General features: G+C 36.1%; 4 protein-coding genes across 5 annotated transcripts in view; 1 reads left to right on the plus strand and 3 right to left on the minus strand.

The window, feature by feature from the left end:
• LOC111397849 (auxin response factor 18-like) overlaps positions 1-406 on the minus strand; it is a 5,978-nt gene extending 5,572 nt beyond the window's left edge. The window contains exon 1 of the mRNA XM_023024819.1: positions 326-406. Coding sequence (XP_022880587.1) covers positions 326-406 — 81 coding nt within the window. The remainder of the gene's footprint in view (positions 1-325) is intronic.
• Positions 407-5,403: 4,997 nt separating this feature from the next.
• On the minus strand, positions 5,404-9,344 carry LOC111396874 (GATA transcription factor 8-like). Its single transcript, XM_023023465.1, has 4 exons — positions 8,930-9,344; positions 8,341-8,443; positions 7,794-8,063; positions 5,404-6,542 (listed from the first exon to the last, which is right to left on the minus strand). Exons 3-4 carry the CDS (start codon positions 8,025-8,027, stop codon positions 5,766-5,768), a joined length of 1,011 nt encoding a protein of 336 aa, XP_022879233.1. The 5' UTR covers positions 8,028-8,063; positions 8,341-8,443; positions 8,930-9,344; the 3' UTR covers positions 5,404-5,765.
• A 9,706-nt stretch (positions 9,345-19,050) lies between these two features.
• LOC111397850 lies at positions 19,051-20,772 on the plus strand. The gene is made up of 2 exons (XM_023024820.1): positions 19,051-20,001; positions 20,107-20,772. Exons 1-2 carry the CDS (start codon positions 19,051-19,053, stop codon positions 20,770-20,772), a joined length of 1,617 nt encoding a protein of 538 aa, XP_022880588.1.
• A 7,607-nt stretch (positions 20,773-28,379) lies between these two features.
• On the minus strand, positions 28,380-44,655 carry LOC111396875 (protein ENHANCED DISEASE RESISTANCE 2-like). Of its 2 annotated transcripts, none has more exons than XM_023023467.1 (20): positions 44,114-44,655; positions 42,979-43,050; positions 42,829-42,882; positions 42,617-42,732; positions 41,899-42,020; positions 41,761-41,807; positions 41,396-41,496; positions 33,151-33,246; positions 33,013-33,077; positions 32,859-32,930; positions 32,093-32,239; positions 31,717-32,000; positions 31,141-31,204; positions 30,862-31,037; positions 30,055-30,156; positions 29,924-29,974; positions 29,699-29,842; positions 29,513-29,608; positions 29,274-29,375; positions 28,380-28,699 (listed from the first exon to the last, which is right to left on the minus strand). In XM_023023467.1, the coding sequence occupies exons 1-20, from the start codon at positions 44,264-44,266 to the stop codon at positions 28,595-28,597; spliced, it is 2,169 nt and encodes a 722-aa protein (XP_022879235.1). In that variant the 5' UTR covers positions 44,267-44,655; the 3' UTR covers positions 28,380-28,594. The 2 variants fall into 2 exon arrangements, with proteins under 2 accessions (XP_022879235.1, XP_022879234.1); XM_023023466.1 differs by having other exon boundaries at positions 42,979-43,053; positions 44,114-44,654.
• Positions 44,656-53,726: the final 9,071 nt, after the last annotated feature.

Here is a 53,726-nt window from a genome sequence, read left to right on the forward strand (position 1 = left end):
CGAAATGAAACCAATCTATCCCAACCCTTTTTTAAGTAAAATCTATCCCGACCTTTCAACTATGTAATAAAACTAGTCCCTCCCATTTTTCCATTAAATCATGAATTTTGACGCACTCTTTAAATGAACACAAAAAGGAAAAAAGAAAAAAAAGAAAGAAAGAAAGCAATAAAAAAAAATACTAAAAAATCTCGAAGTGAGTCTCATAACTTTTTATAAAGTCGAAACAAATATTACCTAAAAATAAAATACATATTAACACCAAAAAAAAAAAAAAAAAGGAAAAAATTTCATCTTTCCCAATCAAGTTCACCCCTTCACACACCCCAATCCCACTCAATCTACCCTCAATTATGGTCAAACACCACCTACACAATACAATCATGGATGGTGGCAACACTGCCATATAATAATAATAATAATAATAATAATAATAATAATAATAATAATAATAATAATAATATTAATTATTATTATTATTATTATTATTATTATTATTATAATAAATTTTTAAAAAATTTAAAAATTAGAAAAAATTAAAAAAGCAAGAGTTGCAATTTGGTTCTTGCAAATGGATGTTGAGTAGGGATGGTAATTGAGCTGGTCGGCTCGGACTGCTCGTGGCTCGACTCAAGGCTCAGAGGCACCGAGCCTCATTTTTTAGAGTTGGCTCAAGTCGGGCCAACCCGTATCTTTAAAAAAAAAAAAAAAGAGGAAAAAGAGAGGAAAAATCTACTATCTATTGGTAGCAGATTTGTTGCCAACACCGGCAGCAAATCAGCTACTGGTTGGCAGCTAAAATAGCTATCAAACAGGCCATAAGAGGTATATATTAAAAAAAAATCTAGAAATCGAGCTCGGCCCGGCTCTTCTCGGTAAAGCCCGAGCAGAAAGCTCCGGTCGAGCCTTAATTTTCGGCTTGGACCAAAAAAAACCCACCTTAAAAAAGTTCAAGTCGAGCTCGAGCCAAAAATTTTAGCTCGTGAGCCAGCTCAATTCGGCTCAACTCGTTGACATCCCTAATGTTGAGGGGCTATTGAAGTGTCCATTATTGGTGGTGGTTCGACGGTCTAGGTTGTCAATTATTTATATCGAAGATTTTATTTAATTTCTAAATTAATTTCTCTAAAGATGGGGGGTGCTGTTGTAAGCGTGATTACATTTGTGGAAGTGGTGTTTCATTCTGGGTGTAGTTGGACGGGTGGGGGAACTTGGTTGGGAAAGTTAAATGTTCATTATTATTTATTGGTTTATTTAAAGAGGTGGGCAAATCTATCATTAATGGTCAAAAATGGATAGATTATGAGTTTTACTCAATAATTGAAATATTCGAGTTGTATTATATTAAAAAAAAGGTAGAGTAGATTTGTTACATTTCGCAAAAGTTGGAGACGAAAAGTGCAAATTTTTCATGAAACAATAGTTAGAATATATAGAAAAATTTGCACATAGATCCTCAATCTATACCCTTTGGATCCCCATTCAAATTTTCTTTAATTTCAGATAACCAAAATTTTTATTTTTGGTTTCGGATGAAATCTATAAAAATTAAATAATTCTATACCTTGCACACGACGACTTTAAGCATGGGTATTTTCATCAACTTCTTGTGATATTTTACCAAAAATTTTTATTTTTGTTCTATTTTTAATTGTTTCATAAGTAGTATAATGGATTGTCGAAAATACCCAAGCGTAAAGTGATGGTGTGAAAGGCGCGTGAGATTCCATCCAAAAGGACCTATGTTTACCAAAAATCAAAACTTTGCAATCTAAAGTCATAAATTTCAAATGGGGACCGAAGTGCTTTAAGAGGTATAGTTTGTGAAACCCGGGTGCAAATTTCTCAAATAAATATAGTTCCCCCAGTATGTTTAGTATGGGCCAGTGTGAGGGCAATGGTCTCCAAAATATGCCTAATTAGGTGAACTCAAATAGGCCGAGTTTAATTGATATCCAATCTCAATTTCAACACCATTTACTTTGTGTGAAATTAGGAGTCCCGTCGGAAATTGAAATATACACCCTGTTGGGATTTCCTTTTCTCTAACGTATGCGCTACCACCCTTCATAATAAAATCTAATGAGTTTTCCCCCCCAGGACACATCCCAACTGGCAAAAATGAGGGCGCTTCAAAACTAGCAGATCAAAGGTTGTGAGTTCGATTCCTGGAAGACAGATATTCTCCTGGAAGACAGGATTTATCCTGAAAGGCAGGAGTTCTACTGGAAGGCAAGGTGCAAAGATGAAAAACGATTTGCTTGGCACTTTGACAGACAGTTGGGGGGGCTCTTGAACAATGATCAGTTTGGGGCACAACCTACGGTTTAACCTGTTTGCAGCTTGAGGGGCCAAGGTGTAAACTCCAGGATTTAGTCACTGTAAGGTGGATACTTGAATATCAAAAATAAAATAAAATCTAATGAGCTTTACACTATAATATATTGAGTACATTGTTATTTTTAATAACTTTTATATCCGTTCCTCTTAGGGATGTCAAATGGACAGGCCGAGCGGCTCGGGCTATCTCGACTCGTTGAGCCCACGAGCGATTTATGGACCGTGTGCCCACAAAATATGCAAATTTACAAAAAATGTGTAAATTTACCCAAAATTTTTTTTTTAAAAATTACGAGCTCGTGGGGCAAGTTCAAGCTCGGCTCGTCTTTCACGAGCCACGAGCTCGACTCACCACGAGTCTGAGCCGAGCTGAGCTCGTGGGTTAAAGGGTCGAGTCGAGTCGAGCTGGTTCGACCCATTGTCATCCCTAATTCCTCTTTTTAAGCTCATAATAATTAAAAAAAAATAATGTTATATAGCACCATTGATACTATTTTAACAACAATTTAGGTGTTATCATGTGATATGTTTAATTAAATGTTGAAATATGTGACTCACTTAATTGTATCTCTCATTTAATGTCACATAGTGTTATCTAAGATGAATAAATCTGCAGCACTGTCAACTCAATTTATTTACGATTTTAATCCAAATCGAACATTATCTTTACTCATTATATGCTGAACAATTAACCTAGTAATAAGATGAACAAATTCTGCAGCAATTTTTACTCAACTTGTTGACACAGCTAATTCGTTATAGAATATTATTAGTATAATTATTCTCAAAGAGGGCCACGTAGGCCCTGTTTTCAGCCCTCTTTCCCAAGAATAACTCATATTATTATTGTGTCACTGAAAATAGGTACTGATGCTACCAAAAAATAGTACTTGAGAGATCTCGAACTTGAGGATCGAACTTCGAACTTTGATGAACACGAACGGTCTTCGAATACCTGCAACAAAGGCAACGAGGTGTGTGCTCGTCGCCCCTCCGATGCTTAAGTCAAATAGGGAATTTAGTGCGTGAGGCTGTAAACTAGAAATAATGAAAAACATAACTCAAAAATGAGCCCGGGTTATGTATTTATAGGTGCCGATGATAGAGTCCTAGGAGGACTTAGCCATGTGTGATCCTTATCCTTGTAGAATAAGGAGTTAGTGTTTCATTTCAAGCATTCAACCATTGTTTGAGTCGAAAAGTGAGTCTAGCTAGGTAAGAATTGTAGGTTGGGTAGAATTTGTGTTCCCCTAGGTCATCAAAAAGACCTGTCATGACGTCACAGAGGCCCGACCTAAGTACCCCGACCTCATATTGATGATTTTTAGGCAGGGCCAAGTTCTGGGTAGTGTGGTCGAGTCCGCGATCGGATATTTCTGGGGTGATCAATCTTCATTAAAGAATGTATCATTTGATTTTCATAATTTATCTTCATTAAAGAATGGATAATTTAATTATCATAATTTATTTCAACTTTTTCTCTACATCTTCTCGCTTATGCATGGGACCCATAATTAGTGCAATACACATCTTCATTGGAGATGCTCTTCTCTCAATTCTCATTTTTCCTTGTCACGTGCATAACAATTAATGTTGTTACGTTGAAGATGCTATTCTAGAGGAAAAAAGTCACACATGCAGGGGTGGACTTGACCCATTAAAGGTCCAGCGGGTGCAAAAAGATGCTATTCTAGAGGAAAGAAAGTCACACATGCAGGGGTGGACCTGACCCATTAAGGGTCCAGCGGGAGCAATTAATTTTTAACATTTACATAGTTCATAATTTTTAGTTCAACATTTAATTTTTACATAATTCTTTCTCGTCTCCACTTAATGATGTTCCCATATCCTCCCCTGCCCACATGTATGATATCGTAAACAAAGAAAAAGGACAGCAAAATTTCTCCTTACACAACATTTAAATAAAAAAAAAAATTAATTTAAAAAATGCATGAGTAGCCACTCAATTATTAATTAATAAGTACGTATTTATTACGGAATAAAAATTAATTTACGTAATAAAAATTAATTTATTGGTTAAATAATGAGTGCAGTGTGGCGAGTTTGAGAAGTGCAATAATAGAATATAATATGTGAGAACCATCAATGGATTGGACAAAATAAATACTATATATTATTATTTTATTTTTTATTTTTTGGGAGTGGGGGGCGGGGGGGGGGGGTTAATTTGAAGATGCTGGGCTAAATCTTTTTTAACTATGAGGATTACCTGAACTTTGTTATGATATTTTGACTATACAATTCTCATTTTCATTTCAATTCATGTTCTTGTGATTGTGTATTAAGAGATCATTACATTTGAATGTTTGATCACCATATGAAATAATATTTTTGATTTATTTTGCTTTAGAAAAGTCAAAAATAGGTTCAATGCGTGTTAATAAACAACATAAAGATGGTATAAAAACACTTCTATGCTTTATACAATCATTTCATGGTATTCTTGAATGTTAATGCATGTCTATATATTAGAATTCTTGCTAGGAATATTTTAAGGTCATATATGAGAATAAGTCTAGCTTTCCTCGGAGAGATTGTTAGATAAATTAGGATAATCGATTGTCACGAAGAAATTCATGACATGAATTGAAATTAATAACAGGGAGTTAAAATGAAGTCACTGAAGGAGTCGCATTTCTAGTGCTTTTTTCATCTTTGAATCAACTTGGATAATTTTAGCTTATTTTCGTAGATTAGTTAATTTAGCATAGATAATGAACAACTCAATATTGAAATTTGTGGGTTCAATGTAAGCTTAGTTTTAATTGAACTTATTCTGCATGCACATAAAATTTACACAAGTCATTATCGGGAGAGTTCTCATAATCATAGTAGCAACATATATAAGAGTCGAACTAGGAGAACGTTACATCCAGTCTTTTAAGGTGCGATTTTACCTCGTGCTGATGCCATAGATGCTATAAAAGCTTATACACAATAGACTCGTGTAATCACGACATATTTCTTACTCTTTCGAAAGATTTATCGCACATAAAATGATACAATCAGCGTTTTTAGAAACAAAAACGCAGAAGAAGCAGAGATAAAACCATAATTGAGATTCTTAACATTTCAGAATTCCTACAACTTAACTGTAAAAAGAATTCCCATGACATGTAAACAAAACAGACTAACAAAAAGATAATACTGATCATAAAACTACTAATACTAAAGACCTAAACAAGCCTAAAAGCTCGCCCTAGTCCTAAACTCCATTTATCGACTAGACTTGCCAAACTCTCTCATCTCATTCTTCTTCCCTACGAATTATAATATGGTCTATTGTGGCTCCTACTCCACATTACATCTCTGTACAATAAACCAAAGAACATAGGTATGAAACAACTGCAAGAAAATAATATGAGACTAAAACCAACAGTTTGCACAAGGACAGCTTCATTCCATCACTCGCATGACAGGGATGTGTTCGAAACAGATTCTGACTTGATGGTGGTCGGGGTAATTGCTGTGATTCCTGCTCCACCATTGGTTCTCATCTCGATAACTTTCTTGTGAGAATTTGAGTGCAATGACGGAACAAATGTAGGACTTGCAGCTGGACGGTATTCGGGGAAAAGGCGACCTGACTTGTAGCGAACGCCACAAGCATTGCACAGGGATTTTGGACCCATTGGGCCAGCCCTCCACTGTGGAGTCTTTGTAATCTGGCAATGCATGCATTTTCTAACTGCTTGTGCTGGAGGGTTCTCATTCATTTCCATAGGACCAACAGGCACAGCTGATTTGATTTTCCTCTTCTTCTTTTGTTCTGCTCCAACCTGTTTCATAATCTTTTCCATGGGCTGCGATTCCGCAAAATATTCAGATTCTGAGGAAATGACTGGAGTGACAAAGAGCTGTGGGGTCTCAAAGGAGGATGAAGGGGAAATGAGTTGAATTCCTGCTCGAGGATTGAAAGTTGCAGGGCGTGAACGTTTGGTCCGGGCACGATGCGGACCACGGCGCCTCATGTCGAGGGGCATAGTCTTCCCAACTGAGCAGGAACTGCTACTGCTACTGCTGCTGTTCTCTAGCACCAAAACCGGACTGGAGTTCAGGAATTGTTGGTGCAATGGCTCCTTGACAACACAAAGGTTCTCCTTTCCTAGAGTCAAGTCCGCACCAGAGAACGAATCCTCCACAAATGTAGAAAGCCATTCCAGCTGTACGATATCCTCATACTGCGAGAGAGAACAAGGCATGATTAAGAGAAATAAACAGATGAGCTTAAGATATAACATCGTATATTTACTTCAAAATCACATCTGGCACAACAGAATTGGTATATTCTATTCATTTAATCGAGAAAAATAGACATTGTTAATGGAAAGTATTAGCCAATTGAACACGTAATGATGAAATATCGTGTGCTAGTGTGCTCATTCACAACTGTGCACATGAAGTTTCGGTAACTTCCACATGAAAAGAGCTACAGGATTTTCATGTCACGGCATCTCACATTAAACTACCAATCCGTCACCAGTTCAGCGAGAGCCTAAAAGTGTTCAAAGATGGATTTCGTGAAGTTATAACCTCACCTAGCAGCTAAAAAGTAAGATTCACATGAATAAATGATTTATTCGGTATTCGTGCCTCGCCACCCTAACTCCATAGAAGAAAAGAAGTAACAGATAGTTACAGACAAAACTGAGCTAGCAGTTTGAAAATGTACATTGAGGAACAACCAAGCATGGAAAAATAGGATTTCTAGACTTAGTTAAACTTGGATTTAAAATATACATATAAATAATTCATAATAAAACAAATGTGTGGGTAGAATGGACAACACTTACCCTACTCATAAATATTTGAATTTTGGAACAAAATTGTATAATTCAAACGTCAAACCAACAACTGTTTACCACTTAATAATATCAAAATTAGCATCATGAAAAAGTTCATATAGAACCCAAAAAAGCTGGTTCTAAAATGGTTAATCGAAATATAGTAAATGCCAAGAATGTGACATCCAGCATCGCCAATGTGGCATAACTACACTACAATCTTATAAGCACTGCTATTCATGATAATACATAATAAAAATTAAAAGTGCTAAGCCATAATTTCAGTAGTACCATGACTGCCACCTCGATCCTCCCTCCCCTACTTTTTCATTTTTCATACCAAATTTCAGGTGGGGGGAAATAAGCAAGATGTTGTACCTAACAGCCGCTACCTTGCCAAGAGATTAAGACGGCTTGAAAAAAAAAATTTGAATTCAATAAAATCACGTAATCTAATAACTGGCCCCACAGTATGTGATTCGACAAATTTCACCGATTGCATAAACGAATAACTGGTCCCACAGCGCATGATTTCGACAAATTTCACCGATTGCATATAATGTCGCAAAGTTTTTGAAGAAGCCGTTGGCAAGAATTAACTTGTTTAGGGAAATTCATGACACTTATATACCAAATGCTGATTCTCACCGGAACACAAAGTTCAGCGGATAGATCAGTAATGGCGTTGCTTTGGCTATTGAAGAAAAGGGGGTCTGATTCCGGCAAGGGATCATTCCAAATGCGCGCAATATCCTTGCAATCGCCCGAGTCAATAAGGTTGCCATCACCATACTCATTATCTGGGGGGAACTCAATCAAGTCATCAATTTGATCAAAGAAGTTTCCACAGTCATTTTCATCCATGCAATTTGGACCTGTCATTTCTATACTTTTAAAACTCTTTCCCACGATCTTTCCCTGCAAAAAAAATAAAAAACAAAAAATTAGAAATTTGTATATGTGCACAAAACATACACATTCATACGTTAGAAATTTGGATTATTGTATATAGTAATTTAACATTTAAGGTAAGACACTGAGAATCTGAATAATCTTTTGTAAGTAGACGATCTTAAATAACAAAAGTGGGAATAAATTGAATGTGAACATTGGACTTGTAATAGAGTGCACCGACAAAATTCTATGGCAAAAACCATAAATTTTAAGTATTCAAATGCAGGAATCGAAAACAAACCTTGAAGTTTTGGGTTTGAAAAGGCAAAATCTGAATAACCCAAAATGCAGAGAGCTCGAGTCAACAAAATCGTCAGAACTCAGTTTTCTCTACGCTAATTTTCCTGCAATAGAAAGAGAGAAATGGTTATTAATTAGAGAATTACATTTCAAGAAAATGGCGTGTTGAAGAAATACAAGATAAGATTCCACATTTCAAGAATTGTAAAAGACAAAAAAGAAAATGGGAACAAAATATTTCAATTTGTTGCTCAACTTCTTGTTTTGGCTTAATTTGAAAACATAAACGACGGGTCATAAAGACTCAAACTTGCCCATTTTTTCTTGGAAAACCAAACTTGACAATATAGAAAAATTTACCAAATTCCTTAACAAGAACAATTATTTGCATATTTGAAGGTAAAACAAAGGAAATACTTAAAAGACTCAAACTTTATCAAATTTTCAACCTTTCTTCCCCCGGAAAACAGAGACAAGGAAAAACACATATTTTAAAACAAAATTTGCATGAAATATGTAAATTCCACTCATGAAAGTGAGAGAAAACGAGTTCATGTTAATAGAATGGGAGAAAAAAAGCAGAGCCAAACCTGTTCTTAAACCCCACAAAAGTAAAATCTTCTCACCGAAAAACTCCAATGTCAATCAGCGAAGGAATTGGGAATTATTTTTCTTGGGCACAAATTTAAAGGCAAACAAGAAGAGCCCAGTCTGAGAAAAAGCAATAAAGAAACAAAACAAAAAGGACAAAAAAAACCCAAACCCCTACTCTATTATTCCTCCATTATTAGTGCCAGTTCTACAGTGCGAAAGGAAGAAGGAGAAATGAAACCGAAAATGGGTTGTGAAGAAGAGAAAGTGAGAGAAGAAGAGGCTAAAAAGAAAGGAAATATGGTAGGTAAAATTCTTGATTCATTGCAAGCTGTCTTTTACTCTTCACTCGCTCTTCACTCGCTCTTCACTATCGTGATGTCTAAGTCTTCTCCAATAACCCGACCCCGCACCACCTCACACACGAGAACCTACGAAAGGCTCTCTCTTTCTCTCTCTCGTGTATTAAAATACTTTTAACTATGGAATTGGACTCGCAGTGTACATACAATTCTTATTTCCTGACTTATTGGGACACATTTCACGATTTAACTTCCTTACAAGGCTCTAGGGACGGGACGGTAAGGGCCTCAAGGTTAGAGTTCAACATTTTTCTTTCTTTTTTTTAAAAAACATTTTTAACTATATATTTTTTCATAAAATAATTTTCTATAGCAAAACTAACTCTCTATCCTCCTCCAGTATTTTTTCCTGCTTTTGAATAGTGATTTTTAGGTGAATATGTGGTTAAAATATAGAAAAAAAAATTTATATTTATGTAAAATTATTTTATGAAAAAACATATAGTTAAAAATGAGTTTTTTTTTTTTTTTTTAAAAGCTCAAACATAGGCTTAATACTTAGTATTTATTTTCGAACAATAATTAGTACATGTGCATGTTTATTACATTGTAATTATACTTTTTTCACAATCAATATTACCTAATACTAGTTAGTACTCGCATTTATAGCACTTAACTCGCATTTATAGCACTCAATGTTTAAATTTTAGCCGCTACATATTCAAGGTACAAATTTTAAAATGTTCATAGCTTGCTGATATGAATTGGCTAGTGAATAAACAGATTTCAACATGTGTGCTTACGTAGCTACAAACATGCACGTATTCGTGTATACAAGGATGAAATTGTGTTAACTTGTTGACCTATTTTGTAGAACTTAGATATAACCTTTCGTTGAAGTTATATGTAAAGTATAGATATTTCGCAACATTACCAAAAGAAATATATAATATAGCTCCCTTTACATATATCTATTTTGGCAACAAATATCATTTATATTTATGCCTTAAATTGATTGTGTGACAATGCTCAAATGTTTATAATGCATTAACACTCTAAGCATGTAAATATGGTATCTCCATTACATTGTATTGGCGCAACCATAGTAAATAGCAAAAAAACATACGTGCATACTTATATACATTTCGTTTGATTCTCATTTTTATAAGAATGAAAATAAAAAATATAGTCATTACAGGACCCGCACAAAAGAGAGGAAGTCAAATATGGTGGTTTGATGTAATGAATAACAATCATATTTTTTTATTTTTTTGGACAAAGAATGAGAAACAAATGGGGGCGATAATAACCATATTATCTTTGCATGATTTTATTGCTTGCTTTTTGTCGAAGTATATATTTTTGGTTGGGTGTAAGGTAGACAATTTTAAAAACATTTCTTTATTTATTAAGTATAGAGATCATCAAGATTTCGTAAATTATTGCTGAACATATCGAGTTCATAATTTCATATCAAATCAATATATTCATTCATACATACATAATATGTTAATTTATGGTTGGTTTTTATTTTAAAACAATACGTTTTTGTTTGATATTCAGTTGTTGCTGGTCTTTCAAAAATTTGTAGGACTAATAAATGCTACTTTACTAAATAAATTTCCAAAAAAGCCCCAACACCAAAAAGGAAATTTTTTTCACTACTTCCCTTACATATTAATTTCACTTGGTGATTATTTATTTAGCCACTATTCCACAACATATATGATTTCAAACTTTTATTTTTGAAAGGGATATATGATATGTATAATTAACTCTTCTTTCTCAAAAAAATAAAATTATATCGAATCTTAATGTTTTATTATTTAATTATCAGGTATGTCTAACTCGATCGAGTCTTAGTTATTTCACAAAGTCAAATCTTGACGGTTGATTCAGAGTTTAATTTTCTCATACTTTGTTAGTAATAAATTTCTTCCAAACAGACGTTAATAAAATTGAACTTTGCTATTTATATACTGATTTTTGACACTTTGGTTGACACTTGTATTGTTATCAAGTGTCAATTGGATGGAAAAATCATTTTAAATTTAAATTATTCAATAGGGTAATGACACATGACGAAGTGTAAACTAAAGTATATACCATAATGTAAATGTAGCAATGTTCAATAAATTTACATTTTTTTTTCCTACTATATTTACAACGGACCTTACAGCTAAAAAGGCGTTAATTAATTCATAAATTGAAACAAATTAACAGAAAAATAAAAGTGAGTTAACGGCTGCAATTATGTCTGCCATTTGGGCATCACAGAAATCATTATTATGCCCATTGAATGATTTCTTTACTTTCAGCCATTATAAAACTATCTTGAAGCTTTTTCTTACGCTATACTCTCCCTCTACTTTAACTTTGTGCCTCCTTGCAAGTTCAACAGGTTATATCATATAAATTGTAATATTTGATATGTAAGGTCGAACGACACTTGCCTTGTTTGATTCGGTTCAAAATCAGATTTTTAGAAGATTTGATAAAAATAAAATAAAATAAAACACGTGGTCTAAAAGTAAATAAAAATTGTGAATTTATAAAATAAATGGTTAAAAATGAATTTTAAAAATTTCGGACCAAACATGGTCTTAGTATTAACATTAAGGAGAGGAGTGAAAATGTGAATATTTTTGTTGTTCTATAAATTGAAAGTATTGTACATAATCTAAATTTTTTTTTTGACGGGTTGATATTACAATCTTATATTATAATATATTTGAGTTGAGCTATTATTTTTTCATGAAGTAATGCTTGAATGAATTTTCAATTTTATAAGGTTTCAATAATAATTGAGTTTTAGGCTCTTGATTATTTGTTTATTATCATTTTCATATCAACATTCTACAAATTTTACACAAGATGAACTAAACTAATCTCGAATATCTCGAACTAGTATTTAAAGCTCGCTAGATTACTAATGGATATATTCTACAAGCGTCCATTTCTTTATGTTCAGCAAAATTACACATTAAACTGTATTTTTCAAAATATATATTGATATCGTACTATAAGTTTTAGCTCCTTAGTTTTACAATCAAGACTTATGTTCGACTTTAGAAATCCTTTACACACCTCCATTGCCCTTTAGTCTTTGCCCGATAGTAATTGTCTACTAGGAATCGTCCGTTTTCCCATAATTATTGACGCAAGGTTAGAATAACAAATGAAAATTATCTTTGGATTATATTCAAACAATTTGGTAATTGAAAAATAAAAAAAAATAAAAAATAAAAAACAAAGAACAGCACATAAAGATAAAGAAACAATTCCAGTTGTAAGAATAATTGAATAACAACATTTTTCCCCGCAAAAAAGAAAAAGAAAAAAAAACTAAATTAGATTTTCTTTTCTTTTTAACTAACTTAAAGTATGCACTCTTCGAATCACTTCTAAAAGACTTCTCCCTTTTGAAAAGCTGATTTGGCTAAAACCTCATTTGCACCGTCAATTTTTAGACTTGCTTCTATATATATGTCTCTATGTTTGGTTCAGTTAGAAAAGTGTACTAAAACTCAAGCAAAAATCAATAATTAATTTTAATTATATATTTTATGAGATTAAGAGGTTGATTGGCTGTGATTTTCTAAAGCCAAGAAAGTGCTTTTTTGACATTTTTTTTCAAGGTGGATTCCACACAAGACACAACCAGTCTATTAAAGTGGTTGCCAACAGGAATAATTTTGCTGCCAACGGTAATAATTTGGCTGAAAATTTCTCCCAGACAAGCGCTAATAATTTTCCATCCATAGTTTATTAATTTTTATCAAATCTGTTAAAAATCCTATTTTTATCTTAACTACTTTTTCAAACAGGAGCATAACTTAAATATACAACTAAGTCAGGGTAAAATCACAAAACCTAACATTACATTATTTATCGGACCGAGCTCCATGTATAGGAGCTCGGTTCACAGGGGCTGTACAGGCTCCCTCGTTGTAGGGGGTCGGAACCCACAGCAATTAAAAAAAAATGGTGGGTCCTACCTCCCCCCCCCCTCCTGTCTCATCTAGTAAGGGCCTATGAACCAGGGCTATAACTCCATCTTTTTCCTTATTTATTATAATCTGGCAGCCTTTATAGATTAAAGGGTAAAATAAAATTATTACTCGAAATATTTATTGGACCGAGCTCCATGTATAGGAGCTCGGTTCACGGGCGTTGTACAGGCCCCCTCATTGTAGGGGATCGGGTCCCACAACAATTATAAAAAAAATGGTGGGTCCTACCCCTCCTCTCTCATCTGGCAAGGGCCTGTAAACCAGGCCCTGTAACTCCATCTTTTTCCTTTTTTATTATAATCTGGCAGCCTTTATAGATTAAAAGGTAAAATAAAATTATTACTCGAAAAATTTGATTGCTTTTAAAGCTCCGAACCTCTCTCATTAAGCTTCAATCTTATATTTTACAGAAAAATAAATCTTCTACTTACTTTTTCCATATCCACTAGTAAAAAAGATAGAGTTGGATTGACAGAGGTTCTTTTAACACATTTTCAATTATATATTTTTTCAATAAAATAAAATTTGCATGAGGATCAATAGGTTTTTTTTTTTTTTTTTTTTAAACTTTTGGATCACACATTCTTTAAAAATAAAAATTACTTTTACAAAATCTATTATAAAAAATGCTACATAAAACAGACTCTAAGATTCAAACAAGTAACTAGATAATAATATGAATTTGAAAATAAAGTTGATGAAAGTGTGTATGATTGAATATTTTGTCAACTATTCAATACTAAAGAGAAAATTATGTGGGCTTTCAATTCATTGATTGTGTTGTCACTTTTATTTTATCTGTCGGTTGATAACAAAATTAGAAATAGAAAGGTTGAAGAAAAACTCGTAGCCAAGGGCACATCGGAAACTAAATCAGGATTAGAATTTTCAAATGACAAAATTATAAATCATAATCATTTAGATAGAATATAATTTTTCATTCACGTATTTCGTAAGATTCATAATCATTATTGATTTTTTATCCACATATATACGTATCTCGATGCTTAAGTAATAATGTAAATTTTGCCAAATCAGTACTACTAACTACTAAGCCTATGTTTGGCTCACGCGTTATAAATTATTTATAAGTACCCAAATCACTTTTTATTCACGTATTTTAAATGATCCACAAATACTACTAACTCATGAACAACTCATTTTTATCTATTTATATTTTAAATCGTTTATTAACACTTCTCAAATAGTTTGTTTGAGAACAAATGTTTTAATCCGGACGAAACTCTGGATATTGTCTATTCTTTCTTTACTATGTCAGCTTGATAAAGTTTTCGTCAACTTGTATTAAATAATAATTTGTTGAACACCGATTATTTTTGCTTACGCAATAATTTTTTAAACAATTCACCTATCGCATTGTTTATTTATAAAAACAAAAAGTGAACGTCCAAAATAATGGCTAAATACATTAACACCACATTTTTTATTAACTAGATTAAATTTTAATTACATGAAAGCTTCATAACCTTTATATATATCACATTTATAACTCAAATATTTTTTCATCGCATCCTTATTCTCAAATTATCATAAACTGTTCATCAATTATAGTTTCTCTCCAAAATTTTCTTTAAAATAGAGTAAAAAAGACTCATTTGTCCATTTCTTAATTATTAAAAATAAATAGAAAATTAAAAATACAATTAAATAATCAACCCTTATTTTAAAGCACGATAAAAATAATTTTGGACGAAAACCATGATCGAGGACAACATTATCTGATCAATGAAATATTAATAATAAAAATGTGATGAAGAAAAAAATTAAGAATAACAGTATGATAATTAATAAAAGTTAACGATAATTAAAATGTGGTATATATTTATTAAAAATAAATAAAAAATTGTAGTCCAGTTGTGTTTTGACGAAACTACCCTTCTATTTTTAAGTGGAAAATGCGACGTGCTAGCACGCAATCACGTTATGTAGGGCCCAGATGCACGTTACGGCGTCGGTAAATTCTTGTCCGCATATCATGCCACGTTTTCAGAGTTAAGCCCCACACGGGTGCTGCCAGCTGGCTAACTCACCGTATATTTCCATGACGATCACGTGACACTGTCTTGGGATTTGGGCTTTATTTGACTGATTAATCATACAATCACACTAATAATTAATTCAACGAATTAGACAATTGCAAAACTATGACGCATATGCACCAGCATTACTTGAACATGATAACGAGTTGAGCTTGTAAGACATTCTTGAAATAAAAAGAGCATCATGGATTTTTCAGTCAAATATTGAACTATAAAATCTTGATTGCAATTTTGTTGCTAATTGTGATTTTCGAAAAATTGATCATGTCACTTTACATAAATTGATATCAGAGTTTGAAATCTCTTAACTAGTTATCTTATAGAATAGAGAATGATTCCACTAAAATATGATGGACAAATATACGATGAAAAATTTCGAACTAAGGCTCAATATGGATAGTATTAGATTGCTTCTTACAAATTGTAGATATTTGTATCTAGTGGCTCGGTTCGACCTATCTCCCACGAGCTCAGCTCAAGATATTATTTATTTATTTATTTTAATTTTGTAAAAAAATTTTGACTCTTTTATTTCCAAATTTTTATGGCTTGTGTGCTCGTGGGCATGATCACCCCTATTTGTATAACTCTACATACCATCTTCGGCTCGTGGGCATTGCCACCCCTATTTGTATCACTCTACATCCTATCTTCTATAAAAACTTTGCTTAAACTGAAATTTCCATAAAGCTTGATATTCCACTTTGAAAATAAAAATTTTTAGGAAACATTACCGACACTAAAAATAGTTTCTTATCATTTATCAAATTATAGTGATTTTAGGAGATCATTTTCGTGTGTGTGTAGTGGGTAACACTGATGTACTTTTCTACACTAAATGAATGGATAAAATTAAATTATAATTTCTACACAACGTTCTATAGTACCAGATAATTTGCACCAAAAATAAACATATAAAATGGGTCCTTCCTTTTGTAAAGTCAAAGACTCGAGAGGGACTATAGAACAACCGTACAGAGGATGTGTGGTCTATGACGGAATTTTGGGACAGAGCAAGCATTATGCAAGGCTGTCCAAAAATCCGACTTTTACCAAACACATACATAATAATTTATTGCTTCAAATGACAGAACAACTATCTGTCTTTGTTCCGAAGATTGGTATTAACGAATCAAACTATTGCACATGTCCATTTAAGGCAGCATGCTCCCGCCAAAAGTTAAATAGTTGGATTGCAATTAAATTGAGGAAAATTTGTAATAGAGGTCACAAACTTTAAATCATAGCAGGCGGATCTCGATCCTTCAAAATATGTATGATAGACAGTTTTGGTCCAAAAATCCGTTAGTCGGTCAAAAGTAAAGCGTTTGAACTTAATTTGAAAGATTTTGAAAAGAGCGAAATGGCCTTTTAACTTTAATTAATTTAAACAAGGGAAACTTGCATCGGAGATCCCAAAACTTTAAAGAATGTAGAGAGATCGCAACCTCTAATAATTATGCGTTGAAAGGACCTCTAATGTTTTTATCAAAATTCAGTCACTTGACAGAAAAATAAAAATAAATAAATAATAAATATTTGTCTTCCCCAATTCGCCTAACTCCCACCCCTAACGGATCTTTAAAGGTGGGGAGGCCTACGCCACTGTCATTGCCACTACCACTAATTTTGGTTTTGAAAATAATTTATCTATCTTTATTAATTTATTTTCAGTTTTTTAAAGGTTCTTGTTATGATGAGGAAATTGAGTTGATTTGAATGGAAAAATACGATCAACAGAGGTAAAGGAACCGAGGCGGCATATCGTGAGGCTCACCAACCAAGCATATGAGGTTTGTTCAATGACTAGGTTTGGCGTGGGTTAGGGTTTACGAGGTGAAGGTGGGTGGATTGGAGAAGATGAATTATTTTGGCCAATTTACGAATTTTTGGATAAAAATCGTTACATATCCTTTCGGTGCATATTATTTAAAGGTTTTGATCGTGCAACACAGATTTTTGAAAGGTTTGGAATCCTTATTTTAATTAATTAAATGTTAAATGACCATTATACATTTAAGATTGTGTATTGTATTTGTATTGAAAAGGGAGGAGAAAAAAATGTATAATGTATTATTAGCTCCCTTTTGGCCCCCATTCTCATTCTCATTCTTTTTCTCTATCTTATTTTCAACCACACAATCTCATATAAAATAATATTACACACAAATTAAAAACTTTTCATTCTTTTTTCAACCACACATTTTTCAGAAAAAACACTATTCCATCCATTAAAATTAGCTAAGAATGGGGCCAAATGGGGGGCTTAGTTTTCAATTTTTGAAAATGAGATATTCGACCTTGGTGATTAACTTGTTACTCAAGCAATAAGTGAGGATCAATAGTGCTGATATAGGTTGGTAGAGGAAGCCACCCTCGACGACAAGCAAGACGGATCACTGCACTTCGATGCAAGGCCACCGACCCTTAAGGGGTGCTTTACCACCATGCACGACCATCGACTCCCCAGGGGCGCTTTACCACTACCCCCAGGGGGAGCTCTACCACTACGCGAGGTCATCGACCCCTCAGGGACACTCTACCACTACCCTTAGAGGTCGCTCTACCTCTACGCGAAATCTTCAACTGGCATGGAATTGGCCATCCAAACACTTAGCCATAAAACCTCTAGTAGATTGACTAGGTTCCATGGCGGTTGATACGGGTAATCGGGTATAACCTCCAGGCGGGAAGTTAAAGACCCCCCCACTAAGAACGTGGGGGTAGTGAGAATGCCAACGTGGGACACGTGGCACCACAACCGCCCAACGGTTATCTAGCTCCCAATATCTATAAATACCCCCGGATGTGACACAGGTAAGGGGATCTCTCTCTCTCTTTTTAGTCATCTGAATTCCAATCGCATCTTTTCCAAGTCTTTGAACTAATTCTCACGCCGGAGGTAAAATGGGGGAGGAAGCCTCGCCTTCGTTTTTCAGGTCATACACACTTGACGGAGTAGTCGGAACGCCAAACGCCACCAGGCAGATAGAAGGGTATTGTTCCACAACCACTTCATTAGCGCCGTCTGTGGGAAATTCTTCCACTAAACACAAAGGTCATGTCGAGAAGACGAACAAGAAGTGACACATACCTATGAGCAGTAACGACGGAGGCAGAATTAGAATCGGTTGCTAGAGGCCCTGATCCGTCGTCGCCGCCGCAGTATGTGACGCAAAGCTAGTTCAGCGCTCTAGAGACCTAGTTAGCAGCCATGATGACCCTCTTGCAGAATCAAACGCAGAGAGCCGCCCTTCTACTATGTTTGGCAGAGGCCCCGCCTCCATCTCAGGAGGCGCACATAGAAACACCGCCTGCCATCCAACCGGTGACCGCAGGCTCGGGGCTCTAGGGATGACGGTCTTGCAGTCCGTCCCACCCCTGGCAGATCTGGAGCGAAGAATGGAGGAGATCATGACGAAGAAAATTGATGACACGATATCTAAAAGAAAAGACAAACGCAGGCAAATGATCCTAGAAAAGGACCCGTTCGCGCCCGAGATCATGGCGGTCCCTTTGCCTAAAGGCTTCAAGCAGCCTATGATAGAGGCTTACGACGGGGTCAAGAATCTGCTTGACCACCGACGGACCTTCGTTGATCTGATGAGACTCGATGCAGCACCCAATGTGGTAATGTACCGGTCTTTTTCCCCGACTCTACAAATTTTGAGTGGACTCAAGAGTGTGAGGAGTCTTTGGCGTCCTTGAAGAGGCCACTACAACAGCCTCCCATATTGACCAGCCCATGCCCTGGGACGTACTATGTCTCTACCTCGCAGTATCACCACGGCCAATCAGTGCAGTTCTCGTAAAGGAATTCCCAAAGGCACAGAAACCAGTCTACTATGTCAGTCAAGTCCTCAAAGGCCCTGAGATAAGGTACAGTTTGGCCGAACAACTGGTGCTCGCATTGATCATTGCAGTCAGAAAATTGAGGCCTTGCTTTCAGTCCCATACGGTTCAAGTGATGACCGACCAACCCATCAAACAGATCCTACATCGACTAGAGACATCCGAAAGATTGCTAAAATGGGTAATTGAAATGAGTGAATTTGACATTGAATTCAAGCCAAGGACTGCCATCAAAGCGCAGGCTCTGGCAGACTTTATTACTGAGCTCACCACCCCAGCAGAATCCCCGGAAGGGCAAAAGACAGATTGGAAGGTTTTTGTGGACGGTTCTTCAATTACGGAAAGATCGGGGGCAAGAATCATAATGATTGGACCAGACTCCGAGGAATTGGAATACTCACTGTGCTTCGAGTTCCTCGCCACTAATAACGATGCTGAGTATGAAGCAGTAATCACAGGCCTAGGTCTGGCAGCTAGGCTGGGGGTGTCTTCGATAGAGGTTTGCAATGACTTGCAGCTGATAGTTGGACAGGTGTCGAGGGAATATGAGGCTAAGGATGGAAAGATGACAGCCTACCTGATGAAAGTAAGGGATCTAGAAAAGGGGTTCGCAAGTTTCAGGATGACAAAGGTCCCACGAAAGGAAAATGAGCGGGCAGACGCACTAGCGAAACTCGCATCAGCAAACCCAAGAAATCTGTCGCGAACAGTGAATGTGCAAGTCTTGCAGCAACCCAGCATCCAACGCTGGGTCGAGGTGAAAAATATTGAGTACGGGGAAAGCTGGATGGATCCGTTAATCAAGTACCTCACAAAAAATAAAACACCGGAAGATCCCTTTGAAGTAAGAAGGTTGAGAGCTCGGGCAGCCTCATTCACCATCATTGATGGGCAACTTTACAAGCGGGGTTTCACCATGCCATATCTGAAGTGCATATAATCCTTGGAGGCTAAAAGGATGCTATTTGAAGTACATGCTGGGACTTGTGGTAATCACCAAGGGGCAACATCCCTTGCTTTCAAAATTCTACGGCAAGGCTACTATTGGCCAACCATGAAAAGAGATGCCAAAGAACTAGTAAGAAAGTGTGACACATGTCAACGACACGAAAATTTGATCCATGTCCCAGTCAAGCAGCAGGTAACCATATTTGGAGTATGCCCATTTTTTCAGTGGGGGATGGACATTTTAGGTCCTCTACCTTTAGCCAAGGGGCAAAGGAAGTTTTTGCTGGTCACCATCGACTACTTCACCAAGTGGGAAGAGGCAGAACCACTTGCAACCTTCACGACTGCAAACGTACATGGTTTTGTATGGAAAAATATAATATGTCGATTCGGGATACCCAGGGTAATGGTGACAGATAACGGCAGACAATTTGACAATCATAGCTTCAAGGCTTTTTGTGCAAATTATCACATCGACCATAGATTGACTTCGGTCGCTCACCCACAATCGAACGGGCAAGCTGAAGTAACCAATCGAGTCATTCTTTGGGATCTGAAGACCAGATTGGAAAGGAAAAGGCGCTTTGGGCAGGTGAGCTTTCCAATGTGCTGTGGGTGTACCACACAACTCCACGAAAGTCAATCGGGGAGACGCCATTCAGACTAACTTTTGGGACAGAAGCCGTAGTCCCATTTGAAATTTTAAGTGAGACAGGCAGGATGAAAGTCAGACAGCCCGATGACACCACGACCAGGGGAGAACTCGGCCTACTAGAAGAAGTAAGGGAGAAAGCGACAATAAAGATGATGGTCTATAAACGGAGAGCCGTCAAATACTTCAATCGGAAAGTGAAACCAAGAATCTTTCAACCAGGGGACCTCGTGTTAAGAGACGCGGCAACAGCAGGAGACCTCCTAGCAAAACTCGGACCAAACTGGGAAGGTCCATATGAAGTGATCCGCAGCCTAGGAAAGGGGCTTATAGCTTGAAAGACATGAAGGGACAACCACTGGGTAGACCGTGGAACACAGAGCATCTCAAAAAATACTACCAGTAAATTTTAGAATAGACACATGGACTATGTTTTTTGTAAATACAGTAGATAGATTGCCTTGTTAATTCTCTCTATGTAATGCCTCACGGAGGCACCCTTAGTTGCATTTGTTTATTCAATGAAAAATCTTGGTAGTAGCAAGTGATGAGGGCGCTAAGGAAGGGCCAGCCCAGCTGGGACGTCCCGGTGCGCCTACTGAACTCACGAATCCAAGTATTTTTATACCGATATGCAGTCTTAGACTTCCCCTCATCCCATGAAAACATATGGTCGACATAGCCTACGCGACTAGGCGAAGAGCCTTAACAAGCCAAAAATTGGCTAAGGCCCTTAACCACTGGACCTCTCTCTCCCGATGGTCGACATAGCCTATACGGCTAGGCGGAGAGCCTTAACAAGCCAAAAATTGGCTAAAACCCTTAACCACTAGACCCCTCTCTTGATGGTCGACATAGCCTACGCGGCTAGGCGGAGAGCCTTAACAAGCCAAAAATTGGCTAAGGCCCTTAATCACTAGACCCCTCTCTCGACGGTTGACATAGCCTATACGGCTAGGCACGGGGTAACACAAGGCTAAAATTAGCTAGGGCTATCGACCACTAAACTCTGACAGCCACTCCCCCGCACCATCAAACAGTGAAAAGAAAAAGAAGAAGGACGACATGAGAGACGATAAGTTGAAGGAACAATGCACTCAACACTAATAATAGCGAACGAAAAATGTGTTTACACATATGAGAAATTCTTCCCCACACCCAGGACAAGTAGGAAATAATGAGAATAAACAAAAATAAACACGAAAAAGGAAAAGCTAGCAAAGAAAACAACAACTAAGAAATGCTTCAGCTTGAAGGGGAGACATCCCCACTACCACCTCGTGATGAACATCCAAATGACCTGGATGACTATGCTCCACTCCCCTTCCCTTGTGCTGCGAAAGAAACCTATCTAGACCAGAGGGGTCTATAGAAGGATGCTCGGTCATAATCCACTCCTTGGAAAGTTTGATAGACGCTGTCATCACCTTCCCCCCATATGAATTCAAAGCCTTAGCATAATCAGACGACGTCTTATACTGCTCCACAGATACTCAGCTGAGGCCTTATACCTCTCAATCGCCTCATCTGGAGCGCGAGCCAAAATAGAATGCAAGTTGTCGTCTCCGTCTCCTGCTCGCAAGCTCGAGCATCCGATATCTCCAGAGATTTTATCAAGGAGGATATCTTTTTCTTGTAGTGATGAGCCTCCTTTTTCTTTTCTTCAGTAAGAGTCTTCAACTCCGAGACTAGGTAGCGATTCGATTCAGTGAGTCCGGTCTGGAGGGCTACCACCTAAGAAATGAGGGGGGTAGAATAAAAGTCAAGCGTTAAAACCAAGCTTAAAAGGAAAGACCCAACATAAAAGAAAATGTGAAATTGGAAACGTACCCTCCGGAGATAAACAGCCGCAGCCCTTTCAATGTCGTCTGCACTATGCCCTGCAATTGCTCTAGAACGAGCGAGCGTCACCAAAGACTTGAGCACCCCCATCTCATGATAGCCCCGGGTAGGAGGAAACCCGAAGTTGGGAAGTGAATCCTCGCGCTCACATCGTGCACGGCTGGAAGCGCCCGGCCTAGGAGCTGGAGCCACCTCACGAGGCTCGTCTGAAAGCTGGGAGGTCTCGTTGATCGCCCGAGACTTCCCCCCTTGGTCGGCCGCCCTCTTTCTCTTTGAATGGATAGGTGATGGATCCGCCTCATCCCCCTGCCCGTGGTCAGGCATGGAATCCATGATCCCTTCAAGATCAAGTTCTGCCCCAACACATGTAAGTTAGAATCCATTAAGATCGCAAGGTAGAAGAGCATGAGGATAAAAAACAAAAAAAGGGGAGGTGAACACAAAAGCTTACCATCAACGAGAGCAGGGCCCTCATCGCCTCCTGGTAGGGTCTTCAATACCTCATCAAGATCAAAGTCCATATCTGTATGCACACACCCAAACTCATCAGTCCTGAAAAACTAAAAGCAAAAAATAATAAGTGAACGTGTGTGCATGCAATAAAAAAAATCGACGGAAACAACCTACCAGTATGACGACTCATCCCCACTATCAACATGTTCTTCATGGTCAAGACTGATCCTAAGTCCGGTGCGAGAGGCGGTACACCAACCAACTCCTAGATTTGAGCATTTAGAAAGGGGGTAACTTGTACTTGGCTATTGAAGAGACGAATTTGGGGGCGTCGCCAATTGGTGTTAAAAGAGAACCGACCTGCTGAAGGCCGGACGAAGAAGAACCGGGACTTCCATCCGCTATTTGAATTTCTAAATTTAGGAAATTGCAAAGGAACCCCGGTGGTAAAATAGACGAATGCATTACACTGAACTAGCTCATGCATTTCGAAGACACATCTGAAAAAGGTCTATGGAAAGTGATATTTTCCTTTTTAGAGAAACATATAGGAAATATAACGCATTTATCCACGCGTTGGGATTAATTTGACTAGGAGTAAGGTGATACTCATTGAAAATCGACACAAAAAAGGGATGAATGGAGAATCGAAAACCCCCGTCCATAACATTCCTGTACACGGCTACCTCGTGGGGATCAGACCCGGAGAGTCTTTCTTTAGAACCGGGGGCTCTATAGACATAATCATCAACCCGGTCATACTTACCTAGACATTTTTCCAACTTAAGTGGTGAATTGTAGAGACTATAACTTTTTAGTATATCTAAGGGGACAACCTCACCAATCGGGTCTCGTCCAATTTCTAAATTTTGGTTTGGAAATTTGGTAGAATTAATGTACCTCTTTGGGGAATTTGGGACAAATGCCTGAGAATCGATTGAATGAGTTTCACTATCAATGTCATAAAGAGATCTACCGGACAAAGGGGATGAGTCACTAGCGAGTCGGGTCGAGGGGTCGGATGGGCCACGAAGTTCAGAAGAGGGCGGGCGATGGCTTGCCTGAAGGCTGGCCCTCGGTCAACCAGCCATAGGGCTGGTCGGACCTCCTCCGGTACCCTCCGACGAGGGTCCAGTCGAGTCACCACACCCCCATCACTATTCTCATTGGAATGAGAAGAAAGAATAGTCTTATACATGACAACAAAAAAAAGATGAAGAGAAATTCAAAGCAAGACTTGGGATTAAAAAGGAGAGAATTTTACCTTAGAAGGGAGAAAGCCTAGGATGTTGAGAGAAAATGAAAGTGATTCTTTGAAATAAAAATCACCCCCCTTTTATAGACACAAGAATTCAAACTTTTTGGGGAGGAAAATTCCCTCCAACATTAGGACCATTAATGGGGTGCCATGTGTACAGTAAAATTGCTAGTTGATTTTGATTGCATTTCTCAACTTGCTAATACGAACTACTCATTTATCAATTAAAAAAAAAAAGAAGAAATTTTTTCAAACCAACCCAGATAAAAAAAAAAACTGCTACCCCTTGCCGAAAACATCGACAAGGAATAGAGGGGGCTAATGATATAGGTTGGTAGAGGAAGCCACCATCGACGACAAGCAAGATAAATCACTGCACTTCGATGCAAGGCCACCGACCCCTTAAGGGGTGCTCTACCACTATTCCCAGGTGGTGCTCTACCACCATGCACAACCATCGACCCTCCAGGGGCATTCTTCCACTACCCCCAAGGGGAGCTCTATCACTACGCGAAGTCGTCGACCCCCCTCAAGGGCGCTCTACCACTACCTCCAGGGGGTGCTCTACCTCTACGCGAAATCTTCAACTGGCATGGAATTGTCCATCCAAACATTTAGCCATAAAACCTCTAGTGAATTGACTAGGTTCCATGGCGGTTGATACGGGTACAACCTCTAGACGAGAAGTTAAAGACTCCCAATTAAGAACGTGGGGGTAGTGAGAATGCCAACGTGGGACACGTGGCACCATAATCATCCAGCAGTTATCCAGCTCCCAATATCTATAAATATCCCCGGATGTGACACAGGTAAGGGGATCTCTCTCTCTCTCTCTCTTTAGTAAGTTGAATTCCAATCGCATCTTTTCCAAGTCTTTGAACTAATTCTCACGCTGGAGGTAAAACGGGGGAGGAAGCGCCACCTTCGTTTTTCAAGTCATACACATTTGACTGAGTAGTTGGAACGCCGAACGCCACCAGGCAGATAGAAGGGTATTGTTCCACAACCACTTCAAGTGAAATTGTTAGAGAAAAAAAATACCCGTGCCTTAAAGCAATTCCAACCAGTACAAAACTTTGTCCTGGTGTTTGAATAGGTGACATATTTCATTACTTATTTTTTGGAGCGAAGCTTAGATATAATTGCCCTTTTAAAGACAATTGTTCGTTGTGAAGATTGGTGCCTTGCTTCCAATGGTTGGTGTGTCAAGCACCAATCTAGACATCCATCACCTTGTACATTCTTTCATCATGTGGATAGGATAAAGCTATTAGGTTGAGGATGTACTTGCAATACCGAAGATGCCTCGGTATATTACCAAGGTTAACCCACAATTAAAGTTGGTTGTTTCTACTTTGACTTACCTCGATGATTGTCATTAAATAAATCTCCTCAAATCTTTTAACGAGTTTTTTTAGATAAAATAACGATTTGTCCTTTTTATTTTATAATGCAAAGTTCAATTGGATTGACTAACGAAAGAATGGATAGAAATCATCTATTTGGATGAATGCTGCTAATTTTCGGTAGACACAATTGTCCAAAAAAGGTTGGGGATGAATTTGTAAATAAAACGAAAGATTGTGAACTTTTGCTACTATTTACCTTTCGATAAAAGACAAGTCCCATCGTGAGTAGTGAGTTCGAGTTCGGAAGGCGTAAGTTGAACGGTCAAGATCACACCGATTTGCTAATTCCTTTTTCTCTGTACAACATGCACACAGGATCATGTACCTCCCACCTATCCGAACAAATTTGATAATTGTATACGGAGATTCTACCGATTGATTAAAGCATTTTACTCATAATTGAGAGCGAAATCTTGAGTTAATTTCAAAGATGAATTTTCTATGTTATTTTTCTCTATCTCATTACCCATTTAATAGTACTTATTTCTTCCCATTGATTTGAATGTCAAAAGTTTTGTTTACCTAGTATGGTTGAGAAATATAACAAGATGTATGAATATCTACTTTTTATTACGATTTTACAGTTCACAAAAATGATTCATAACCTATTCGAATTGAATAATGCCAAATAATATATTTAACTTTTAAAACATGTCATGAAACATAAGTTTTCTATTCTACATTGTTAAACGCGCATATAGAATAACACTTTCTGAAGAAATAAACATGATTTCTTATATAATTGTTAAAAATGAGTTGGTCGAGTCAATAGATTGGCAAGGAATTAATAAATTGAAAAAACTAAGAGTGTATTTGATTGACATGAAAAATATCAAATAGAAAAGAAAATATTTTTCGTCTTTCGTGGAAAATAAAAAACACATTTACCCAAGGAAAATGTTTTTCTTAAAAATAAGAAAAATTAGGCTTATTTTCAAAAGTTGGAAAATATTTTCCGTGAAAAAAAAGAGCAATCAAACACTCTAAATAGAAATTTGGGTAGAAAACTGATATTTTTCAGAAAAAAATAAATATAATCAAACACACCCTAAGTAAAAATAACTACTATTGATGCACTATTAGATAGGAGAATACGAAGAGAATGGGAAGGGACAACCCTACATAAGAAGCCCCACTCTTGAATGCAATAAATTCCCTATTTGGTTTTATTAACTTTGACATTTTTTTTAATTTTTAATTTTTAATTTTTAATTTTTAATTTTTAATTTTTAATTTTTAAGTAGATCAAACAAGAGCTAAAATCATCCTAAATTAGTTTGAGGGACCATCCTTATTTATAACCTTATTACAGGTGACATAAAATTACAAATTAAGCAAACAAGAAGACTAAAATAATAAAACAATTTAATAAATTAAGAATCTATAATTCAATTTAATAACTATAAATGCTAGACCATCATTTATTTTTTTTATGAACTTGTCACAAGTGACTTATAATTATAAATTAATTAAATAACGAAAATGACATAAGACTTCAAGAAATTAGAAGACTACACCCTTCTGTCAAGACTGGAGTTACCGACTCCGCCAGTTGGAACCGGTAATAAATCTTGCGTGTCGGTGCCGACACTAATACCCGCCGACAATGGCACCGGCTGTATCAGGCAACAACCCTGACACATTTACATCTTAACCGGCAAGAGATGGTCACCGGTTCATGGGTCCCCGCACGATCCCCTTGGGCTGCGTCGGTGGCCGCAAAATTTGACTGCATAATCCACACAGTTGTACTGTGTATTTCTGTGTAAATTGTTCGAAAAAATTAGTACAAAATACTTCTATGGATCTTAAAATCTTTAAGATATCGTCTCTCCTAAAATTAATTCAATATTTTATATGTAATTATTTTCAATCTTACGACTTGTTGTCCCGTAACATGTGAGTTGGATCGCAAAATATGGTGAATTGAATTTTGTGATTATGCTACGTGGTTTAGATAATTTAATACTCTAATTTATTTCTTATTATATAATTAAGGTGACGGGGACGTGAAAAATAATATATACAAGTCAATTTGAGATCACTACTAGGTATTAGTTGAAAACCATTCTTCTCTGCGATTTTATTTTTATTTTTTTTAACATCAATTCAATTCTTTATTTTCCACTAGTTTGAAATTAATTAATATTTGCATTAGTTTGAGTTGTGACTAACATGTAATGTGACAACCACAAAGCATGTTTTGGTTCTACGTAAATACACACTGTTTTGATGAATAATAAAATAGAAATTGAAGAGACTCTTATGCAAGTAGGTTGTTGGATTTACTTCAGTCCAAAGCCCATTTGCAAATAGACCCCAAGCCCATTCTCAAGTTGCATGTAATAGTTGGACAATGAAAAGGCAAGTTCAGCTAGTCGATGTTAGGGACTACTTGGGACTTAACTATTTTTTATTCTTATTACAAAATAAATAAATGAATGAATCGAAATCCACATAGATCGTCATGTCACGAGTAGCCTTGCAAGATTACCACAAACACACGTAGATTTTGTTCGGTCAAGATGCCATCTACGTGCAAGTAATTGTACTTATGATGAGCTTTGCCAAACGTGTGCGAAGGACAATATGTGACAAATGGCTACCATGCTGGTGAATGTTACTAACAAATGACGTCAAACGTGTGAAATCAACATTTGCAGTCCAACCGAAATGGCGATCATCTTTTTATGCTTATTTTCCATCATTCTACAATTAACTCTTAAGGAATAGGATATACATGTTATGATCAATAGAATAAGCAGTAATTACAAGCATCACTTGTGAGAATAAACTCCTACATGAACCAATTTGAGATTACTTCTCATTCCATCTTTCTCTTCATATGTATACTAGACTGCACTTTACAATTTGTCTAACTAATTCCAATGGAATCAGCAGAAACTGCCTTTGAGGCATCTAGATGATTAAGCCGACACGTTCCGAGCAGAAATTCCGGCAGTTCTTCCTCTATGTTACCCTGCAAATTCAGCCCAAATCTCAAACCGAAAAAAGCAGAAATATGGTTCGTAGGTATCTATGAATTCTTCGACTCAAAAGTCATGCACTTCCATTCGTTAAATTCGTGGTTTTTAGGAAGTTTAATCGGCCAACTAAGCCTTTCGATAAATTTGGGATCAGTTAAAGAATCATTTTCGAACCATTTAATCTTTTAAGTTCATTATTAGATCTAGTAAAAGATCTAAAGCAACTTAAAACATGATTGGCAAGTACCTATGAATTCTTTGACTCCAATGTCATACACTTTCATTCGCTATTTCCCTTATTTTTAGGGAGTATAAACTACAAACAAAAGCCTTGTTCTCAATAAAAATTAAGGTGCAAACCCTTTTCTGCCACTCCCTTTGATTCATTGCTGGATCTACTAAAAGATCCAAAGCAACTGCCTAAATGAAAGGTGTACAACGGTTAAATAATTAGCAGAAACAATTTGAATTAGATGGAGATTGATGTAAACTGGTCTGCTCCATACTCCAATTATGGACACTGAGAATCCTTTGAGAAATTATCACCTCAGGATGATGATGTTTTACCTGTATTAGAAATGCCATTTCTATGACAAGATTGGTAAGGTATCCAAGAACCAGGCTAACTACGCCTCTCGCTACTGTGGATGATCCAACGTCAATATCAAGCTGAAAATCCAAATGCAGTGTAAAGGGTAAGACGTGAAGAATTTTACTCTAGTAACTAGAATTTCTCTGCGTTTTCACTTTTTCAGTGAGAGCATGTGAAGTAAAAACTCGAAAACCACATAATCTTTGAGTTTTACCTCCAAGTAGTTGTTTCCTCGAAAATAATGGACTTCGAGTGCTTGACCTACCAAACCAGCTTTCTTTCCGACGCTCTGCTTTACTATCCAAGATCCCTATGAACATCAGCGACTTAAATTGTTTAAAGTTTGAAGAGATTAATATGGAAAAAGGGGTAAATCTTTAAATTCCGTATGCCCAACTACCTTTGAAATGTATGGAATAAGCTTAAACCTTGAGTTCCTAAAAGCATCGTCTCCATTGACAAAGCGTTCTAACAAAGGCGTTTCTTCCAAGGGAGTTGTTAGCATGTAATATAGGGCAAGATTATGTGGAGTTGTTCCTGGAACCTGATTCAGTAGCCAAACATCAATCACACACTAAATTCTAAATGAACTGGAGATGGAACTTAATAAAAGATTTAGAGTTACCTGAATGTTAATGACAAAAAAGAACTCCGGTCCTCCTTGAGCTGCATATTTCTGTGTGTGTTTGCAGATATACTGTTTTTAACTAATTCAATTCACAATCATAAAAAAAATTTAGAAATGATATAGCAAACCTGAACGATGCCTCCAGGGCGACTTGCAAGATCATCTTCACGCCTGTCAGATCTTATCCAATCTGCAGCAACCATTTGCATCAAAGTACCTTTTGCTTTGATCTGATTAAACAAAACAATTTTCCAGAATTAGAAATTGAAATAACGATTTCATTGTAAAATGAGCAGATTATACAAAATAAATTGCACGTATAATTCTCAGAAGAGAATGAAACACATTGGTAGCAGTTCATTCCTTTTTATCATTGGTTTATTCATGGAAACACATTCCTTTTTATCTGTAAATGTAATAGATAATAACAGAAAATCCCTTCCGAAATCAAAAAGCGGTGAACTCCTCTTTTCTAACGGTCTCTCCCTCGATAAATCCTGCAGTTTGGAGGTTGCAGCCTCAAGAAATTTATTTTTGTGGAGTCATCCATTTTGATCTTTCTTTTCTTACTCAAAAGTATATCCCAGTAAGTCATGCACATTGAAGAAATCAAACTAAGCCTGCTTTTTATAAAAATCTGGGGTTGGCTACATAAATTTTGCTTTTACTGCTCTATTCGGATCATTTCGAAATGTTCTGGAAGATTCAAAGCAACTAGATGCTCAACAACCACAATTGACCACGTTTGTTTAAGTTTACCCCTGCTCTTTTAACCTGTTTACTGAGATCTCATCATTCAAATGAATGAGAGCTTCTTTCATAAAAGTGACTTGATGTCATTAGAAATGACAAATATTCATAATAATTTATTTTTCAGCTGACATTTTTTAAGTGAGCACTTTTTACCAAGTAAAAGAAAGAAATCAAACTGCAACCTTTTGACGATCTTCTAAATAATTATCACCACGGATTAAAAATGAGGATGGATCAGCAGCTGCCCAGCTACAAGGGATATTCAAACTTGGATCTTTTGGAAGTGTGGCTCCATAACTGCATGATGTGCTGTCTTCCGAAGATATATCTTGCAAGTCTGAGTAACCCTTTTTTTGGACTGCAAAAATTACAAAAAATTCGAGTCATTCCCAATTTAAATTTGTTTGAAGTATACCTTCGCATCTATTGATCATAGTTGCAATCATCCTAACGTGGCCAACCTGCAAGATGATGTAATTTTTTCATGAAATTGGCAGCGGATGGCAATTTAGGCTGGTACTTATCCTGCATATCTCAGGGTGAAAGCTTAGTGTCAGAAGCAGTGAAGTTCATTCATGTACCGCAGAATGCCAGTTGAGATGAGATGCAGCATCGGAGCATCAAAAGTAGTAGATTGCTTTGATTTCCAACATTTAAATGAGTGACCGTAGGTAAAATTTGCTAAATAATAACATAATATAACGGACATCAGATTAAACATAAAAGTGATTATGTGATGAGTATCCTTGCTTTCAGTGGATCATTATCAAACTCAAAAACCAATCCAGCAATTACATCATGTTAATAAAGCTCTAAGCATCCTAATTACTTACCAATCAGTTTCGTTTCTCCACATTTCATATATATATTTTAATCACAACATTCAGAATAGAAACCCACAGTGTGGTCATCATTAAATTTATCAAGAAAGTGAATTTCTGAAAAAGAAAAACTTAAGAATAAGATGGGACATGCTTCAATGCAAGAAATAGTACGAAAAATACGATTTAAAGTAAAAATATGACAACAGAAAATACCATATAACATAATTCTGGACTCATGATCAAAGGCCACTCATTCTGGGATCGTTCATCATCGGATGGTTCAGGAACATCGAAAAATTCATCAACTGCATCATTCAGTCCCATAAGATTTGAAGGCCGTGGCTCATCTTCTGTTACACTCTCCATCCCCATCAAGTCAATTTCAGTTTTGATATCCTCCTTTTCACAATGAGGCACCCCGATTTCTCTTGTTATCTCTCCCGATAAAAATTCATGGCAATTATTTTCGCTATTTGCTCCGAAAAACTCTCTTAATGCTGCAATATGCAAAAAGGATTCCATCCATTTTAGTGAGATTTGGTTCGAAAAGCCTGGAAAGCTTTAATTGAAAAGTAACGAGTATTTTTACCTCCAACTCTCTCAAGAAAATTGATAGTTATAGTTCTTGCAGATGCTTTCATTAGGTAGGATTTCCAGATTCTCCAATCAACAGCCAGCATGTGTTTTACAACACACTCTTTACCTTGTTTCACAGGACTTATCACAAATCCACCACCTGTTTAATTAAAGATGTAAAGAAAAATATATTTCACAACAAAAAAACATATTTCCCAGGTATTTCAACCCTTCATGGCATTAAATGAGTGAACTTCAATAGAGGAATAAATTGATTTAAAATTATGAGATTTTGCTATCTTTTCTTTGTCCCTTGAAGAAGATATTAAACATAGAGAAGTTTGAGTTTTCCATATAAATTAATGCGACCCTTTGATCAAAAGTCGAGGATACAAATCCTAGTTGTACCCCAAAAATTGGTTATGCTGACAATCATTAGCAGACACATTGATATGGTTTTCTTGATACATTTGAGTAACCAAATGTTTCACAATAAGTAAACTGGTTTGGTTGTCATAACCTTGAGTTTGTCGAGCAAGTGCATACCGATAGAGCAAAATTGTGGTTAAATATTTTTTTCAATATGCATGATATCTCCTATATTTCACAGTAATACAAAAAATAGGAACATTTGTTCTTCTATTTCTCACTAGCAGAAGAAAAATGAAATGCAGCATATAGGTCAAAATAATAGAAAACTAAACAAAAGAGCTTAAGCCTGCTGACATTAATGATAGAAAATAAGGCATTAAAATTTTCCAAATCTAAGCATACATTACTTTTAACGTAACCACGAACATATCCATGTTGAGGAGGACACTTTTTGTGGAACACGGAATGATAGAGGATTACTGCAGCAAAACGTTGCATGAGAAAATTTGATTATTTGGTAACAATTACACATTCATTTCAAAATTCTCAGTTAAAAAGCACCATATGTTCCATCATCTTCTCTTCTCCAATAACGTCGAAGCAGCAAGTCTCTTCTTTTCATTGCCCTGAAAAACAGAAAGGTGTTCAATAATAGCATGATTATAAAATGGGTTCAAGTAGAAATTGTGAGCCTCTTACCATGGTAGCCAATGGTTGTATAATTGGATGTGAATTATATCCGTGTGGCCATCAAGGTGCTCGACCACACAGCCTCTATAGAAACAAAAATCCCATCTGCATAAGAACACTTGAATGGTTAACCTCCAAAAGAATAAGAAATGATTGATTTCGGGAAAACTCAGTGCATTTATCCTAATGCACCAATTTCCAGTATTCAAAAGGTTGGAAATCCGTGATGGCATGTTTGATAAGGAGGATTCGATAGTAAAAGACAATATTAGGGAAGAAAAATAAGCCAAAATCTCGTTTGTTATTTTGTCCAATCCTACCAAATGGACTAAGTTTATTGCTGGATCATTATAGCACGACAAATATCGATTGCCTTCACTTCAAATAATCGCCTGAGAGGATTAATGATGAGGACATCTACTTTGAACTATTTAGTTTAGTATTTTATTGGGCTTGTATTATGTTTTTGTATTGACCTAGGCCCTTTTTATTTTGCTTTGGGCTTGCATAGTGTTTTGGGCTGGTCCAAGCCTAGTCTCTTTGTTTTGTATATTATATATATGTATGCAGCCTTTGCATGGGAAAGGGACGGATTGATGGAAATGAAATGAAAATTGGAGTGTTGCAGGCATTCTCCCCTTTTCCACCGCCCCTCCTCCTCCTCTCTTCTTCTCCTATTTCTTTCTCTTTCTTTTATTTGGTTTCTACTCCCCTCTCTTTTCCTTCCATGTGACTGCTTCTATGTCTATGTTATGCTACATCAACTTGGTATCAGAGTCCAACCTGGAGTCGATCATTTTTCTGCATCCCATAACCTGCATATCCTAGCACCACCATCTTCAAACTTCATCCCTTGCTACAAAACCTAGTAACCATACACGCATATAAACACAGCCCCCTGCAACTTCCAGCATCTTCATCCATTACATACATATACACCAAAGCAACTCCAAACCCGCTGTTACAAAAACTAGTCACCAACTCTGCCTCCTTCGTCAGTAGCCCATTGCATCATCGAGCTGCCCACGAACTTCACCAGCCCAACATCAACTAACACCCCTACTCGAACTCATACAAGTTACCCAACAAACCATAAACCAACCCATCTGAAAGTACAGCAACTAGAAATTGAACCAATTTCTTTTCGAACTTGGACCGCTCGCGACAACCTGAAGCACCCACCTAACGATCGCCACCTCCACTCATGACCATCAGGGACGCCGACCGTCGATCACCCTCACAATACTGTCGCCCGTCACAATCAATGCAAATTCCATCGCCAGCCCTCGATTTCCCATTTTAGCTTGCGTGAATCCTCTGATTTTACTTTGGGCTTGGTGTGTGTTAGGTCATATATTACTATTGGGCTTATATTAAATGGGTAGTGTGTGTTTTGGGGCTCCATTAGTGTTTGGGTCTTGATTTGTAGTAAGTTTATTTATTTGATTTTGTAAGTTTAAAAAAAAAAAGGATAGAAAAGAGAAAGTGAAAAAAAAAAAAGCGAAAAAAAAATAATTGTCTTTTCTAACATTGTTTTACAGGTCCCTCTTCTTTTCCTGTTGATCGACCCAGTTACTTCAACGAACAAAAAGGGAAGTTACTGTTTTTATTTATATTTGGTCTATATTACTGTTAATTTAAAATCGCATCAATTAATTATTGTTCTGCTATTACATTACTTTGCCTAAAATTACATGATTGAACCCTTGTTAAACCTCACTTTTATCCCACTTATTTTACGTGATTATATTTTGACTGGTAATTTGACCATTGCTTTGTTATTTTACAACTATCAGCAGTATTAGCTTGTCGTATTTGGACTTAATTAATCCCAAACCTTTAGTTTAAATGCTCAAGTTACTATTTTTCGTTACTTATACTTGTTGTTCATTGATTTCTCCATCGCAAGTCATTTAGCTGGTATTACATTGCATGCAGTTGCGTAGTGATCGTCTAGTCACACCTAGTTCTAGTACATTCACCATGGACCTCTCACAGTTTGATGTACTCACTAGACAATTAGCTCAGCTTGTCACTAGCCAGCAACATTTACAGACTCAAATAGCGGCTGTCCAAACTGAGATGGCTGCTACTCGTGAAGAGAGTAGAGACCTAGCTGCAAGGTTGGACAATTTTGAACAAATCCCTCATTCGACTGACGCTGATAACTCTGAAGCGTCTCATAATGTTCACTATTATTGTCGACCAGGTGGTCGACAACATTCTCGACATGATCAAAGGAATGAAGATCAGGGCCGTGAGCCAAAACGAGGCCATGACCGTCGCGATAATCATTCTCCTCCACGCCATGATGAGCGTTACTTTAGAAACATCAAATTAGACGCTCCTACTTTTGATGGTTGCTTAGATCCTAGAGTTTTTACTCAGTGGATTAGAGACATGGATCGTTTCTTGGCATGGTATGAAGTCTTAAATGATCGACGTGTCCAATTTGCCAGTCTGAAATTAACTGTCACCGCCAAACCTTTCTGGAAAAGTGTTGAGGATCTCCTTGAGAAGCATCATGCACCTCCAGTTGAAAGTTGGGAGAAAATAAAGCGTCGCCTTCAAGAGAAGTATTTGCCCCAATCTTACAAGGGCAACTTGTTGGACCAATGGAATATCCTTACACAGGGAAATCGACCAGTGACTGACTGTGTTACTCAATTTGATGAATTTCGAATGCGATGTCATGTCGTTAAGGATGAGACAATGACTTTGAGTAGGTTTAGACAGGGCCTAAAAGATGATCTTAGGCGTGAGCTTATACTTCAAGGTGTCACTACCCTTGATCATGCTTATTCTTTAGTCCAAGATTATGAGTTAGTTACTAAGACTCCATATGCAAGGCGTGTTGACAATCGTCCTTCCGTCTCATCCGTGCCACCTCCACCTGTTAAGTCCCTCCTAGGGCCTCCCCCATATAATGTTTCCCCTGTGTTGGAAAATAAGGGTAAAGCTCCCGAAATTTCAAAAACTTCTTCTCGCCTGCAGTGCTTCAGTTGTAAAGGCTTTGGTCATATCGCATCTAGATATTCTAGTCGAGCTTTAGTCATTGAGGAACGTAAAGATGTAGAATGTGAGTCATTAGAAGATCAAGTCTATGAACCTAAGTTTGAATAGTTTGATGATTTAGATGATATTGAGGATACCTTATTAGGTTGCATCCGAACCTTCCCTGTAGATCTAGGTTCTGTGACCTCTGTCCTTGACACCTTGCGGCTAAGTGTTGTACGCTGTACCCTCGCTTACCCTAAAGATGCTGATGACTAGTGTCGTCACGCCATTTTTCACACTTATATCAAGATCAATAACAAGGGTTTTAAAATTATTGTGGATAGTGGTAGCTGCATTAATGCAGTTTCTGTGGCCACGGTGTCCCGTCTTGGATTACAGCCAGTCCCACACCCTCAACCTTATAGCGTCTCTTGGGTTGACACTTCTTCTAGTGCCGTAAACGAGCATTGTTTGGTTTCTATCCAGTTTCTTGAATACAAAGATCATATATGGTGCGACGTCATTCTTGGTTGACCCTGGTTGTTCGATTTAGATGTCACTATCCATGGTCGGTCAAATTCATGTTCCTTTGTGTTCAATGGGAAGAAGATTCACCTTAATCCTTTACCGCCAAAACCTGTTAATTCAAAACAAACCAAGAAAATTGTGGAGCGGAAAGAGTTACATATGATTAGCCCTACAGAATTTAAGCGTACACTCAAAGAGGATTCTGTTGTGTTTGTCGTGGTCGTCATGGAAGTTCCATCGGAATCTCCAATATTGACCCCTGATAAGGTCCAGTCAGTTTTTCAAGAGATTCGAGATGTCTTTCCTGAAGACCTCCCTGATCTATTGCCCTCTTTATGGGACATTTAACATGCTATAGATCTTGTCCCTGGATCTTCTCTTCCAAATTTACCTCATTGTAGAATGAATCCTACTGAGCATGCTAAGCTTCAAAGGCAAGTAGAGGAGCTCCTTCACAAAGGATTTATTCGTGAGAGTCTAAGTCCTTGTGCGGTTCCCGCCCTTTTGACTCCTAAGAAAGATGATTCTTGGAGAATGTGTGTTGATAGTCGTGCCATCAATAAGATCATAGTAAAGTACCGTTTTCCAATCCCTAGGCTTGATGATATGTTGGACATGATGGTTGGTGTCATGATATTTTCTAAGATTGATTTAAAGAGTGGGTACCACCAAATTAGGATTCGCCTGGATGACGAATGGAAGACTGCCTTTAAAACGAATGATGGTCTTTATGAGTGGTTAGTCATGCCTTTTGGGCTAACCAAATGACACAAGCTTTGCGACCATTCATGGGTAAATTCCTCGTTGTCTACTTTGATAACATTCCCGTGTACAGTAAAATTAGGGAACAAAATAGAGATCATCTCACACAGGTTTGTTCTACTTTTCGCGCTACAAGCCTATATGTTAATGTAAAGAAATGTTCTTTCTTCACAGATATAGTTGTCTTTCTAGGTTTTATTGTCTCCGCGACAGAAGTGTCTGCTGACCCTGGAAAGATTCAGGTCATTGTTGATTGGCCTGAGCCCAAGACTATACATAACATTCGGAGTTTTCATGGTTTAGCTACCTTTTATCGTCGTTTCATTAAAGGGTTTAGCACAATCATGGCTCTTATTACAGAGTGCATGAAAAGAGGGAAATTTTACTGGTCGCACGAAGCGGCCAAAGCATTTAAGTTGGTTAAAAGGCGAATGACAGAAGCTCCAGTCATGCGACTTCCTGATTTTTCCAAAGTTTTTGAGGTAAAATGTAATGCCTCTGGGGTAGGGATAGGTGAAGTTTTGAGCCAAGAGCGCCACCCTATTGCTTATTTCAGTGAGAAATTAAATGATGCCAAACGACGATACTCGAATTATGACAAGGAGTTGTATGCAGTCGTACAAGCTTTACGCTATTGGCGTCATTACTTGTTGCCCCAGGAATTTGTTCTTTATTCGGACCATGAGGCACTTCGCTACCTTAATTCCCAAAAGAGGTTGAATGCCAGACATGGTCGTTGGATCGAATATTTGTAGGCCTACTCTTTTATTTTGAAGCATAAAATGGGCAGTGAAAATCAAGCGGCAGATGCTTTAAGCCACCGCATTTCACTTTTAATCAATATAAGTGTCAAGGTCATAGGTTTTGAACGACTCAAAAAAGATTATGAGTCATGTCCCGATTTTAAGAACATTTTCCTTGCGTTGGAAAGTAGACAATTGGATGCTACTGATCTTTTTAGGTCCAATAAATTGTGCATCCCTCGGACTTCAGTACAAGACTTTTTAGTTTGGGAAAGTCATGCGGGAGGCTTGGCTGGGCATTTTGGACGTGATAAGACAATCGAAGAGGTTAAACGTCATTACTAGCCTCATTTGAAGACAGATGTAGATAAGATAGTTAGTGCTTGTAACATCTGTCAGTTGGCCAAATAGAAGAGACAAAACACTGGTCTTTACACACCTCTTCCCGTCCCTAGTTGTCCTTGACAAGACGTCAGTATGAATTTTGTACTAGAACTCCCACATACTCCAAAGAAACATGATTCTATTTATGTTATAGTGAATCATTTCTCGAAAATGACCCACTTTATCCCTTGCAGCAAGACTTCAGATGTGTTTAAGGTTGCTAGACTGTACTTTAAGGAGATTGTAATGCCTCTGGGGTAGGGATAGGTGGAGTTTTGAGCCAAGAGCGCCACCCTATTGCTTATTTCAGTGAGAAATTAAATGATGCCAAACGACGATACTCGAATTATGAAAAGGAGTTGTATGCAGTCGTACAAGCTTTACGCTATTGGCGTCATTACTTGTTGCCTCAGGAATTTGTTCTTTATTCGGACCATGAGGCACTTCGCTACCTTAATTCCCAAAAGAGGTTGAATGCTAGGCATGGTCGTTGGATCGAGTATTTGCAGGCCTACTCTTTTATTTTGAAGCATAAAATGGGTAGTGAAAATCAAGCGGTGGATGCTTTAAGCCACCACATTTCACTTTTAATCAATATGAGTGTCAAGGTCATAGGTTTTGAACGACTCAAAGAAGATTATGAGTCATGTCCGAATTTTAAGGACATTTTCCTTGCGTTGCAAAGTAGACAATTGGATGCTACTGATCTTTTTAGGTCCAATAAATTGTGCATCCCTCGGATTTCAGTACAAGACTTTATAGTTTGGGAAAGTCGTGCAGGAGGCTTGGCTGGGCATTTTGGACATGATAAGACAATCGAAGAGGTTAAACTTCATTATTAGCCTCATTTGAAGACAGATGTAAATAAGATAGTTAGTGCTTGTAACACCTGTCAGTTGGCCAAATAGAAGAGACAAAACACTAGTCTTTACACACCTCTTCCCGTCCCTAGTTGTCCTTGACAAGACGTCAGTATGGATTTTGTACTAGGACTCCCACATACTCCAAAGAAACATGATTCTATTTATGTTATAGTGAATCATTTCTTAAAAATGACCCACTTTATCCCTTGCAGCAAGACTTCAGATGCGTTTAAGGTTGCTAGACTGTACTTTAATGAGATTGTTAAATTGTATGGCCTTCCTAAGACCATTGTGTCAGATGGGGATGTATGGTTCACTAGTCACTTCTGGAGAACCTTATGGCACATGGTTGGTACTAAGTTGAAATTTTCTATTGGATATCATCCTCAGACCGATGGTCAAACTAAAGCTGTTAATCGCAGTCTTGGTAACCTCTTAAGGCATCTAGTTCAGGAAAATCTGAGGAACTGGGATTTAATCCTCCCAATAGCCCAAATTGCATACAACAGTTCTGTGAATCGGTCTTTAGACATGAGTCCTTTTGAAATTGTTCATGGTTATAAATCCAGGAAGCCTTTAGACATTATCCCTATGTCCCCACATGCTAAGGTGTCTGTGTCAGCTGAGGCTTTTGTACGACATCTTCATGACTTGCATATTGAGATCAATAAACAACTAGAAGCAAATAATGCATCACATAAGCTTCGAGCTGATTTGCATAAACGACATGTTGAATTTAATATTAGGGATTATGTGATAATTTGAATTACACCGGAACGGCGTCCATCTAGATCTGCTTCCAAATTACAAGCCCGCAGCGCTGGTCGTTTTAAAATTTTAAAACGTGTTAGTCCAAATGCGTATTTCATTCATCGTCCATCACATTTTGGCTACCACTCTACTTTCAATATTGAGGATTTAGTTGCTTATAAAGGCCATTTTAAACCCTCCAACGATCCTTTTCTACCTCCATTTGTTGACCTCCAACCTGAACCGATTGCTACCCTACTTTAACACCCCATATCACAATACCCAAAGAAAAGATTGATGCTATTTTAAATGAACAGATTATGTTGACTAATGATGGAGAAATTCAGCACTTTCTTATTCGTTAGGTAGGCTGACCTGACTCAGATTGTACATGAATCTCTAGAGAGACACTCTAGAAGCTTGATCCTGACTTGTTGGAGCTTTATAGGAGTCAGCATGATCTCCCATTGCCTAGATCACCTATCACACATGTATATGGACGTCGGAAGAGGTTTGTTCAACCATCAGCTTATGGTTGGACAACTGATTGCAGCCTTTTGTGAGTTATTCTCTCGACAGAGTCGAGTTTTCTTTTACCCCGGAAGAGTTGATGAGGATATCTACTTTGGACTATTTAGTTTAGTATTTTATTTGGGCTTGTATTATGTTTTTGTATTGGCCCAGGCCTATTTTATTTTGCTTTGGGCTTGTATAGTGTTTTGGGCTGACCCAAGCCCAGTCTCTTTGTTTTGTATATTATATATATGTATACAGCCTTTGCATAGGAAAGGGACGGATTGATGGAAATGAAATGAAAATTGGAGTGTTGCAGGCATTCTCCCCTTTTCCACCGCCCCTCCTCCTCTTCTCTTCTTCTCCTACTTCTTTCTCTTTCTTTTATCTGGTTTCTACTCCCCTTTCTTTTCCTTCCATGTGATTGCTTCTATGTCTATGTTATGCTACATCAATTAATTTTTTAAAAAATTTGAATGCGAGAACTCCAACTCTCTTGTTTCTTAAAAGTGAAAGCGTTAAAAAGTTAGACTAGATGATAGAAGTTAAAAGATTTAGAGCTTTTTATTAATTTCCCTAAATCTCCGAGCAAATGCTAAAACTGTCATTAACAAAAATAAATATTTATGTATCACTTATGTGTTCCTTAGGAACATAAAAACAACATGCTTATTAATAGGTTTGCCAAAAGGGAGAAATTCCAAAAATGTTTACTCTGTTCTCGAGGGTCCGAGTGACATAACGGTATGGAAAACAGCTTCTGATGTTCCATCGATGACACCAACTGCCATTATTGCTGGGTGATCGCCCCAATGCTGAGAATAACCATTCAAAAATATGTCAAGAAGAAAAAATATGTAGTTAACTTAAAGGATTAATGATAATGAATAATGCTATTTATCATTACGATGATGGAACATTGTGGCAGTTTACGTGAAATAATGGGATTGGGAAGTTCAATTTTTATGAGAGAGAGAGAGAGAAATGTGAGAGATAATATGTTGCCACATCACCGATGTTTCATCATTATAATGATGAATAACATTACTCAATGATAATAGGCCTAAAGAGAAATCCACCCTCCCATTAGAATCTCTGTCTTTCGCTTCTTTGAAGAGCCTTAATCCTGAAGAGGTGGCAAAATGCAACCATCAACTGTAATCTCTGAATAACAAAGGTCAATTTCCACCTGTAAGTACTTAAAAGTGCCTTCTTACCATTTCGACAACCAAATATTTTCCAAGGTGAAGGTGCAATTACGTCGGATGTCATCGCATCCACTTGCAGAGAAGATGCATAAGTCAACCTTTTGTTCGCCATTCCCTTTGAAACACTCAAGCTGTAAGTACGATGATAAATTAAGTTATAGTCAGTGGAACAATGTATACAAACATGTAAAACCAGGGATCACAACCCCTCCACCCGATACACACGCAGAGTAAAAAGCTAAAGAAGCTAGAAGAAAAAGGAATGGAAAGAGGGAAAAAAAAAAAAATGAAACCGAATGAAGGTAGTTGGACTTCATGCAGTGAAACCACACACGAATGTGGTAAAGGGGAACAAAAGTAAAAATGGTTAAGCAGAGACACTCAGCATCCCTCAAAATGAGTACGGCTTATTTAGTGGATTATACGAAAGAAGTTGTTAAGTTCAATTTAGTCTGATAAGCATAAGTTAACTTCAATTGACAGGATCAAACATCCAAGTGTGTAATCATCTTCAATAAGATTTAAACTGAGATAACCGCTCATAAATAACAGTTAGATACGATGAATTTCAACCTCGCAAGATATCTATATAGGCTTTGGGAATAATGTCAGAATTAGACATCACACATCTAAATAAAGTCCTAACATTCAGTTTTTTGAAAATTTTTATCTTTGAAAGAATATCACGGCAAGGATTTACGGCAAGCAAAGGAAGGTTACCACTTACCTAAAAGGTTGCCACTTCCTTTTTGAAGAAGCTTTTAAGTTTTTAACAGGATTAAGTGCAGCATCCTGTAAAAAACGGATCCACCTAGCAGCTTCTTCCGAACTGATTGCCCCCAACTATAAATTTGAAAAGAGTACAAGGTCATCATACAGGTGACAACAGTCATGCATCAGCATAAATTCTTTGAGAATCAACAGAAAAAGAATACATACCTTCAGTTGATCATTATGATTAGAAGTATTATACAAGGAGAAAATGAAAAACACCTGCAGGTGAAAAGAAAAATCATACACGTGCAGAAGTAGAGCTTTCAGTTTTTGTTTATTTATCAAGTGGAAGCAAAGTAATTTCAAGTGACATACTTTTCTGTGATGACTCTCTCTTCCATTATCTGTAACCCGAATACAGGAGTCTATTATTGCACTTCTCACAGGCTCCTGACAGAAGAATGGGTCGACAAATATCACAAATTGGTCAGGATCATAATAAAGTTTCACGTCATCATATATAGTAATCACACCTTCCAAGTTAGATCTCAACTACGTCATAGAACTCCTCAATTGGGGACTGAACGGATGTTGAGATTTTGCAATTACACATTAGTCAGATAAATGTAGTTCTTTCAAGAATATTTTACGAGTTATTACTGAAATTCATGGAGGTTTAAATTAAGCACAAAAAAGGAAATTCTACTTAACTTTTTGAAGCACAAACAATACCAGACATTCAATGCCGGAATAATAGAAAATTTTGGATTGTAAATTAAACATGTAATCATCCATGTTCCTTCCAAAGACTTTGCAGGCGTGAAAATATATTTATTGTCTTTCAAAAATGAAATCCTAAAGCATGGAAGTGTGGGAGAAAATTTGTAATCTCTTCTTTAGATGGAGGTTTTAGGTTGCGATTGCTAATCAAACTTCGGATACAATATTTTAATCGAATATCTGCCTAACATAAAACCATATATCAAAATGGATTTTATACAACTTGCTTTATCAGAGGGAGTTAGAAGAAAATAAATAAAAGTTATAAAACCTCAAATGAAATGAGGAAGAATACATTATAACACTACATTCATCATTACAAAAGAATTAAAGGCAATAAATAAAAACAAATTCAATGAGACATAATTATGAAGCATAAAAAGTAAAAACACAGTCAATTAAATGCTAAAACCAAAAATCAACAAAAAGAAGAAGCCAACATTCATAAAACACCACGAACATGTTTCTTACCCTCAGTAAAGAACATCCAAAATTCGTATATTACAATTTCAACTTAAAAAAGGCAATTCAATTTTATATTTTCATAAAACAGGGTCTCTACCAAAAATCATATTCGCCAAACTGGTTATATTCATAGCAATAAAACATAAATCGATGAAAATACAGAAATTAACATATACATCATACATGCAGAAATTAACAAATGCATATATATAGATACACATGCATGTTTGTATGGAAGTACAACATAGGAAAATACAAGATGTACCTCTGTCTCAGACGTGGGAATTGATTTGAAGCTCTTGAGGCAATTGTCTTCAAGAATGAAATATCTTTTACGTGAGTATTGCATCCCAAAACGGTTGAATCGGATCAGATAGAGCCACCCCTGCATCTTCCCCTCAATTTCTACCATTCCCATTTTACCAAGAACTCCCAAGAAAAGAAAGAAAAATCCCACTTTTCTGATTTGTTTCCTTTTTCTTTTCTTTCTTTCTTTCCTTTTTTTTTTTTTTTTCAAAATCCCATTTCAAGAATAGTTCAAGAATGCTAGGTATATAATTAAAGAAAACAAATCAAAATTGTGGGGAGATGAGAAGTGATTATGATGATTGATCCTCTGATTCCACAAAAGGGAATCAGAGAACAAAAGCAGAATGCCAGGTTTTTCTGGATTTCCTGCCAAACTGCTAATGAATAATATGTATCTTCTTGTATATATTTTCTCTCTTTTCCTATTTATATTCTTTGTTCCCTCTTCCTCCGCTTTGAATACAACTGATGCTATTGTTTATAGGCAGTTGGTTGGCAAATCCTTCGATTTTACGAACTTGCCACATTTTTATTTTATTTTATTTTATTTCATTTTATGGTATTCTTAACCATTGACCTACGTTTGATTTTTTTTTTTTTTTTTTTAAGGTTATATCGGGGGCCTGTCATTTTTTTAACATTATTAAACAAATGGTTTAAATTAATTTACCAAAGAAAATTATTACATATTGAACAAATAAATTCGACCCCATCAATTATAATTTTTAGCCTTTTTTCTTTGCCTTTCTATGCCACTAGTGATAAAATAGTTAAGCGTGATTGTAGTCAACAAAGCACTCAAACATTTTTGCAAATGTTGAATGTGGGGACGTAGGATGAATGATACGTATATTTTCTACACTTATTTTACCTTTCTAAAATATGGATGTATATGGTACTTTTGGGGAATCATTGCTTAATGTCGCGTAAACATTGTTTGTTTACATAAAACTCGATGTTATACGTATTTTAGGAGAAAGAAAAATGAAAATCAGGTAAAAATAATGTGCAATGGGGACCGACTTGGTACAAATTAGAAGAGCAGGGCTTGGATTGCAATTACGAGGAACTTGAGGTGACCAAAGGAATGAGATTGAGGATCAAAGTACATATGAGCAAAAGTTGTACTTTCAGATAGCACGACACTTGCAGCAATTGAAAGGTTGATTTGATTTTTGAAGATGTAGAGAGCAAGACGATGTTGTTATTACAGGGAAAATGTTTTGTTTTCTTTCTGGTTTCGTTCATATTTTGGTGGAATCAATTGAAGACTTGTTGGGGGAATTTGAGGTGAAATTGATTCTAATTCTTCTTTTTGCAAACATATTTTTTGGGAGGAGAATATTTATATGCTGGGGGAGATTCAGAATTTTTGTGTTGTGAGGTCAAAATTTAAAGCGTATTTTTAAAAAATAATAATATAATATTAATGAAAATAATTATACCGCTATCAATATTATTTTATGAATCTTGCTAATTGTATAGTTTTGTTTATCATTTTGTTGACAGATGTTGAGCTGACCTTAAATAAATCGAATCAAATGTAAAAAGTAAATGGATTAAAATAAAATTCACATTTAATTTAGGAAATAAATGAAATATAAATTTAATGCAAAAGTAATTTGAAAATAATTCAAATTACATATAATTCGTAACGATCCTAAAATTTTTGATGTTATATGCCATGTAAAATTTCCTAATAAAATGATGTAAGTTACATTGAAAAATTTATCGTACAAAAATAATAACAGTTAATGAAATAATTGAAATTTTTTGAAGAAAAACGAGTTAGATGCCTCTTTTAAGGCGATGTTTGACACATATTTAACTATTTTCAATATCCGTTTGGCGCTTCTAGATGATGTAGGCGATTTGTGAATTCAAATAGTATACGATCATCGACGAATTTTAAAAGTTAGCATATTATTTAAATATTAGTTTGGAACTGTCTACTTTGATGCGAGTAAGTTTTGCTATGTTTAATCATTTCACACGACATTAACAAACGAAAAACTAGATCATGAGCACTGTAAAATGGTATTAAGAATGCAATATTTCAACTTTATTTGACATTATGTAATGAGTGTGTCAAAATATGTCATAAAAGGGTCAAAACACTATTTTCTTTTAAAAATAAAAAATTGTGGGGTCAAATGACCCCATGTGGGTCCGCCCATGTCTATATGTTTTATTGTAATTTTATCATTAGCATGCTAGGCTGAACTTGTTAAGTGTTGGGACAAGATGTAAACCATTGTTATACCATTTTAGTTCAAAGACCATTTCTTTTAGTACGATTTGTGTGATTAATTGATATTATATTATTATTCTTATTTAAATGTTTGAATTCTATTTAAATAATCAATGACTTATTTTGTTTTTGGGATGTTCGAAATAGGATCAACACATTATGATAATTAATATAAAGTTCAATAATTGCTAGGAGTAATTCTTTATGATTTATGCAATTAAAATAGATAATCATGTAACTAAATGCAGTTCTAAGTATTTGAATTCGAAATAAGGATATTTTGGGTCGTGTTAAAAATATAGACACTTATAGTGGGAGAGATAGTTGAGTATAATTGGATTATCAGCTGTCAATTTATACACAAACTAAACTAAAGAATATGGGTTGAGGATTGGAATAGGAGATGGTAAATGAGAGACATGTTAGCAGGGGATTTCATGATCCCACCTGTGGTTCACACTCAATCCATCATCATATATCCACATTTTGGGCAGGCAAATTTTATATTCCAACTGGACCATTCAGTATCGTGATCAAATTCGATTTTTTGGCAAAGTGGATGAGAATCCACATGAGTATGTTTTGTAATTTATAAACTTGTGAAGGATTTTTTTATACGACCAAGTTTCAGTGGAAGCCAATGAAATGCACTATTCTTAGACACATTTATGTATACCGCACAAGAATTGCTATATTCTCTAACTGTTGGGACCATCATTTCGTGGAACGATATGGTGCAAAAATTCACATACAAGTATTTTCCACCTTCTAAAGTTTTCAAGCTAATACACAATATATCTATCTCCAATCAATTGGTCTTCGAAAGCTTTCACGAGGCATGAAAAAGAGTTACTAAGGAAGCATATACTAGTTTGTTGCCTACTAACCGATCAGCAGTTGATGCTACGTCAAATAGTTCAATTACAACGATGAATATTTGAGAAGCATATAATTGTATGAGAGAATGACATAAACTTCAGCTATATTGCCTTTTTTTTTTAAATACTTTATTAATAAGCTCTCACTTGTGGCGGAGGAATACCATGTTTACACACTCGAACAATTGACACTATACCAATCAAATAACAAAGCATGTAGACTCAAAAGACACCACTGCCCTAACCTCAATCAACATCTCACTTCCTCCAATACGCCACCCCCATCATATCCAAACGAAGTAACCCTCGAGCAAGCCTTAGCAGCTCAATCCAAGTATTAAAACATTCTGACAGGCCTTTTGCTCCCAATCCAGCTAAACAATCTGTCACTTAGTTCCCTTCTCTCCATTGATGTGCCGCCTGATAATCAAATTGCTGTAATAAATTCAAAAAATTATCCCAAAAGTCCAATAGATACCACAAAGAGCACCTCAGAGAAGAAGTCCATGACACCACCAACTCTGAGTCACACTCAATATCGATATGGTTTACACCAAACTCACGACATAGTTTTAAACATTCGATGAGTGCTTTCAGTTCAACTTCATTGTTGGTCCCCTCACCAAAATAGGTACTAAAAGCTGAAATCAATTCACCTTTTTCATTTCTAATCACTCTTCCTCCATCGATTTGTCCAGGATTCCCAAGACTGCTGCCATCCACATTGAGTTTCACTCGATTATGATGAGGTTTTTTCCATGAAACCACTCGAATATGCTTCATTCTAACGGGTGCTTGAGGTATCTCCAACATTCGAAGCACATAGTATCATGACTAGTTAGCACTTTGACATTTAACAGATTAAGAGAAACCTGTTGTAACCAGAATTTCATAGATAAAACCACATCCTCAACTGGTTCAATCTTACCCTCCATCTTTGCTTTGCATCGTCTTGTCCAGAGCCTCCAAGTAATTAAACTTGGGAGCAAACCAATCAAACATCCCACCTTTGATGATCTTTTCGCTCGTGTCCACTGTAAATTGATTCTTTCCATCCAATTTTGACTTGCCCTCCAGCGCACACCAACCAATGTTCCCACTTTCTTCCACACCCTGTCCTCAAAGTCTCCAGAGCTTAGAGCATGAGATGTATTTTCCTCATGACCTGTAGAGCAATAATCACATTTTGATGCAAGGCTAATACCGACTGACTTAATGCGTTCATTAACACTTAAACTCCTATTAAGAGCTTTCCACATGAGCACAGAGACACGCTTAGGCAAGGCGTTGTTCCATATACAGGTCACCCATTCAACTTGAGCAGCTCACACCCTCACCACCTCCCAAGCTGATTTTGCAGTAAATAAGCCCTGTTTATGTGGTTTCCAAATCAGCAAATCTGTTCCCCTTCTTCGAGTTCCAACCTGAGATACAACTTCATTAGCCAGTGTGTCGCCAACAAGTTCTCTCAGCCGAACCATATCCCATCCATTTTCTAAACAAATTTCATTAATTTTCGTCGTTGGTTCTACAACCTGCGTTACTTGTGCACAAAGAGGGCCCTCGTCCATCCATTTGTCAAACCAGAAAGAGCGAGAGCCATCCCTTATCTTCCACTGACTATGTTCAATAACCTCTGGCAGACAGTTTCTCGCTAACCTCCAGAAACGAGTCCCAGTATCGCTAAGATTATCCATATCCAAGATCCCCTTTTTAGAAAACTTTGCTCTGAAAAACCTTGTCCACAATGAATCTGAAGCTAAAAAACACCAAGCAAACTTCATGTGTAAAGCCCGTTGAACATCTTCAAACTTACGTATCCCAATCCCTTCCTCCATCACAGGTCGACTCACTTTGTCCCAAGGACACCATTTTTTCCTCGTCCTTCCATTGATTTCACCCCAAAAGAAGGATAAAGAAGTATCGAGAAAAAACAAGAGTTCACAGTGTTGATGTTGTATCAGTATTATTAGCTCAAATGGAGGTTTTAAAAATGAAAATGGACAACGTTACTCATATAGGGCACATGGTGCACAAACATAATCCAATTTGTGAAGCCAATAGGGCTAATCACTTTGGTACAATTGTCTTATAGTTAGGGGTGAGCAAAAAAATCGAAAAATTGAACAAACCAAATTGAGTCTAGTTTGAATTAAGAAATCGATTTGGTTTGATTAATTTTAACCATAAAAAAATCAGGTCAGATTGATTACCGTTTAAGCAACCAACATATCAATTAACGAACACAACCCGCTAAAACACTTTTTTATTTTAAAATTCATATTTTTAAACCTAAATAACAAATAATAAAAACACAAACATAATTCTTTCTCAGATAATTTGTTTACCATCTAAACTTTTTTTTTTTTAAACAAAACTCCAAATTCCAAAAAAAAAAAAAAAAGGTGAGGAGAAGAATTGATTGTTGTAAACTACAAATTTAGATTGTGGCCTTAATTTTCATTTTGGTGTATTGTTTATTGATAAATATCGGATATATAGAAATCAACTCAACCCGATCCATGCCTAGACCTACCTATAGCCTCTACTTATTCATCTTATTCCAAAGAGGGAATTTATGCACTTAAATTTAGAGAGACGATAAAATAGACCTACTATAACACGAATAATTTGGAGTGGAGAAATCATCTAAATTTTTCATGGAGAAACAATAAAGGACAAGGATGAAAGCATCAAGGACAATTGTTGGGTTTTCCAACAACATCATGAGAAAAAAAGTCAAGATTAACGAGTTGATAATAGTATACAACAAGTATCGACACACACATTGCACCGCCAAATAATGAGGAAAATTAGGTGGGGCATATAGAAATTGTATTATCTGGTAGAACTCAAGGTACATTATCAAGCAACACAGAAACAAATTCTAAAGAACAAGTAAAGGCCATACATTACTCACAGTGGAGTTCAGCAGCCAAAGATTCATGTTATAAGGCATGCTAATGCTAGTGAAAAAGTGTCTACCACAGATGAGGAGCAAGTTGATTGGTCCGAACAACGAACAAAAGTAAATCAAGAAAAGAATTCTGACAATCCACATTTTAAGGCAATCGTTTGTGTCAAAGCAGATGTGCCTTCGATCCCATTTTCACAGAGACGACACAATATAAGCTAGCAAGCAGTTCAGTTTGCTAAATTTTTTGAATGTGTTCAAGAAACTTTATATGAACATACCATTTACTGATGTGTCAGCTCAAATACCTAGTTATGCTAAGTTCATGAAAGACATATTTTCAAACAAAAGAAAGTTGGTGAATTATGAAACGGCAATGCTGGCAAAAGAATGTAGTACAATCCTACAAAATAAACTACCATTGAATCTAAAAGATCACACGGATTCTGTCAAGTTAAGCGTGGCAGAAAAAGAACAAAATAGATATTGTATAGAGCTCTGTCTGGATTTAAAGGCTCTTAAGACATGCTAACTTAACAATTAATTTGATTTTTTTATGTTTTTATTTTTTACAGCTCTCGATTTTTCACTCCTTCTTTATTTTATATTTTTGTTTTAGAGTAGCTAAAATTGTAGATACAATTTATTTTAAATCAATTATAGACTTGATTACCTATTCATAAATATCAATATTCACTTAGATTATAATCTATAGGATGCTTTGGAAATGCTCTTATAATATGGCATGTTGACAATAATGAATAAGATCAAAAGACTATACATTAAAAAATTTATCAGCTATTTTGTCATATTCAAGACATCAGATATATCAAATAATGAAAAATGATTTTGCTACATGTATATCAACTTTTATTGGTAACTTTTTATAACCTTAAATGACATTCTTAATTTAAATGATAATGATCACAAATCACCAAATCATTTCCACCACTTTAAAATCATTTGTGGGAGAATCTTAGCATCCTACAAATTCAAGCCTCTAAATAGAAACTGTATTGGATTGCAAGAAAATAAATATAAGTCTTAAAATTCTAAATTCTTCATAATTAAAATCTATAGAAAGAATAGTTTTCCTTCAGTATGCTACTTATTTTCAAAAAGAACTTGTTACTTGCGAGTCATTTAGATAGTAGGTTTGAAATAGTTTAGATCAAAGCTTGGGTATGTCAAAAATTGAAGTCGTTTTCTCAGCTTTTTGCTTTAAAAACTTATAAATGCACTTGCAAAGTATAATTTTACCCTGAGTCTATTTTCTTGTGATATTGTATGCATTGCACACATATACACATTCGTATTTAATAGATAGTTTGAGAGAAAATAAGTTTACTTATTTAAATTACATCCTTGATTCCTGGCATCCTTCATGTGCAAGTCGAATTCAATTTATTTCAAATGTCTACTATGCTTTATGATGAAAATTTTCACAAATGTTTGGCACCTAGACACAGACTTGAATATTCGATGCTCTAATACTATGTTAGACCATCTTGATTAAAAGTTTATATTTTATAAGGTTCTTCAAGGGGGTAGCAATGAGACTTGAACTCAGTATATCTTGTTAGCTATGATATCATGTTAACTTATTTAGGTTCGCAGTTAAGATGGTTTTACATGTTCTATACAAAATTAGGCATTGTGTTGCCACGAAAAGACATCACAAAATGCTATCCATGATAGTACAACAAGTTGACGTAGAAAAAAATATTGATAGTCGAAGTGTTTCATTATTATGACCATTAAAAAAAAAACAACGTACGGTTAGAATATTGAATTTTTTCTACGATGACCACAAAACTAGTTATCATTGATATCATTTTGGAGTTGTAGTTTCTCAAAGACAAAAATGCACTCATAATTTTATAGCTTTTTTTTTTTTTAATTATCCTGGGTGCATCATCTTTCTATCCTTGTTGAAAGTTCAAATTTGTTGCTGTGTCATAATCTTTAGGTATTATATCATAATTTTCGCAAACCTTTTCACTTTTCCCCCAACTAGCACAAATGGAACATATACAATTCTTTGTATCTTCTGCCTACCTTGATTGATGAATGTTAGGATTCTGCCTATAATATCTACCTCCTTGTCGGAAAAAGAAAGTAAAGGTCGTCTTTGATGGATTCTGCCCGCTCCATTTCTCGTTCCAAAATTCTTGGTGGGTTCTAAAAAGTCTACAGTTATATATAATTCTTTTTGTGGGATTTTGAATGAGAATAGTATCTCCAAAGATTACTTATATTACAGCAAAAATCTTTAAAAACTGATTGAAAATTACTTAAATCTAAAACATCAGAGTAGTAGTGACGAAATAATAAAAAAATGTTTCAAAAATAAAAGTTTAGAGATAAATTATGCGAACAATTAATTTCGTCCCTGAAATTCATTAACAATGTTCAGTTGCTCAATTAGAAAATTTGTGATGAAAATGTCTTTCGCGGAACTCTTTCCATAAAAAATTCAGTGGAAAAAATTTATTTCTAATTATAATCATTAAATCATTTAACAAAATGTATGAGGTAAAAAATTTCTTGATAAGTTCCATCGCAAAACGAAATTATTACCAATGGGATGGTTTTAGATTCCATGATGAAGACTTAGTAAGCTTGATCAGTTAACTAGAAGAAATAGTCTTCGTACCACCACGAATTCGAAAGCCTCAAGGTCAAACAAGGAGCCAAAGCAACACTTTAGCTCTTCAATTTTGAATGGTAAGTCAATCTCAAATTGACTCATGGCCATGGGCGGACCCAAGGGGGTCATGGGGTCACCTGACCCCGAAACTTTTGAGATCCCCCAGCCCCCCGCCTTTTTTTTTTTGATAAAATCAAAGTTAATAATTAATTTTAATAACATATTTCCCGGATTTCTTAACTTCTAAAATTTTATCAAAATTTACTAAAAATAAAACTTTAATCCCCACCAAACAGAGATAAAATCACAATAAATTTGAATTTTCTCTTTTTTTATTACTCTATCGTATTTTCTCCCTCAAACCTTTTACCAAAATCTTAACTCTTCTAATTTTTTAAAATTTGTTTATAATTTCTCTACAATTATAACATCTATTACAAATTTTCACTTGTAAATCAAATTTTCAACTAACGAAAACCTAAATTTGTATTTCTTATATCCTATTTGTGTATATAGCACGTGTCTAAACTGATTATATAAAATTTAACTTATATCTAACGAATTGTGTTTATTCAATTGATTATTAATATTGAATATTGGTTATTTATTTTTTCTTTCGATTACTTGAATTGATTGTTTGTATCAAATACATAATTTTTTAAAACATAAATATGCATTTTCATGTGATGAGCAAAATATTAATAAAATTATTGTTCAAAATCAAATAGATGAAAATGATTAGCAAAATATTTTTGAAATGTAAATTTACTTTTTTTTTTGGGTCAAATATGAATCGGTCAAAAATGAAATAAAGTATTCGATTTGTACAAAATTTGATTGTACCCCCCCCCCCCCCCCCTTTTTTTTTTTTTCCCG

The sequence above is a fragment of the Olea europaea genome, chromosome 7 (assembly GCF_002742605.1).
Source record: "Olea europaea var. sylvestris chromosome 7, O_europaea_v1, whole genome shotgun sequence".
Classification (NCBI taxonomy): Eukaryota; Viridiplantae; Streptophyta; class Magnoliopsida; order Lamiales; family Oleaceae; genus Olea; species Olea europaea.

Coding starts and splice junctions, on each gene's coding strand:
- LOC111396875 (XM_023023466.1), bottom strand. CDS start 44,266: ATGGGAATGGTAGAAATTGAGGGGAAGATGCAGGGGTGGCTCTATCTG. Junction 32,240..32,858: donor TGTTCGTGGTTACGTTAAAA/GTAATGTATGCT, acceptor TTAATTAAACAG/GTGGTGGATTTGTGATAAGT. Junction 29,843..29,923: donor TTTTTGTCATTAACATTCAG/GTAACTCTAAAT, acceptor CTACTGAATCAG/GTTCCAGGAACAACTCCACA.
- LOC111397850 (XM_023024820.1), top strand. CDS start 19,051: ATGCCCTGGGACGTACTATGTCTCTACCTCGCAGTATCACCACGGCCA. Junction 20,002..20,106: donor CACCGGAAGATCCCTTTGAA/GTAAGAAGGTTG, acceptor TAATCCTTGGAG/GCTAAAAGGATGCTATTTGA.
- LOC111396874 (XM_023023465.1), bottom strand. CDS start 8,027: ATGACAGGTCCAAATTGCATGGATGAAAATGACTGTGGAAACTTCTTT. Junction 6,543..7,793: donor CCGCTGAACTTTGTGTTCCG/GTGAGAATCAGC, acceptor TCTCTCTCGCAG/TATGAGGATATCGTACAGCT.